This window comes from Zosterops lateralis (genome assembly GCF_965231275.1).
Source record: "Zosterops lateralis genome assembly, chromosome: 3".
Lineage (NCBI taxonomy): Eukaryota > Metazoa > Chordata > Aves > Passeriformes > Zosteropidae > Zosterops > Zosterops lateralis.
Window position 1 is genome coordinate 50,509,219 of NC_139764.1, and position 72,089 is coordinate 50,581,307.

At 38.5% G+C, this 72,089-nt stretch overlaps 1 long non-coding RNA gene across 1 annotated transcript; it reads left to right on the plus strand.

The window, feature by feature from the left end:
* The first annotated feature begins 9,804 nt into the window (after positions 1–9,804).
* Positions 9,805–28,041, plus strand: LOC310907843. Its single transcript, XR_014589733.1, has 4 exons — positions 9,805–9,905; positions 10,077–10,184; positions 23,669–23,829; positions 27,383–28,041. It is a non-coding gene; the product is annotated as an uncharacterized lncRNA (long non-coding RNA).
* Positions 28,042–72,089: the final 44,048 nt, after the last annotated feature.

A 72,089-nucleotide genomic window follows, 5' to 3' on the forward strand; every position in this document is an offset into this window, starting at 1 on the left:
AATCTCTCAGGAGAGGAACATAGCAACGAAAACAAACAAAAATGTACACAAGATAATAGAGGTTTGAAATGGAAGTAGAGCTTAAGCAACTTTTTTATTTTGAAGGAAGGAAAACAGCCCTTTTCAGAGAAATTATGCCTCTCAACTGATTTTACTTAGAAAATGAAGAAGGGTTTATTTGCTGGGTAGATTTCATCTCATTGAAGAGAATGTATTTTCAGGTTTGTGTTGATGATTTTGAATAATCATTTCCTGTTTCTACTAGCAGCTCTCAAAGAGATTTCTTGAGTGATAGCTAAAGAAATGCCATATTCAGCCTTGCTGAGAATGTTCATAGTAAACAAAACTTTGTGGTTTATTGGTGTCAGTTGGGAAAGGGGCTCTTTGCTCCTTGTGTTTTTATTGTTTACCACAGCTCTTGGTTTTATTGTGCTAATTACTCAGTGAGAGGCTACATTTTGTATATGTGAAACAACAGTTTCAGTGCTTGATATAATTTTTTTGTGTGTGTGACAGAGCCCACCTTGTTTTCCACTCACCATAGTATGGTATGAACTTTTCTCTCCAAAGGTCCTTTGGAGAGAGGCTGGGATCAAACATGTTGAAAAATATAATTTGCTTTAAGTAAATGCACTATTATAAGAAAAATATATCTATTTTTATATCAGATATCTTTTGGAACAGTTTTTTGCCAGTATTATCTCTACTTCTGTCCAGAATGAAACTTGATATGACCCTGAAGAGAATTTATATTTCAAAGTTGGTTTCAATTTGGTTACAAAAATATTTAATTTTGTTTAAAAAGTCCACAAAAATGATAGGAGTTCCTCAGAAAGATATAAGAGCAAATATGATTTTGAAGTCCAGTCATATTATAGGTGAAAAGAAGTGAAACAGAGTCCTAATTTGGGTCCGACTGCCCTATAATCTACAACACTTTTACAGACTGTCAATACTGAGTATTTGGATCACATTTGCAAATTATAACCTTTTTTTCCCTACGTGCTGTTTATCTCTGAATTTCCCTTTACTGACAAGGTAAACATATATAGTACTTAGAAGTGAGCAATGTACAGTACTTAGAAATAAATTTGTGGTTTCTTTATTTGAATAACCTTGGAGTTTCAAGGCTCATAGCAGAAGAAATTCAGAGGAATAATATTTTTAGTGATTCTTTTTCTTCCAAGGACACAGAGTATTCCGTGAGGCATACAATGACAGGAATTACTATGCACAGCTTTTTGAGAAGGGTAGTGATTTAAAGTACTAAAATGGCTAACCATTTTTAATAGTGTATTCTAATTGCAGTAGCCTCTTTCTCTGAGCAGGCTCTACTAAGAGATAATTGACCTCTGCGTCTGTTAAGCGCTCTCACATTTGGCTAGGGAAGCATAATTCACATCACAGCCAATTACCTTGTGATATAGCCTACAAAAAACTCCTCAACTATTGGCATAGCCCTGCCATTTCTTTCCCTTTCTGTCTTCCTTTCGTCTTTCCTTCCTGGCTATAATATTTGGGTTGTCATATTTGTCAGATGCCCTCTTTGTTCTCTTCCATCTATTCTTTACTGTAGGAATCCAAACAGAAGAAAATAACAGACTCAGAACAGCTCCACCGTTTCAGTGCATAGAGCTGAACAATGATTTACAGTGACATAGAAAATAACTCTCTGTTAAATATTGCTTTTAGTTAGTTTTGTATCTAAAGCCTTTCAAACTAGATGCTGAACTATGTGTGATAAGGAAATCTGATAAAAGAGATTCTGTGTTGCTTGCTGCTGTAGAATTGTCTGTTATTGTGCCAGGTATTTTTAATAAAGATTTAGGCAAAGCTATTCAATTACTCATGGCTCCTTAATTATTTCTTTCAGATCTATTATACTGACCATCCTGTTCGCACCTGGGCAACTTACATAAATTAAAACAGTGTACAAGAAAATATGACTCCTTTGGGAATAAAAGTCTCACTAACTAGACCTATGCCTCTGTTACTAAAAATGGCCCAGAGGTCAACTGAAAATCAGAGTGATTAATAGGTCTAGTAGAGTCTTGCAGACTGCCAGAGTCTAGTTCCCTACTGGAAATCCTTAACTGTTGGACTGGGCTGACCATAAGCCAAGAAATGACAGCAAAAGATGATCTGACTGGTAAATGGGTCTCAGTCCTACCTCAATAACTCATAATCAAAACCTTAAACTGCTTTGCCATGAGTGGCTGTATTTGCTCAAGCAGGCAGAAAAGTTCTGCTTTCACAGCCATTACAAACGTGTTTGAAAAGCACCAGTTGGATTTCTGCTGACACTATCTCATCTAGGCTGATTCTAGTTGCTGCTGTCCCTGTCCCTGCAACTTTTAGAAACTGGTAAACCACAGAAATGCCAAGACTGCATAATTCTGGATACTGAATTTTCTGGATGCTGAAAGAGTTGTGACTCATGACTTTCTTAAAACATAGCATTGAAATTTAGATAATAAGATTTTCAAAGGTATATCTGACACTGAAGAATCAGTATTGCATACCAGGGACCAGAAAGAACCACAGTCGAAATCTCCAAAAGTAAAATACTTGTCATATTTCTGGAAAAGAGTAACTTTCTAAAAGCCAGATTTTTCTGTGCTTTAACATCTCCTTGAAAATAGGAACTTAATGAATAACTTGGACTGGATGATAGGTTTATGAAGCAATCGTCTGTATTCCAGTGTGTCAGGTTAAAAGCATAAGATGCAGTGCTATTTGGCGGAGTAGAATTTCTGAAGTTCTTTCCAGGAATGCATTGATAATATTCTGTGACTGAATACACTTGCTAAGTCTTTAATTTGCTTAATATCTGTGACAAGATAGTTAATAGAGGTTTGAATTTAAAAGGTGGTGTAATATTTATTGTATATACTGTATTTATATTATACTAATCCCATGCTTCAAGGCTTCCAGTGATTACTTTTAGGGCTAGAAGGAATTTTCCTTCTTTGATCCATAAGGGAGTTCTTTTTTTCACCTGCCTCTGGGCAATGGAGGTAGAGATGTATAAAGTATTTTTAGTGGCATTAAATTCATACATATCTGATTGGTATATATTGCTCACACACTCAGAATTAAACTAGCAACCAGATTTGAGGTCAGGAAGTGTTTTTCCTGTGGCTGAGATTGACTGCCTAAGTGGTATTTTTTAAACCTTTTCTCATACCATGGAACATCATGTGTTTCCAAGCATTTTGTTGAAATTTTATTTGAAAAATTCCTTTCTGCCAGATCCTGGACAAAACCATTTTGTGGCACAATATATTTTTGTTCCTCGCCTTTTTATGAAATAACTGAAGTTTGTTGCAGACTGCAGCACAGTTTTGGTAACTGCCATTTAAAAATTAATGTGGCATAAAATATAGGTGTTTTATGGACTAGTCTAGATTTTATGGACTAGTCTAGGCAAAAAATAGTAGTCTAGGCAAAAAGACATTTCTAATTGAGTAGCCCATGGCTGCAGTTCTGGACACTCTGTTGCGTGTTTACCTTTCCATTCCCATTTTTTTGTGTTTTGATCAAGTCACATCAGAGATGGGCTGGAAGTGATTTTGATTCTGGCACCAGGTTGTCAGCTCCAATCTTTCCTTTAGTTTTGTAGAGAGAAAATCAGACAAAAAAGGGTAAGATGGGGATTTTGGGGGTAGAAGTCCAGTGGTTGACTGCCTGTGTGCACCAGTGTTTGGAAGGGACACTGAGTACAGCTTGTTGTGTGGAAAGCAAATCGGCTGGAGAGGTATAGAAGGTTCTGTTTGTTTCCATTTCTGTTTTGTGTTGAAGAAAATGGCCCCAGTTGCTTCTAGGTTACACACAGTGCTTGCAGTCTCAAGCCTGATGCCTCATCTGTTTTTTCCTTTCTTCTACTAAAGCTAATAGTAGTGTAAATGTGGGAAATTGTAGATATGTTTCTAATTTAAATAGAGAATACAATGTGAACCTATTAGATTAATAGTTATAATGAAACCTGCATGCATTTTTCTTGGCAGTCATTTCAATCACTTCATTGTAAGCAATCCAACTTTCCTGTGTTTCCTCAGTGAAGCATATTTCTAGAGAATTCAGTCTTTCCAAGTGCATTGTCAAGTGCTGATAAATTTTTATGAGCTTCAGCTAGTGGGTGACAGCCACCATGGATATCAGAAATTATAGGAGAGCACTTAATGTGTTCTAGTTCTCCTCTGGAGTACATCTGCTTCAAGTGTCAAATCATGACTGGTATAATCTTTACTTTTTTTTCCCTTGGTTGTTGGAATAATAACTAAAACTCTCCCTAGAAAACCCAAACAAGGTTTCATTAGGATAGTAGACATTTCATGCTAATATCATAAAATGCAGCAAAAGCTGGGGTGGTCTGGGGTGGGCAGATGGACAGACCACTGCATCTTTCTTTACCTGTTCCTTGGTTGAGGGGTAAAGTGAAACAAGCCAGGACCTAAACAATTCTTAAGTGACTGTCTCTTGTGCTGAGCTGGGACACGTTACAGGGATTACACCTGTCACAGTAGGATTGGTTATCCACAGAGGCCAAAATTAATTTTATACCCCTTTAGACAACTGAGGTTTGTAACCTGGAAACAGAGAGGCCTTGCTATACATAGTGAAGCAGAGAAGGGATTTCAGCCCCTAAGAGATCAATATTTACTGTAATATGTTTTTAAATGAGAAAAACCCTATGCATTTCTAGGCTAATGTGGGTATTGAAAGCAAGGGACATGAGAAAAGCAGAATATAATGACAGCCTCTAGCTTGATTTTCTTTTTACATACTAAGCCATGAACTGGTAAGCACCCCAAAGGAAATTAGCTATCTTATAATGTTTATCATCCTGAGAACTCAAAGTGTTTTATCAAAATGGTGAATTTGAAGCAGAGATAAAATGGCTTGCCTAAATATCATACAATAGAGAGAGAAGTGTCTTGGTCTATAGTCTACTAAACCATCTAAAAGATTGCCTCATATTGGAAGAAGTCCCCTCAAATGTGCGAGTTATAACTTCTGGTGCAATAGCTCCAAATTTTTGATGCTGAGATGTCTAAACACTTGGTATGGGCAGTCTAGCAGTAGTGAGTTAATAGAGATAATGGGAGGGGGAGGAGAGGGACAGGAATGCCTGGAGAGAGCTTGAACAGGGGGTGCTGTGGTACTGAGTCAATGCACACCCCTGTGTTCACAGAACAGAAAGGAAGCTCCTTCAACAAAGTTTAAACAAGGTCCACTGAGCTGGAAAGAAGGAAGAGGTTCTAGTGGAGCATGGCAAGAAGACATAGAGAAGGGGTGGTAAACAGGGATGGTGAACTGGAATGTATAATCAAGAATTATGGATGGAGTGGAGGGAAATATGGTAATTAGTTAATAGTGGCAGAAGCAGTTTCTGTATTAAAATATTTGACTTATTTCTGTGGAATAATTCACAGTAGAGTTGAAATATCCACTGATACTAAAGTATTTTGACTTCCATGAAGTGAATTCTGTACCATCTAAGGGTTTTGTCACATCCCTTGATATAATCCTTGCAGATTTGAGCACTGTTCACTTAATTTTTGACATATTTAGTTAGAGTATAATGAGCATGTAAAGAAAATAAAACATCATTATATGTAACACAGATGTACCAGATTTTATTTTTATATTCCTCTGAGTTATAGCACTCACATTCCAGTACCATCTGTAATCCCTGGCAGAGCTGAGACATTCTACAGATATATAAGAAATGACAGGTACCCTATGACAAACAGCTTACTGCCTAGCACACTAAGCAAGCTGATGAAAGAAAGAAGGTACAGAATATGAGCGAACAGGCTGAGTGAGCTAGCGAGGGAGGTAACAAAAAATAGAAAATTAAATTTACATAGGCATGTAAGTCATCTAGGAACCTAACTCTGAAGTCACTAGGTTTCAAAACTGGATTGTGCATCATTGTTTTCCAGCAGATGTGAGTTTATTGAACACCACACTATCTTCAAAAATGAGATGTTGGTTCTCATACTAATCACCCCTTTGTGGTCTATGTGGCACACCAAAAAAGGGGCAAGAGATGCTGGGAAAACATGGGAAGACATGAGAAACGACAAGTTCAACTTTATGTCTGTACATTACTTACATCGCTGGGTATTAAAACCTACTACCTGCAAAGTCAGTGGGTAGACTTATACCTTCAGTGTCTCAAAGTATATTTTAATAAAGCATTAATTAAATAAAATATTAGGCTGCTTGGGTAACATGGGCTGCTGATATTGAATTAATTTAAAGGGACAGTCTCAGGTTCTCACTGGACTATTTATATACTCTGCACTTCCATTTACATTGCAAGAAAAGTCCAGGACATGGCTTGCCTGAAAAAAAGCTCATTGTGTTTATTCATAAGAGAGATATCAGAGCCCACAGTATTTTGAAAATAATTAATTGAATGCATAACACTACAGTGAAGGCATTGCAAATATTCCTACATTGTGGGAGTACCAACAATGCAAGAGGTGACTGAATATTTCCTTTTCCAGGGCACTATACTTAATAGCTTTTGTTCAGTTTAAGAGGACTTCCACTTTGCTTTAATGATGGTATTTCATTACTGTCCATTTACTGAAAGAAGTTTATTGATGATATAAGCTTGGTGCATGATATATGCAGTCAAAAACCATCAATGAATCACCATGAAATAAAGGCCATGAACATAGAAAAGGCACCAGTCAACGGATGTTTCTGTGCTATGAAGTAAAGTGTTTGTATCGGCACTCAGCTCTCCCTGAGGGGATTACTGACTGAGTCTACCTTAAATTTTTTCTTCAAGATGTCTAAAAACAAAGAATTACTTGGCCATATTTATATACATTTAAATAGAATCACCAGTTCTTGAAGTGTAGGCATTTACTGCTGGTAGAAAACCTAGAGGATTTATACACTTTTTGGCATTCTTCCCACAGTGACAAATTGTCCTTTATTCAGAGATTCATTATTCCAGGTGATGAACTCTTGCCAAAATTTTCAAGCTCAAGTAACTAAAACTAGATACCCGGAGAAAAGGTTCCTAAATTGTTCACATAGACTTCCAATTCCTGACAACAAATGAGATAAATTAAGGAGTGTTGCACATGTGAAGCAATTTTGAAAAGAATTTTATTAAGTCATTTGGATGACAGAATGCTGTCGCTTGAGTATGGAAATGCCTGCAGATTTTACCTGAAAAAGCAAAATCCATAAAAGATACACACAGGGAGGACAAGTGAATAAATTAAATGTTTTAATAAGACGGAGAGTGATACAGCAGGGGAAAAAAAGTAAGTAAGTAGTAAATGATTTATCATTTTCTAGGTAGCACGTTTTTTATGGTTCATTTCCTCCCCAATGTGAAATCTATAAAAAGAATCTTCAAGGAAATTGTGCAGAGTGTGGGGTTTCATTAACATATTACAATTACCCTGTGGCCATTCCTTGCTGCTAATCACAAGACCACAACAACTTCTAAAAATACAAACCCACAAAAGGGTAGCTGTTATGAACAGATTTCTTCCCTCACCACAAAAAACCTGAAGTTTAAGAAAAGAACCCAGACTCTTCATCATAAGTAGGCTTCAATTTCTGTCTACACTCTGTGCTTCTCACTTCTATAGCCTCAGAATTTGTGACTGAGCAGCACTGTTTGGGCAGCCTATTGCCTACTTGAAGATGTCAAAAGCAATGACTTTCACAGATTTAAGATTTTATCATACAAACTGGACAGCATAAGTGAGGCTATTTGTTAAGCATTTAATAATATTTTATCAATTGTCCAGAGTTTACATCTCACCACAGATTCTATCTCACCTTGAATGTAAACAACAAACGGAGGAGAACCTGAACTAAATGGAGTTGTCTCTGGTTGGTAGTTGAATGGCTTTCTTGAAACTGCTTGCCTGAGGCAGGGAAGGCAAGGAGAAGAGGGTGGGACTTACAATGTTGAGAAGTTATTAAAACATTCATAGTTCACACACAGCTCCTTCAATAGGAATGACTTCAAATGAGTCACAGAAAAACAAAACTGGTGAAGTGTCTGGAGCACAAGTCCTGTGAGAAGCAGATGAGGGAGCTGGAGGTGCTTAGCTTGGAGGAGGTTTCTCCTCAACTCCCTCAAAGGAGGTCGTAGCCAGGTGGGGGTCGGCCTCCTCCCAGGTAACAAGTGATAAGACAAGGAAGTGGCCTCCTCTTGCACCAGGGGAGGCTTAGATTGGACATTAGGAAAAACTTCCTCATTGACAGGGTTGTCAGGGAACATGCTACCCAGGGAAATGGTTGAGTCACCATCCCTGGAGATTTTTAAAAGACATGTAAATGTGGTGCTGAGGGACATTGTTTAGTGGTGGAATTGGCAGTGCTGGGTTAATGGTTGGACTTTGATGCCCAATGCACTTAGTCTGATCTTAGAGGACTTTTCCAGCTGAAATTATTCTGATTCTATGTACATGAGGTAGATTATGGCCAGCTTTTCGTACAGGAACTGCAGTGGGGTTTGTAGGTTTTTAGGTAAAGGATTTGGAAGAAGAGCTGACAAAGGCGTACTGGTCTCAACCATGTCTTCAACAGAAGCTAGTGCTATTAAGATTTTAATTTAGATGAGAAGATTGCTAAAAGGATTACTAAAATGTTGGTGAAACTTTACTCATGCCATCTCATCCAATGTCACTTTTAATTCCATCTTTCTCTCTAGAAAAGTGTCTGTGGTTGTTGCAGTTATACTGGTGGCACTGGTGCTAGTCCAGGAACAGCTTCTCTTCTGTCTTTACCCCTCCATGTTAATTTCAAAGCAAATACCAAATAATCTCTATCAGGGCCAGCAAGCTCATTATGTGTGAGTTAATTTGTTAAAGTCAATGTTTTCCTTATAAACTGAAGCCATGTTTTGTAAGCTAATTTTCATTAACAATTCTTAACAGTGCATCGTGATAGAAACATTTTTTTTTTGCCATGAAATTATTTTGTATTAATATTGTACATATATTAATATATTTGAACAGTAGGATAGAAGGATAGACATTGTGGCTTATTAAGATTTCCTCCAGTTTCTTTATTAAAAATTTCCGTTTCTACATATAAGAATATTGCTTTTCTTATTTACCTTTAGGTTTGGATAATTATAAGTATAATGATAGCAACCCATTTTTAGAGTCTTTATTTTCCTCCAATTATAGTATATTTTTTCCATTTTTGTCTGTCAGTAATATCACACATTTACATGTATTCAGAAGACATCTTATTCGCACATTGTCCATGAACAGAGATATTTTATAATATATTTTTATTTTCTAAGGTGTTCTATGAGAACACATTTCAGTCTTAGACTGAAAGAAAGGGTTTGTAGTAACTAGATCTAAATTCTTGATATTTCTTGTTCTTACTATTCTATTCTATGGCTGAGGACCTAATCTTCATATTCCTGTCTTAAACTGCAGTAAGTTTTGTTTAAGTATGGCTAACAAATGGGTGATTAATTATTAACTAGCAATCTCATTGCCTGAAAGTCTTGTACTTGGCACCCCAAGTATTGGTTTTGTTAATTTTATTCTTATCTGATAAATCTGACCTGATGTCTTCATACTTAAGAAAACACTGAAAGACCCAAAGCTAAAAGCAAGCCTCTGCTTGGACAAAAACATACTTATGCTAAAGCCATTTGTTTAAAAAACATTTAAACTTATGAGTTCAATCATAATAAACTGAAGTCCTTCAGAAAGTCATTGAAGTTCTCCACGGTTATACAAACAGAGTAGATTCTGATTCTGCAATCAGATATACATCTGCTTAAAGGAACATTGACTTTAAGCAGTGTTTATGGGGCTTTCCCAAATACTTGCCAGTGATTTTACTAACCTTCCCTCCAGATGTGAATTATGATATCACATCAGATAATACAGGTAATTTCACCATTTGATAGCGCCCCCCAGAATTTATTCTATCCCTCCTCAATACCTCTTTGTCTGCCTCACTTTAAAATTGAAAAAATTAATCTCATCATCTCAAACCTTGATACTTTTTTCCCTACAGAAATTCTATCTTTCTCTGTGGATCTGTTATTTTTTTTTTAGGTCTGAGGAATCACTGCAGTCTGGGTGTGTGGAAATGGCCTCTACCCAGACAAAAGGCAGAGCAACATGTATAGCCCTGACCCAGCAACATGTACAGCTCAACCAAAGGTAATTTCTCCTAAATATGTTATGGATTAACCTCAGATAATGTCTCTGTTTGGGTTTTGATTTTTTTAAGCTACTGAAAGTATTAGGAGTTAGAGTTAACATGGAGGAGGAAGAGGGAACAAGCAAGGACTGGCTCTTGCAATGGGGAGTAGATGCTACTCAGAATAGCAGGGCAGACACCTGGGAGCATAACCTTGCCCTGCACATATTGGAGAATGCTCCAAGGCCGTGGCCAGGGAGGAAGTGCTAGTGCTTATCTTACAGGTCCTGTCCTTGTAAACCTTTTCTGTAAAAGTTCCTCCACAGACCACGTTGCCTCAGTTTGCCTGATCTGTATTAGGTTTGGCGGATTTCGCTATTGCTTTTAGTTTATGGTGTCATGTGAAGCAACACTTTAGGTGAAAATGGGTAGAAGGAAAGGTTATCACTACTGTTCTTAAAAAAGATTAATATTAGTAAAACTGGTCCTTTTGGGGCATTCCAACCACCCAGATATCTGTTGGAGGGACAACATGGCAGAGCAAAAGCGCTCCTGGAGGTTCTTGGAATGTGTCAATGACGATTTCCTTACACAAGTGGCTGAGGAGCCATCAAGAAGAGGTGCCATACTGGACCTTGTGCTCACCCATAGGGAGGAGCTGGTAGGGAATGCAGCACTCCAAGGCAGCCTTGGCTGCAGTGACCATGAGACGGTGGAGTTTGAGACCTTCAGGGTTGTGAGGAGGGCAAGCAGCAAGCTCTCTGCTCTGCACTTCTGGAGAGCAGAGTTTGGCCTCTTCAAATACCTGCTCAGTGGAGGATGATGGGATAGAAACCTCGAGGGCAGAGGGGGACAAGGATGATGGCTGATATTCAAGGATCACCTCCTCCAAGATCACAGACAATACATCCCAAAAAGGGAGATATTGGGAAAAATCTCCAGGAGGCCTCAACGGATGGGCAATTAGCTGCTGAGAAAACTCAGAGTGAAAAAGAAGCTTTCAGGAGGTGCCCTAAATTGTCATGCTAAATTCAGCTTTTGGATTTTTCTGATGTTTTCTCTCATACCTAACATATACCAGAAGGAACCGCCCATGGGTGGTTCACTGAGGCATCTTTAAAGACAGGAATTAATCATCATCATCCACCCTAAAGAATTAAAGTAATTCTCCCTATTAGATTTGCATATGTTGCAGAGCTAACCAACTTTAAGAGCAGGCAATAATAATAATAAAAAATAATTCCCTTTCCTTCAGCAAAACAACTTAATTTAATTTGACCAGCCACAGGGAAAAAAACCAAAACACCAACCCAAAGAAATAATCCCTTCAAGAAAAACATCACTCTTCTGCCAACTGTGTTGTTCCCAAAGTGTCACAGACTGAAAGCCAAAGTTAACACTGCCTTCTCAGTCATATAATGGCAAAGCAGGGAGTCCAGGGTGCATACAGGTCATCCAGTGTAAGAAACAGCTTCTCATCTCACTTGCCAACACTGCTGCATGACAAACATGCAATATTTAAATGGCAAATGCAATATTTAAATGGCAAGGCAGATAAGGCATCCCTCTTGTTATGATTACATTTTGACCTTTTCTGAGTTGCATAATATTAGAGTAATTGTATAATCGGTCTCATTTCTTGTGTGCTCTCCCTTGGAAGTACCCAACCAGCAGTGATTCTCGCCCTCTTGTAGGCAAAAGCTATTTCAAACCACCCACCTATCAGTTTTATCGCCTTCTCTCACTCTCAACTGGTTCATGTCCTTATTGGATATAATATGCCTTCCTCCCCTATGGCGAATTGATGTTATTGAAATTGACTTTTTCTGAATGCTATGAATATAGCATGCTGCAGCTATGAAATAGTTGAAAGATTTGGATCACTAAATCTTTAACAATTATTGCTGATTAGCAAGTAGCATGCTTCAGACTAACTTTCTCTTTCTATAGCTGCTCCATTTCCTTCAATAGTTGCATTTTTTGCCAAGTTATGATGTAATAACTATCCATATCATGATTTGAACTAGTGGTTAATCAAATTGTGTGTAATGAAACAGCAGGGTTTTTTTATTTGCTTCCTGTAATGCTGTTTGTTTTGAATTCCACGCTTTTAACATTTGTGCTGTAGCTTGGCTATGGCTCTGTTATAATTATTTCAGATGTTCACTTAGCCATTTGAGAGATAGGCTGTTACCAACAGGAATATTCTCAAGGACACTTCTAAAGCAAATAACTAAACAGGACTTCTTAGGTGCTTTGATGTCCTTTGTTTTTCAAACATTTGCACTGACTTATTTTCCTATATAATTATCACAATCACAAACTAGATCTGATCAAAGCATTCTGCTGCTTATGAAGGTTGAAACTTTTAACTTTTTGGTTTTGGTTTAGAGATCTTGTGCTTACAGTTTTAAAAACATCTAGGGAAGCCCTAGTTGGCAGGTTTATATGGATTTGTGTCTCTGATACAGTCATTTTTTTGTAATTTTATGTGCAGAGCAAGTACTGGATCTACCTTCTGGGTTGATGGTACTGCACTGCAGTGTAAATACTAAAAACCCAAAGCACTGTATTACGTGAAGTCACTAAGAAGGAAAGCTGTATCATGGCTGAGTACAGTGATTATTTCTTCTGCCTTATTCTACACTAAAAGCAAATATTGTACATGATTGGCATAGATCTACTGGCATGCGGAAGTAAGAAAACAGAATACATGATAGTGGTTTCCATCCCCATGGTCAAGTAGCCCATGTACTTCGCTCCTCTAGCAGGGAAGGTGGGCTGTCACACCATCTCAGTGGGCTTCAGATACCTCACAGGCCGTGAGCTGAGCACATCCCCACAGGATTTCAGGAAGCAGTCTTCCTGCCAGCCTGCCCACAGCTCTCCCTCACCAGCTGGTTGACTGTTACCTGTATTCAGAACTATGGTAATCTGTGAAACCAGTCCTGCAACTACAGGAGTGAGCACTTTGGCTGTGCTGCAGCAGGGCCAACAGGATGGTGCTCTCGTCATGTGGCCTCTCCTTGTCAAACCAGTTGTGTTATTGGCATTGCTACCACTCTTCCTGTTATCATTACTGTTTTGCTACTTTCTCCACTCTTCACATAGTTACCCTTTATTGATCTTCACTGAATCTTCCCATCTTTCCTCTGCTTCCAGCTTTACTTTTAATGTCTTTCATAACAAACACAGAAGGAGAAACAAACCTGTCATTTATTTTTGTGCCCACCCTCTTAAGTGCATTCTTTAAATGAAATTTAATTTAGCTGCTGCAGCTGTACTCATTGCTTAAAATAAATATATTAAGAGGTGTAGGAAATGGTCAGGTATTCAAGGAAAGTGCTTGCACTTATGCTTGTTGCTGACATTTGCAATGCTCTTTAAGAGGCCTGAGCTGTTGCAATATGTTTCTGCAGGATAAAATGACTTAAGATTCTATTTCAGTCTCTAATTTCTATCATTAATGAACATCTCTGGTGACACTGAGATGGAACTTCAAGTTTCCAATGCGTTTTCCAAACGGAATAGGAGATAACCCAAGTGTCTTAAGCAATGTTAGGCCACAACATCAGGACTGGAGATGAGCCAACACTAAGGTCTGTGTGGCAGCTGTGTCTACCTAAGCAAGTTGACTTAATGTTGAGTGAGCTGAAGTTTAAGAGAACAGATTTAGAACAACAACTTTCCACATAACTTTCATGGAACTATTGAGATGCTTTAAGAAAGGCACATAATGAGAAGTTTGCAAGCTTTTTTTTTTTTTTTTTTTTTTAATTTGTACCTTTTGAGTTGTGCTGGACATTTGGCACATTGTGTTTTCTTGCTTTCTAGATGTAGCACTCTGCATATTTCTAGAGTTAAAATAAATTGCTGTTTTCCAGTGCTGGAATAAAAAACAGATTTAAAAAATGTCGGTAAAGAAGTGATTTGCTCTGGATAGACGTCCAAATGATACACACAGAGAATTATTATGTTTGAAGCTTAGGATGACAAAGTAGAGAAAGATATTTCATACTGCCCTATTGTGTGTGGGGAAGTGTAATCCATCAACTACTTTGATAAGCTTTACCATTTTTTTGGAGATTGCTGTGAAATGATCTCATGAGCTGAATCAATTTAGACATTCCAAACAAATGTCTTTTAAAATGCCCAAATGATGTATATGAAGAAACAATTGTTGTGTTTGTGTCTAGAGATCAATGCATTTTTCTTCATTTGCATTATGTTCTGACACTTCTGTAGCTTCCGGAGTTGCATTTCAGTAGGACTTGCTGTTGATTTATTTTTAATTTGATCTTAATCTCTTAAGCTCTGTGTTTTTATCTCCTTTCTTTTTGTCATTTTATTTACTTAAGTATCAGCACAGTTCCTCAATAAGAGGCTTGGAAAGAGAAAGCTCACATTGTCTGGCTTCACTAACCATCAGCTGTATTACCACATGCACATCTATCAAGATTAGTTACTTTTCCAGTACATAAAATCCATTTATGTAACAAGAAAATCAAATAAACACCGCTGTGTTTTCTTAAAATCTCTAGTGTCCATGTCTTTCTTTGGCCACATAAAAATGATTTCTGGGAATTTAACAGCATAAGGTTTAGTTGTTTTGTTAAAGTCTCAAGTGAACTGAATAAAAAACTGGAGCTGTCAATATTCTATCTGAAAAGGGAAAAAAGGTGAGGTTGCCTTTTGCTTGAACAATGTGAATTTAAGTAAATGCTTTGTTATTTCAATATCATTTTACATGTGATACATAGACACTTGCCTGGCTCTCTCAGCAATGAAAACACATTAGTCTCCTCCAATTGTTCTGGAGCAGACATGTGGAGCAGTCTCCCATTTATACCTGCCTCCAAAAAATAGTGGTCATCCAAGAGATCCTGAGGAGGTGAGTCAGTGATCTATCACAGTCCAAAAGCATGAACTTAGTAGACAATATAGCCAAATTCAGAGTGAGGGGCAAACCTGGCTGCAGGAAGTCTGGGAGATGTGTCAGACCTGTGGCTGGAGGTCCACCTGACTTGTGATGGACACCTCATGTTGGGGAGAGCTGTGGGGCTGAGTGGAGGTGAGCACAGAGGGGCCAATTCCACTGCTGAGACCACAAGCATAGGTAGGATAACGTAATGAGGTCTCTCTTTCAATAATGAATTTTGGCAGGAGTGTCCTGCCTGCTCCCATCTCTGAGACCTTGGATTGAATAGGGGGAGAACAGGGCAAGGCACTACAGATACCGGATACCAGGCAGAGCAGCCTGTTTCTTCCTCAGACCGTGGCAAATATTGACAGGAGGGCTTTAAATTTAAGATCTCACTGGGTCTCTAGAGGGGCATCTTCCTTTCCCTGCCCCAATTCTTCTTCCTCCCCTTTTCCATTAACCTTTCCTGTACCCAGGATCCTGACACTTTGTGCTTCCAGTGGGGCAGCTGACTAGGCTTCTGGGGTGCCTCACACCATACAAGTGTCTATGCCAGTGGGAAGTTTTCTGTTCCCCTCAGTTTTCTGAGAAGGACAGCCCTAGGGAAGGTTGCAGCAGTTCCCTGAAAAATAAAGATTATCAGCTCTTCTTATGTTTTCTTTATTTCAGGCATGTTCATACCCTGCATGAGAAAAGTTCCAAGTAAAGTATGAAGACGGACATTTCACAGAGTCAAACTGGTGCCAAGACAGGCTTTTAAGGATAAAGAATACTGTGCAGGATTTATTTTAGGGCGGTTTCTGATTAGCTGCTCATTACTATTATATCTGGATCACAGCACTGGCAGTTTTGTATAGTCAGCTGTTTGGACAGAATGCTCATTATCCAAAGGTAAAGGAAATGTGGGAAAAAATTACTCTAAGAATTTCTTTTTTGCACCTTTTTTCTCTGTCTGATTATGTTTCCTTTATTGCATATAGATTCTTTTTTAAATTAAGAAGGGTTTCTAAATGGATTCCCTGTCAGCAGCAGTAGAAATGGACCAAATTTTTAACTTTTTCTTTAGATTTATGGGTATCTGGAACTTGCGGAAACATAGCATGAATACGTGGAAATTTTTTTATGCTGGTCTTTTCATATTTGATCCATAAATAAATAGCATTTCATTCTCTAGTCCTCATTTCCCTGTTCACCAGTATCCATCTTCATTTCCCAGTGGAAGTCAATGCCATTCACTGTGGCATGTGCTTTTCTGGGCTGGTATTTCTACATGGGAACCAGGATATGTGAGTCTGTGTGGGGAGGGGAATGACTGGTTACCAAAACTGGGAAATGCTCCTGGAGTCCACAGAGCAGACATAGGTTATGTCAATATCACACTATGGGGCACAGTTTAAGGCATTTCCCAGAAAATAGTCTGAAATTATTCTATTCAGGTCAGCTCCAGTTCTGGGGAAGCATGGGAGGGGATTGTTTGGTATTTTTAGGGCAAGCCCTTTACATGTTCCCTAACATGAATTTCATTTTTGGAACCTCTTCCTTGAGAAAGCAAATGAACAAATATGCACGTCTGTATGAAAGGTGATCTATGGGACACACCTTAATTCAGAATGTGTGTTTGAAAAGAAAGGTAGTTCCTTCTTCACTGAGTATTCACCAAGTATAAGCAAGGCATGTGTTGTGAGCACTATTTTCATGAGTTTTAAGCCAATAATGTTAGTTTGAGGAAGGACCAGGAATTTAGAGTGTTTCAAGTTAGAGCTGAAGAATTTGTGCTGGCTTCTGTGAATGTAAATTTCTCCAATGAACTGTGTTTGGCTCTAGTTAGGGTTATAAATCCTTCATTTTCACAAGCACTAAATTCATTGACAAATTTTGAAAAGTACCTTTCGTTTTTTCTGAGTGTTGTGTCACAGAGGAAGGTTGAAGACATGAGAAATGCTTGGGCCAAATGCCTCCTTTGGAGTAGTTGATTTGGGTGAAATATCTAAGGAATGTTAATCCTTTTAGTTTTAGTCATGTTTACAACTAGCCATTTTAAAGTGATGCAATGTGAAAATTCAGATATCACTAAGCATGTTATGTCTGCAAAGGATGGAGAATGATTTGTCAAGTTATTACCCAGTATCCTCTTAAGCTCTCATCATTGTATGATGCTGCCAGGCTTGCAATAATTCAAAAATGCAGTAGGTTCCTTCAGAGAGCCTTGCAAAACACCACTCACAGGTAGTGTAATCTGACACGATCCTTGTAGGCTTTTGTTTACTCTCCACATGCACTAATAAATCCTTAGCAAGCTCTTGTTTACAGTTTGAGGAAAGGTGGTTTTTGAAGATAGCAGGGTCGCGCAATCCATGGTACTGCTGCCCCTTTTAACTGCAGGCTGGAGCAATCCATGTCAAGCCTCCCTGAAGGATACTGCACTACAAAATGCAGCAGTAAAAAGACAATACTTGGACATTTAAGAAGTCAAGGATTTAAAGAGACAACCAAAATCAATTGGACCTTGATCTAATGGGTCTGAAAACAGACACAGAGAAGCTTCAGGCACTTTGACTTGAAAAGTACGTTGTATAGTGTAGCTGGTGTCTTTTATGTTTGGCATGGAAAGCTCTTTAATATTTGTAGAAAGCAGCGTTCCTATGTGTTCTCAGCCTCATGGCCTCCCCTCGTACTGCTGCCTGGAAGGACATACATACTCCTTCAGAAAGAATGATGAATTACCTCTTTCCTTATTTCTGGGCCTGATGGCTGGAGTAAATTACTTTACTTCAAGTACTTACTCCAATTTCACCAGTTATTAGGCCACCTGTGGGGGCTTGACCCTGACTGGATTGCAGGCACTCACTAAAGGTGCTCTATCACTCTTCTCCACAAGTGGACATGGGAGTGAAAATATAATAAGGGGTTCATGAGCTAAAATAAGGTCCAAGCGAGATCACTCACTGGATACCATCACAGGTAAAAAAGACCCAACATTGGGATATTAATTGAATTTATTACTAACAAAATCAGAGCAGGACAACAAGAAATAAAATAAATTTTAAAAACACCTTCCTCTCCACCCCTTCCTCCTTCCCAGCTCTACCTCTTCCCACTCAGCTGCACAGGGAGACAGGGAATGGGGGCTACAGTCAGTACATTAGACGTTGTTCCTGCTTCTGCTCAGAGAGAAGAGTCCTTGCTGTATGAAAGGATTTTGATAGGTTTGTGTTCAATCTGAAATGCTTTCTTTGTACTTTGCTGAAGTTCAAATGCAGGTACGAACAAAATATGTGATACTGCCTGGTTCAGAAGCTGAGGTCTCATGAAGAAGCCACATTATTGCACTTATTAAAATATTCATGACACTGATTCTTTCTATCTGGTTTTTTTGTATTATTTCTCGCCATGTCTTGGATTGTCCATCATGATTTTCTGTTTAGGTTAAACTGCTAGACAGAAGCTCAAAATATGTGGATACACATTTTTCTTGAAGAATTTTATTTTCTTTAAATTAAAAATGAAATCCAGTCAGTAGTATTCATTACAGACTTTTGCAATGCAGACACCCTGACTCTCTTGAAGTTTGTGGAGAAAAACAGATATTCCCAGAAGGCAATTCCCTTGGCTTGTGTGGATGCCTACTCTGGGAGGTGATTTGTGTTTTAAAAGTTCCTTTTTTTTTCCAATGGATTGTAAAAGACTCTATATGACTAAATTAGACCAGTCATAGGTGTCTAAAGTCTTATCAATCTTACCCTGAAGCTCTTCTATATGCAGGGAAAGCTTCTCAGGATTGGAATTAATGTGTTTCTTTTTAGTTCCAGCATTATTTTTCTGAATTTGATTGTTTTTCCATCTGTCTGTCTTAAGGATAATATAATAACAATTAAGTAGGAGCATTGTGTGTTAAGTCCTCTGCACCTACAAAAAGTGTAGCTCTTAGTAATAGATATTTTCTTTTGCAAAATTGTAGACAAAACTGAAATGTAATTGCATTTAGCTTATCTATTAAAATCCCATATATAAAAAAAATAAACACAGGGAAAAAACACATACATGCATGTGTAGCCTAGACTAACCCGCAAAAATAGCAGTTTGAAAATTGAAAAGTCAATAGTGAAATCAAAAATTTCTTCAATGGTGATATGTTTGTAATGATTTTTGCATTTAGTTCAGCTTAAAGGGGAGCTGGATTCTAGCCTCAGGTCCCTCCTCTAGGTGATCTCTGAAATAATCAGTGATTTTTTTTTCCCCCTAGAAGTTCAGTCCACTATTTCTTGTGCATGCCAACTCTCCAGTAACTCCCTGCAAAATTTCAGAGTTCACTCAGAGGTGAAGTAACTTTATAAATTGCAACTTGGCAATTCCAGACTGATTTTACTGGCATAATGCTACAAAATCATAGAAATCTCCACTTGCCTACCTGTAAAGCATCAGCCAGAAAGGGTGGCTGGTATTTTGTCAGCATAAATACTCACTTAGTTTTTAATCTATCAATAAGAATTAGCAAGCAGGATACCCACATGATTATTGGGAACCCTTCTTCAAAGCTATTCTTCAAGAGGCTAAATGTATGCAGCCTGCCTTTCAACCACTCCACAATTGCATTGATTATGTCTCAAGGAGGAGACACTTGGCACTTAATTTGTGAAAAGCTTTTTGTCTGAGTTATGTCATGTTTATTATAACAGTATTATAACATTCTTTAGTCCTGCAGATTTACAGTGTAATTTGATGGAGGAAATTCTGGCAGCAACCCACACACTGTGCTCCTCCTTTTTTCTGGGTGTTTCTCACATTGCAGTGATAAAAGAAAGGTCGCGAAAGTTGCTGCGTGGAGCAGCCCTGCTTTTAGCAGGAAAGGATATTCCTTCAGTGCACATTCCATAATTACCTAAGCATGCACAAAACATGAGTGTGCACTGGGCGTAGTGGCATGTTAGAGGGCTGTTGATATGTAACATGAATTGATGTGTGAGATTGGACTGTACTAATTGAACTGATTACATAATTAACTGGAACAAAAGCAAATTGTTTGCATTACCTGTATTTGGAATTTGTAAATTTGCTGTGGGTATTTTGGATGGATACTTTTCAAGCTGTGTGCTGTTTGTAGACTGTCAATTTTAACTACTCACTTTTCAGGGCTTGCATTAATCATGAGGTTCAGTTTCTGTTCTTTAATTGGATGACTGAAGACTTTTAACAAATGATTTTTTTTTTTCTTTTTTTTTCTGGAGGATACACTTCGGGTATGCAGTTTTTAAGATTCAGAAACTTAAAATGAAATTGTCATTTCAATATTTGTGCATAATGTATTTTGTAAGCACAAATCTAATGTACTGAATTCAAGCTGTGTGCTAGATAGAGCACTTCAGGGATCTTTTCCCATCATTCAGCTTTAATTAATATACCTAGATCTTGGTAATGATTGTGTATGTCAAAGATCTATTGGAGATAAAGATCATTCACTGTGCAAGAAATATGTTTGTGAAGCTCTTCTTTTCATGTTAGAGAGTATCTGGAAAATGGATACTAAGCCCTTAAACACTGACATCCAATAACCATCTCAATATGGCTCTGGAAAATGTGTCAGATGGAACAAGTAATTAGTAAGTGGCATGAACAAAGAGAAATCACTCCTAGTTAAGTAGAATATTGTAAATAATGGATTTTATTCAAACAAGCAAGGTTCTGAATTACTATAAAGTAAATATCAATTATTCATTTAGTTTAATATTTTATTGCATCCCTCATAAACATTTACATTAGAACAGCAGTGAGCATACCCTAGAGATTCAGGCTGAGCAAACAAGCTCCCTTCCTGCTTCCCAGGCTTCCAGCCTGACTGTCCATCACTGTGCAAACCTTGGATGAAACGAGTTGAAAATTGTACCACTTGCCGAAAGTCCAAGCAGTGCCAAGCTGCTCCATCATGCAGGGAGCCAAAGGAATGTCTGGAACTTTAGTACCTTGCTTAGCATGAGATGCCTGGTATAGTAATCTCTTTTAGAGATAGCATGTTTGTCTAGAAATGAAGCAGCATGAGCAGAATTCTTACAAGCAGCTCTAGATGATATTTTGGAAGAATCATACTGAGAGATTACTGACTTACAAGAGTCTTGCTGTAAGAGAAAAGTGTCTGACTGAGAATGAAGGACACTGATATATTTTTGTTTGTGGCAAAGGGGTGCAGATTTAGATGAAACCCTTGCACAGGGGCTCTGTGTGTGGGTGAAATGTCCCTGGAAAGCTGCCAGAGGGAAAGCTCCAGGAACTTTTATACTAACTTTCCTACTGTTGTCTGAGCCCTGCTTCAAGAGGATTCACTCTGAGGATATGCAAGTGGTTCAGGTTTTGTGGCTTCATTTTGGTAGCATTTTTATTACTTATATCTGTGTTTCAGGTTGCAGCTTAATATAACCTCACTTAATGCTGGAAAGCACCTAGCCATTACTGAATTGACTTCCACAAAGTCTGCTTTATTTTGCTTCTTAATTAAGGCTAATTAGAGTATTTCTGGACAATAGTTCAGTCAGCTGACTGTGTAGCTGTGCTGCTAACCAGGATATTTAGTCATGGCTATTGTCTTAGCCATGATATGCAACACCTACAAATACGCTGTAAGAAATGGACTTAAGCAATATATTCCCTTCTTGTGGATCATTACACAGGCATGACATAACAAGCTTCCATCAGGATCAAGTAGGACCAGAAGTTAGGTAATGCTGAATACCATGCTCAACTTTACTTAAACTATCCCTTGATTAATTTGGAGTACTTTTGTGAGGATGCAATTCCTTATTTTAATACTGCCTTATTTAGCAGCCTTTCCCCCCAAGTTTTCAGGCTTCTAATCTTCGTTTTAATACTTGTGATATTGTGCAAAATAAAAATAAATGAGATTGAAGTAGCAGCTGGTTTGAGTGAAATCCTGGACGAAACATCCTGAGAATAAGAGAAGCAACCTTCTGGCAATCTTGCAGAATGACGTTATCATTAAGTGCTTATTCCAGAAGAAGTAGCTAAGTAATCTGGACAAGCTACTTGATGCTTCACTGTTTGACTTCTGTGACTGAGGGCCAAGAGTTTCACAGGGTGTTTGACCCTAAAGTTGAAGGAAGGTATTTTCGATGTTCTGCCAGGGTTTACAAGTGAGTATTTCCAAGCACCTAGCTCTCATGGAAAACCTCAATCTGAAGATTCTTGGAAAAAACAAGAGTGTCTTCATAAGATCTTCCTGCCCTTTGAATTGCTATCCCAGCAACATTGTCAGAGAGATATTTAATTTTCCATCAGAATTGTGAGTTTATATGGTGGCACAGTAATCTTCAAAAAGCCCTTTACCCTGAGTGCAAAGCTGCACTGTTCAATGGAGCTCTAGATTGACACCAGCCAGACAGCCAAGAGATCTGGGCTGTGAACCCAACCCACTCCCTGCTTCTCTGGGTAAACAAGAAGGAGCCAACTCAACCAACACTATGGTAAGAAGCCAAATGATTTTGGCTGTCTTCTTTTCCAGTCTTTTGGATTTATCCAATTAACTTGTTCCATCTAGTTCTGAAGCTTTTATGAGTGAATTTTTCAGACCTTAAGCTCCATGGCACGTGTAATGATCATGACTACATGTTTAACTATCATTACTTGGCAATGATTTAACATGACACAGAAAGTTCATCATAATCATAAGAAAAGTGAATCTATTCTGAGGAACCAGCTTTCACTCAATTCAGTAAAGACTGGGTGTCAACTGGACATATAAAAATTAAATTCACTGTAAAGCTCTTGTCTGACATATATTTTTTCTCCTGGGATTAATTTTGTTATTATTCCATTTGAATGAGAAAAAATGCCCTTTGGGTAACACTTTATAATTCAGTTGTTTTAAAAGGCTCTTGTGGAACATTGCAGTGCCAGTATTTTATTGAAACAATGATATTTGGCCAGATGAAAGTGGTGAAGATTTCATGGAAATAAAAATGGCATTAAAATTCTGAATTTTTGAAAACTGGAGCAAGTGGGCACTGACAGTTGTCTGTGGGTGCCTGAGGATGCAGAGATACACTTCCTGAGCTGTTTTCCGTATTAAATCCTAAGAAGTGGTGAATAAAGAATAATGGCCTGTTTCTCTTTTCAAGACAATACCAGGGTCATGAGAGTGCCATACAAAAATTTGCATCAGCCAGTCAGGTCTAAAGAAGACTTTGATACTAGAATTCTCACCTGCAGTTATTTTTACTGTCTCCTGTAAGCTTCCTCCAAAGCTAAAATCTATACAAGAGGCAAGTGTCCCTCCTCTCCGGAGTAGCACTGGCAGGAGTGTTTTTATCCCTGCAGCACAATGAAAATGTGTTTTACACCCTTGAAGAAATATTGCCTGTCCATAGCACTATGTTATGCTTGAAGAGGGTGAATGAAAGAGCCAGACAATTTGACTGTGATAGGGAGAAAGAAAAAGGAAGGAAAGGCACCTCACTTCAAAATGGGAGGTGGCAGGAAGATGGATGAACTGAGGAAGATGCATTTGGGAAGGGAAATGAGTTCTTTCAAGATGAGTGACCATGCTCTCCCTTTCATCTTGCTCACTGATTTCCTTAGGCTCACACTTCTCAAGCTCAGGTGACAGATGAAGCAGCCCATCCATGCACTTCCAGCTGGAGGAGCAAGGAAGAGGATTCAGAAGGGCAAAAGGCTGGGGAGATGCACCTTTGTGTCCCTTGCAGTGGCTACCAAGGGGTGAAGTCTTACTTTCACCAAAGGTGGGTTACATCAGCCCTTGATCACCAGCAGTTCTGCTGCTGGGAGGTGTGACTGTGTTGGTCAAAGGTGTTCTGCAGCCTCCACTACAGCTTTTGTGTGGGGAGAGTTCTGCCATGGCTGGGAGGGCAGATGAGAGAGAATGGATATGGCAACCAAGATATCACTTCTGCAAGGTGCTGAGACATTTATCTGAACCCAAGCATTCAACAATGTGCTAACAGGGGACCCTTTACTGAAGTGCCCCTGAGAGCTAGGTCTGCCTTTCCAATTCTGTTTTTTCTTGGGTGAAAGTGGGAGAGAAGCCTTCCTTTTTTTTTTAAATCGTGTTCACTTAGTAAATACTTCAGATAGGGACCATTCCTATTTTGTTTGTGGGGTTATTCAGTAAGTTTAGTTGTTTGTTAGGCAAGCTGAAATTCTTCCATGGTGGAAGACCTTCTGCCAAGTATTAATATTTTGAAAATATAAACTGTATTTTATGTAATACAAGACTTTTGTGCATAATTATATTAATTTTGGCACTGTAAATTCAAGGACAAGCTTGCCAACTCAGTATTCCTGGAATAATAAAAATAAAATATGTTATTTCTTAAGATTCTGTTTTCAATATATATTTTGAGGGCCTCATCTTAAACTAACAAGATGATGTAACCTGTTTTTGTCTCTTCCTCAGCAGATGTGCCTCAGGGCAAAGGTTGGTGTTCAAAGAAAGATTTTATTTTTTTAAAACAAAGTTGATTGTAACATGAACTGCCTAATCTTAAGAAGCCTTAACAGGATGTTTGGTGAATGTCAAAAATGTTAATTTACAACCAATGCCTGTGATATCCCAAAGAGTCTCAGTCAAGAGCATATTCTTACTAGCTTTACAACTCCTATATTTGCTTAAATTAATTTTAAGATCAACTGAAGTTTGAAATTCCTGAAGGTGACTAATGCTACTCTCTCTTAAGACTGTGTGCTACTGGCATTATGCTTTTAATGTAAAAGCTCTTTTACCGGGAATGTAAGCACATGAGAATGAGAAGAGGCCCTTCTGAGTAAAAGAAATAAAAGATTACTAGTCTATCACTCCCCCCAGAAAAAAAAAAAAAAAAAAAAAAAATCCCATTTAATCTGTTAAGAGGTGATGGGTATGTTATCCTTAATGCTGGTCCCAGAAAACAACTAGGAGCTGCAATTCTGCAATAAACAATGGCATTGGGTATAATGGTGGATGTGTCACAACTTTGGTGTGTTCTACCCTCAGTATAACTGGTCTGTCACGCATCTTGGTCCATTTCTGATGTTTGTCGCACTGTTCTACTCGCCACAATTGTTTTTCCTCTTTCTCTGTAGTTTTTACAGAGATATCATTATTTTTTTATTTTTCAGAGATAAATAGGATGACTGAAAGAAACTCAATTATGATTTCAGGGTCTTGGAGATTCTTCAAATTTTTTTTTCTAAACCAGAGGGGTGCATATATATGTATATATATATCTGTCTGTCTATCTATATATGCATGTAGTACAGTCCAAGATGGCATGGTAGTCAGGTTTTATGAGGAATTTTGAGAAAGACTCATACAACTCTTTCAGCAGATGAAGATAACTCCTTGATATCCCATTACAACATTGTGTACTCTCTTATAGGTCCCTCCAACTCCCTCATTTACCATGTGTGCACACACACCCCACCTCCAGTGAAGCAGGTGCACTACAAACACTTTAGCCAACAGCTCCTCTTCCCCCATGCTGCACTTATACCTGTCGACCTGGTAATTTGCTAAATCGTATGGGAGCAGCTCAGAAGCTTTAGCACTTCTTTTCCCCTTCATGATAGCAGAGTGCTACAAGTGATCATATGTCCATAACAACAGGATGAAATATTCTATCACCTTTCCAACATCTTAACAGCTCTGCTTTCCCTAAGATTAGGGGGTGAAAGTGGCAACAATAATGCAACTGACATTTATGATAATGCCACATGCTGTCACTTAGAATCAGACATACTACAGGATTAGTAGTAAATGTTGTAAAAATGCCAGCGCCTTCCTATATATTGGGCTCAATTCCTTATTTTCTTCTGGCAGTGACTTAATTCGTTGACTTTCTTTATATGCCCAGCATTCAGGGATTTGTCATAGTCTGAAGGAAGTCTTAGGCAAGTATAGCTCATGTCACCTCCCACTGATTCTTGTCTGATGTGTTATTTCGGTTACAAGTTCTGGTATCTCTTCAGGGTGATTTTTTGGGTCTGTTTTACTTTATTGTCTGAAAATTGATTAAATCAGTTCCAGGTACCAGCAGGCTTTCTGCCATCCATGTGTCTACCAGAAAATAAAGCTTTCAGATGTTCAGTCTCTTCAGCTGAAACTTCCCATAGAAAGGCATTTTTAAGTTCTCATGATGAAGTCTAAGCCTGAAAAAATTCTTAGTGATGTGAAGGGAGTTACTTTGAAGGTTATCAAAATTTTCTTCTCTTTCTCTCTCTGTTCTCTGTATGGGCTTTGAAAAGCACTGTATTATGCTTTGACATTGTAGAAACCTTCTATCACCCTGAAGCACTTGGATTGAATCTGGAGGAATTAGAGTTAGCAATGACCAGCTCAATCTCTATTCTCTGTCTGATTTGGCTAAGTAAAGGAAACCTTTTCCAGAAGCCCCTAGGGCTTTCCAGATGAAGTAGGATGCAGTAGGGAAAACAGCAATATTTTTTGCTTTCACTAGGGCCAACAAAATCATGAGTCACATCAGGTAGCTCTTTAAATTCCATGCAGAGTGTGAAAATTTGTCTGGAAAGTGGCAGCTTTTTTTATTCAACAAACCTTATCCTTTAGTGTGATGTGAGGGAGAAAGGGGTAATTATTTCTTCATGCACATTGTGCATTGTCAACAGTCTAATACATTCTAATCAACTTCACCAATAATAAGGCACTGGAATTTGAGTTATATGTGGGTATCAGAAAGAATAATTTGAAGCCAACGGGGCTGCACAGGTATAAATGAGGAGTTACCTTGATCTGCAGCTCTTTGTTGAGGATGTTCAGTGAAATGAAGGAAGTTCATCTTCATTCTCAGAACCCAGCATGGTCTTGCAAAGCTTTGCAAATTGATGGCGAAGCCATAATTAGAGTGAATGCATTTGATATGGAATTGGAAAATTATTTTAAAAATTGCAATTTTTGGAGAGCAGCCCTACAGTTTAGTATTGTGAGTAAGCTGTAAAGACTGGGAATTTTGGTTCTAGTAAGGAAAGTAATTGATTGCAGATGGAAAGATCCGGGCAAAATACATATGTTGGCAGTAGCAGCTTTCAGATTCAGGGGTGCAGTGTTTGGGACTGTGCAGTGTGGTTATTCAAGTTTATAAGCACACTTTTATTAGAATGTAAATTTGAATGCCAAAGGCGTAAGCCACACTGCTTTTAACCAAACCAAACAAAACATTGTTTGCCAAGAAGATTTGAAAGAAGGCTTTAAAAACATTCCCCACTATAGTGTGTGCTTTTCTTACTTTCTTGAAATATTTTTTCTCAGAAAATAAAGTTTCCTTCTCCTTTATTTTTCAGGCTTCCGTCTGTCCGCTGGAGTGGCAGAGTTCAAGTCCTTTGGTTTCAACTGGTGCTATTTCTTGCAACTCCTTATATGTAAATACATTGTAGTAGTCAAAATACTTGTTTCCCTCTTCTAGTCCTCTGTTCCTTTATTTCTCCCTCATGTTTAGAATGGTATCTAGGGAAAGAAATGAAGTGATTTGAGGCAGAATGTGTATTTGAATTGGAAGCTCCTTAACAGATATTTTATTCACTCTAGAAGTCATCAATTAGACTTCACTCCAGATTACTAAATCCTCACTCAAAATGCAGTGGGGTGTTTTTTTTTTTTGGTGTTTTTTTTGGTGTTTTTTTTTTTTTTTTTTTTTTTTTTTTTTTTTTTATTAGGAAAGAATAGGAGCTTGGTCTCTTTTACTGCTAGTGACTATGACAAAAGCATGAGAAATGAAAACAGGAATGAGAAAATGTCATTGCAAAGAGGAATGGAAGATAACTGGGTGTAATTACTCTTGGTGCCTTGCTGGCAATATTTAATAAATAGTTTCATCAGTTATTCTCACATAAACTGGCTATCATTTCTTCCTGCATGTTTCAGCTGAAAACGCTTTACATATTTCTCTGTACCAATGAAAAAGATTGCACAAGGAGAGAGGCAGATTTTGGCAATGCCTAGTGTTGAGTGAATAGAAAGTAAAAAATAAAAATATTGCGTTCAACATCTGGATTGGCCTCAGCAGAGTTGAAAGGAGTCCAAAATGTTTCCAGTCTTGTGTGCTGAGTACAAATGACATAGAAGTCATACTGGAAGGGAATATTTTAAGAGGAAAGCATTTTTTTGGCATTCATATACCTTTATTTCTTCAGCAGAGTGTTACTTTGAAGTTGCGGGAGATAAGAAATTTTTAGAATTTACCCTCATCTTATTCTGAATGATTAATATGTTTAAACACCATTATAGGAGGCAAATAAACTGCTAAAGAATATTAAAGAGCTCTTAAAATAAATTATTCAAGAGACCTATCATGAATTATCCATTGATACAAATATAAATAAATAGCTTTATATTGGTTGTGTAAGCCATCTGAAACAACTTGACCAGCTACATAACATGAGGTTTACCATCAGGTACCTAATCTGTCGTGAAGTATATTGCCTTCCTTAAATCCAGTTTTGTGGTTGCCTTATTGTGCTGCCCTCTTTCTCAGATGTTGTGTCAGCATTTGTTATGCCATCACAGTGCAAAATAGGATGTCAGTTAAGCAATGTAAGTTTCTCAAGGTGTGGGTTTTAGAACAATAGACTTTTTTTTTTTTCAGTCTTCACCCTTTTTCATCAGTAAGCAGTGATTTGCAGGTTTTAAATGCTCTCATCTGGAATATGGAGATCCATAAAACTTAGGAGGCCTCTTGAAAGAGCAGATTGTTAGGAAGGAGCTGGGCATGGGCAACTGCTCCTACCTGTGTGTTGGAGTATGGTTCTGATTGACTGGCAACACAAAAAAATCAATAGTTTTCCTTAATTGAGGTTTTCTTGGGGTCAGGAAGTGTGGAGACCTGATAACTTTAACTAAACTGTGTGTCTGGCCACCACCACCAATGCCAACAAATTAAGCACAGCCCACAGCCAGCAGTAAATCCCAATTTGTTCCCCTTCCCTAGGTGACCATGAATGAAAATGGTGTGAAACTGGCACGCCTGAGGATGAAGTATGCAAAGCATGTCAGCATGAGTGTTTTCCCACATTTTCTCAACAGAAGGAATTTCCAGTTTCAGTGCTATTTAGGATTTCTGTGTGGAACAAACTTTGAATTCATATAAAAGTTCACAAGTCCTAGGTTTCAGGACTGTTGTAGTGAAATCTGTGTTTCCTCTGACTCGGGGATACTTGAGAGTCTCAGGGAATATGATAATCTCTTTCCTGGGATTAGGAGAGAGAGAAAAATGAAGTTGACTGAGGTCAAATAAGAGGATCAAACAATATATGAACCCTCAAATTCAGGTATTTGGTGACTCATGGAGAATCTGAAGGCAATAATCAACACATACCCAGTCTCATAAAATAAAGTTTGATTTGGCACAGAAATCTAGCAAAAATCAGAATTTGACTGCCCTCCTCCACGTCTGCTGCAATTGCTGAAATCTCAGGTGTAGCTTGTGTTTCCTGTGGCCAGGAGAGATTGTCCTCTGATCCTGTATAGAGGCTGCCTCTATAACGGAGTGTAGGTGCTCACTTGACTCCAAATACAGTCCATGCAGGCCATTTCTGGGTGGTGCCTATAGATGAAGACAAGTTTGTTCTCTCCATGACTTCCATAGGAGTTGTACATTTCTAGAGCCGTGACTTCACTTTTTGGTGAGAAGGGACATCCATGGGAGTTTTCTCCATGTTGGTTTCTGATGTGTCCCCTGCAGTTGTAGCTTAGCGAGCAATAGCCCTGCAAAGTCTCACTATTGATTTCCCTCTCTCCAATGGTTCTCACTGTCATTTGATTAATAGTCTGCAGAGGGTTAAATAGAAGGTTAAACTTAAACATCATATCTATTTCACTGTTTGATTTTTATGTTTTGAGGAGCCTTTTCTATTTTATTTTTCTGGCCAAATAAGTCCAATATTTATAATCTTTTTTTTTTTTTTAATTTGAGTCCAGATACTTAAAAGAACAGGCAAAAGCTGAGACAGGGTGATTGTCAGGAGGGACATGGTAATAAAAATAAACAGTATTCACTTTTTCAGATTTTTGTTCTTTAAAAAGATTTTTTTGTGTGTGTAAAATGGTGAAAAGGGGAATGAATATGTGTTTCCATATTTACAGCAGCACAGTTAACTATCCAAAAAATTTTATGTGCATATGCATGGATGTGTATAAATATATTTATATACCCATATTTACTACATACCGACTTGTGAACTTTTAATGGTTTTGGTTCAAGCTATGTTGAAGTGTGTGCGGGTATGTGTGTGTGTGCCCATACTGGGACATATTGAGGAACTGGGAATGTGTTAGTTGTTTTACTTGCCTGAAGCATGACTGACAGCACTGTTGTTTTTCTCACTGGTAGCAAGGTCAGCGGGCTTCACGACCAAATTAAATATACTTTGTGGGAACTGCAACAGTTCACTTTGCAGTGAGCTGTGAGCAGAGTAGGTTTTGCCCAGAATATCCAGGGCCAGAATATTACCCTTTGTCATCAAGTGCTATTGGCTGTGTCTTCCTCTTCTCCGGCCCTGAAAATGAGAAAGAGTAAATACACAGTTTGTCTGTTCTGCCTTTCACTTTCCTTCTGTGTATTAAGTAATAAATTGGCTCACTGTGACACAAAGCTGCAGAGCTGGGCTCCCACTGGGATCGCCGATCAGAACATGCTATCACACCAGAACCTTGCTGTAACTTTTGTTGAGAACACCGTCTGTAGTAGTAAAGCTACTGCGCTATTTGCATGCACACCTGGAACAGTACCTGGTGTTACCAGGTGTCTTGTCCCATCCATTCACGAGCCTTCAGGGAGCTTGACCCATTAATGCACTGAAATATCCACAGAATTTTATATGGTGTGCTCAATGATTTTCAGTAGAGGTCAGGTTTTAAATACAGGCATCAAGGACAGGGAAAGAAGCTTGTGGAGCTATGTTTGAAACTTGTGAATTTTGTCTTGGGAAAAGAGCTGATTCAATAAGAGCCAAATGCAAACTCTCCAAAATCCAGTTGAAAGGATCCCACACAATTCAGTATGCTTTGGATCTCTGCCTAGTTACAGTGTTTCTTAAATAGCTCCCAACTTACTACAGAGACTATTTACAATTTATAAATACTGTGATTAAGTTAGTTATCTGAGGCAACTGGCAAAATTTTAAAGGGTGATCATACATATGGTTCTATTTATAAATAAGAAGCAATTTATTGACTTATATTATTTGTTTTTCTTTTAAGAATATCTACTTTATAAAACCCTTTAAAGGAAAAATGTCAAGACATTTGTCTTTTTTAACTAAATGAACAACAGCAAAGTTACTTACATGAGATTTTTAGAATTCTAAAGCATTCTAAAAGCAATTATTTGGAATTGCCAAAGAATGCACCTGAGTAGCAAGTGAAAATGTTTAATTTCAGCTGTTGCACATGCATGTTGGACATTCATTTTCTAGAATGCATTTTTGTAAAGAAGCTCTGAATGTAATTACTTCAAAAAGAGGTTTTAACTTGAAGTTTTAAATGAATGTTTAAATAACCAATAAAGTGAAAGCATGATGAATATTTTATTTTCTAATATGGAAACAGACTTTCTACGAAGAGCTCTTCAGTAGCAGGCATAGGGCTGGCTACTACCAGTGTCTATAGAGTATAGCAACAAATTTTGGGCAAACATGGGGAGAAAGCTTACTGAAATCTTTTCTTGCATGGATTTCTTTCCCCATTTAGTGGCAGCTGTTCCTATTGCAGTTCTTTTGTATGTGCGAAGCTTGGATGCACACTTTTGACAAGAGCTCAGTCATTTCCTTTCCAGGAGAAACTTCTCTGAATTTTCTCATTATGAGAGCACTGAGCTAACAGCATCAGTAATTGCCATCAATCATTTCAGACACTGACCGTCATCACAAAGAATTGTCCATCGGTGTTGCTTGCATGAATTGATTTTCTTCTTCCTTTGAGCTTCTTCTTGTTAGGAGAGTTGTGAAGTTTAGCATGTACTTGTGAAATGCCTTACAATTAATAGGTTAAAAGAGTTCTTTGAAATTGCATAGACATAAAGGGTTTTTTCTACTAAACATTCTGTCATTATGCTCCAAAAGTCTCTAGATGGCTGTATGTGTATTAACCAAATGAAATGACTATAATAGGCAGATGTCTTGGGACAACCAGTTTTGCTTTTACACAGCTAAGTTTTTTAAACAATTTATTTAAAACTTAGAGGCCTTAACCAATTAAACTTATAAAGATTCCTGAAGTAATTGCGAATGTTTTATTTCTGTGTATTTTGGGATGATGTGTATAATAGTCACATCTTAGTTTGGGTTACAGGAAACTGCATTCTGAAACCAATCGATAACAGGTAGTACTGAGCAATCTCTGCAGAGCACAGGGCTTGCTGAGACAGCTATAATGTATTTGCCATGGTTCTCAGAACCCTAGAATAACCAAATGAAAAAGAAATGCAGACAGGCCCATAAAACGAAATAGGAACTCAATGAATTGCCACTTAAAATCTTGGTGGCCACTGCCTGCAATAAAAAACTTAATTTTTAATTTTTTTTTCCAAATTAGGTTTGTGCATGAATGAATGTGAAACTCCATGCAGGTTGTGTACTCATTCTTTAGCTGCACATGCAAATTGTCACTTGGACATGCATCAGTTTTGTTAAATCAGTAACACTGCTGAGTTTACCAATGAGCTCGGAGATGAGACAAATTGGCATGGAGTGTAAAGAAAGTTTCCACAGCTGCAATATCACCCCTTTAAACAAGGAACATTGGTTTTGTGCGCTTCGCCTTCGGCACCTTTTACTAAGTTTGCTTGCATACAGAAATATTTGATAAAAATAAATTTTTGGGTGGGTTTGTAAAGCTTGCTCTCCACTGCCTTTGAATGGCAATGTCTAACTCGTTATGAATACTGCAATTTTCAAATAATCTCCGGTTTGCCAGTCTGGTTAGATGTATTGCTACGTATGGAGGGTTTCCCCCCACAAAAATACACGTACAGGCCTTGTTAAAAAAAGAAAAGTGATTCCATGAATATGTGGTTACTATGGTTATGAAAACAAATTGGGTTTTTGCAGGTGCAACCAGTCTATTAGTGACCTAACTGATCACTTCTTCATGCAGTTATTTCCACACAAATCTGTGGCAATTGCCTGGAAAAAATTATGCTCAGTGTGGTGCCCACATCTTGGTGATTCCAAACTTGAGGCATCAGGAGAAGCCAAAAGTTCAGTAGGTTTCAGAAAAGCCATAGACACAGTTATGTTTGATGAGCTTATTCCCAGTGACATAAAGAGAAACAAAAGCAACTTGTTACAATGTCTGTGAAAGTCCTTTCACCCAGTGGGAGCCATACTACCGTGTCACTGTGATGGTGAAGAAGAAACTGTTTTTATGAGCAAGCTATCCCATGACTAACCAGTAGAGGTTTAGCCAGCTAGATCCATTTTTAGAGAATGAAAACAGAATAAATGGGTTTATTGGTTCAGCACTCTTAGCCCTTGCACTTCTTGAGAGAAATTATCATAGGTTGTGTCTAATTAAACTGATGCTGATATTGCTTGATCTTTTAAAGTAACACACAATTTTCTTCCTTTTTTTCTTATTTGTGGTATGGATACATTTGAAAATGTTATTAGACAACCACGTTTATGAAACACTTTTCAATAAATGTTTCTTGTTTAATAGGTATATTTTAACTTTTCTATGGCATATCATTAGGATATGAAGTTCATATAAAGGAACTATTTTGCCATTACCTGTTGTGTAAGTCTTGACTTCAAGTTGTGCGTGTGATCCCCAATAAGAGTGAATTAACCAAGGCAAATATGGCTTTTATAAATAATCCATAAATAGTCTTTGGTTAACTCTTAAAATGTGGAAAGACTAGGTTTCTTATTTTTTGATGAACAAGTTTGCATTTTAATTTAGACTTTTAGGCCAAATCTTACCCCATTATGTGCCTGTCTAATCCCTGATGTGTGTCTGTGCTGGTTTATGGCTTCTCATTTTTGATGATATTGGCAGTAGATCCTAATGAAAAGTTCAAAAACACCAGTGTAAACCTTAAACTTGACTCCACCTGATTTTGTTCTGTTCTCTGTGCCCATTCTTTGTGGACAACTGATGGCAAACTGACAGACTTTGGCACTGATGCTCTCTCCAGAAAGAAATGGATTCCCTTTTCCTCAGAAGGGAAAAGTCCTGGTTAGGAATGATCTGCTACTTAAATACAAAGTGGGAATAACTGGTTGAGTGGCAGTTTCCTGTGAAAGGCTATGAGGAGTATCGTATCTGAATATGAACCTACATGCCCTAATGTTACCAACCAAGGCAATCCTTGCATTGTTCTCATTAAACAGATCTATGGTGTGCAGCAGGTATGAAGTGATCCTCCTTGGTGTTGGTGAGGCTTCATAGAGAGCACAGTTTTCACACTTGAACTTTAAGAAAGGCATGGACTAGCCAGAGAGCCTGGAAGAGGGCAAACATCATGATCAGAGATCTACGAAAGATGACTGTGAGGAGGTTTTAGTAAATTGGCTTTTTTCAGTCTACTAAGAAATTTTTGAGGACTGAGGAGGACATGGTATAGTAATTTGCAAATAAATGACAGATGTGGAAGACAAAGATGTGGAAGACAGCTATGAAAACCTTGTAATAATAAGAACAGCACAGAGCTAAAATGGGTTACTCACAGAGGTTTATGGCATTGCAGTTGGTGTATCTATTACGTAGACCTTTTAAAGAAATGACAAAGATATAGTTGGTTGTGTTTGAGGTGCAGCCAAAGGAACAGCTTCAATGCTCATTTCTACTCCTGTAATTTTTTGATTTACCAGTAGGTTGGTATTTATTGCTGTATCAACTTAAGACAATTCTGTTTTCAGTATGGATTGAACCATACTTTCAGTAAGAATGTTAATTAGACATGTCTGATAGTTTTACTATATGAAAATGCATCTTAACTACCTTGATAAATGTAATAAAGATGGGAATAAGAAAGCTTTTTTTGTTTGTTTCTTCTTCTCATTTTTTTTTCTACAACGCTGATGAATTTATTTGCTGGAAACATCTTGTTTGCATTTTAACCTTTAATGATAGCATTGCAACAGTATGGTTGCACATATGCTCCTGCCTATGTGCAAGTCAGATTGACCATCAACCTCTTGGAAAATTGACTGACTATTTTGAATGAATTTTAAAGCCACGGATGATGTGTTTAGCTGCATTTTATTCTTTTGCCTATTCCCAGTGCAAAGCCATTGTCACAGGACTTGATCAGTTCTCAGTGATTTCTCCTTCTGTCTGAGCCCCTCATCTTCAGCTGTCAAGATCCAGCCCATTTACCACTTCAGGTGTCAGAGCTATAGTCTGTATCTGAAGGAGGAAGGAATAGTGCACATGGAAGACTATGGGCAGGTTGTCTCCAAGTCTACCTTTAGGAATGTCAGTTTGTTTTATACTTGTAGCATTTGAGCTTCCTCAGTACTATTTCCAACAGTGAGAAAATGCAGTCTGAATAAAACCCACAAGCTGAAGGAAGAAGGCTTGGCTGTTTGTGCTACTGCTACAGACAGACCCCCTTTAGTGTTTCTTTATAGCAAGGTGTGAAGATGCCTTCTATTTTGCATATATTCTTTTGTCTTGTTAACTGGAAGGAGCTATAGGAATAACTGGACTTTTGGGCTATTTTTTATGCTCAAGGTGACAACAGTCAACTGCTTAGAAAGTCGGTAATGCTTTCTTTACATAAATAAATCCCAACAAATGAAAAGCACTGATCCACACCTTTTCTTGACATGTATAGGTGAACATTCCAGAGAGAATAGCATCACGTAATTTCCTCTTGAAGGATGATCAAGTGGAGGGGTGAGTGATCATTCCCAAACAATAAAATCCCCAGGACCTATAATAATTAACACAGCCTTTTTACATATTTCATTTCACTCTACTAGCTTCTGCAACAGGAGGCAGACAGGATTCAATGCTAGTGCCTTCCTGTTTTATATGCCGAGTCTTCTATGTGGCAAGTAAAGTTCTTCTGGGGCAAATGAGTCAGATAGTCAGTTTTTTTCCAAAGAGAGAGACTTGGTAGGTTTTTACTTGGTGCCTCAAGGCAGGAAGCTACAAGAAGCTACTCAGCATTGTGAGTGTACACAGTGGGATCAGGTTTTTTTAGCAAAAGCTACTCTCTGATGCCTCACAATTTTACAATAAGGGTCTTTATTTCAGATTCCTTAATTTTAGTGTACTTGGGTTGTCAAAAGAGCATTTTAAAAACACCAGTAGCTGTCACTTATTCCAGAATGAGTTCTTATTCTGGTAGGTGTCTGGAGCTTTCTCTAATTGGTCTTAGCACTCTGACAGGGAGAGCACACAGGTCTGCCTTTGATTTGAATTGGAACTGAATACTTGTATCAGTGAAAACATTTGACAAGTACAGCTGTCCTATTTGGGATTAGAAAACTGTTATGTGACAACAGTAAAAACATCATTCAGAGAGTCTTTTTTCTTCTGACAGTGCATGATTAGACTTCATAGAAGAATAAAAACAATATCTTGGACCTTAAAGTTAGCCTATTCACTTTAGTGAAGATCTTATTTCTTAAATGCCCATTCTGGCCATCTGCTAATTAAAAACTCAAGCAAACCATATAGGACTTGCATATTATTTCCTCAATCACATCGTTTTCTTACTGACAGGTATGAATTTATGGCAGCAAACCTTAAGCAGAAGCATGAAGAAATTGAAGGAAACGTGAGTTCAAAAACTATTCTGATATCTCTGAAACATTTTGACAGTTTAGAAATGGTTTGTTTTCAAGTATTAATAGCAGAAGTTAGGGAATTTAAGTGCTGAATTAGTAAAGTGGCAAGACATGATGTCTGACTGTCTACAGATCAATGGTCATATCGAAACCAAATTACTTCTGTACAGTAAAATAAATGCTATCATTACCATTTCTTTGACTTATGTCCTGTTGCCATGGTCTGGCTGTCTCTGTATGATTTAATTTTGCTGGTTTACAAAGAAGAAAATAATTCGGGTACGTCTAGATATGTAACTGGAAAAGCTTCTGAGTTAATTTCTGATTTACACCTGGGAATTGATTGGGAGAGTTTTGGGTGATCTGAGCAAAAAGCATGCCAGAGACTGTTTTCACTACTTGGAATAGGGAATGAGCTCAGTAAATCTGAGCTTTGAAAAGTATTTCTTGCTATAGAGACAGCTTGAGGCTTGGATTAGTCTAAGCTAAGTTCAGTGGGGAAACAGTGGGGAAGCAGTGTGGGGAAACAGTGGGGAAACAGTGGGGAAACAGTGTGGGGAAACAGTGGGGAAACAGTGGGGAAAAGAGATTCCAGCCACCTGAATGAACAGTTATTCACTCCAGTCTACTTCAAGGCTCTTCATGTTCTGGTTATTCTCACTGCAGCAGCTACTTGACTGTGGTCTTTCTGGGCTTCACTTTCCCTAGCAGGCTCAGTATTTGATGTGGTTATTTGCTAGAGTGGTATGATAGAGTAGTAAGGTAGAGGAAAGTTATTATCAAGGTTTTGTCAAAGGTATTGTCAGGATGTTTCAGAGATGTCAGAATAGTTTTTGAACTCATGTTTTCTCCATGTCTTCCCTTTTCCAGCATAACAGTAGTGCTGTGAAGAGCTCTCACTGAGACTTGGTTGTATAGACAATGAGAAGCAATGTCCTCTCTCATCTCATCTTGTTTGAACTCACAAAAATCACACTGTCTTTGGGCATATAAAGTGGTGCCCACAAAGATAAACAGGACAGTTTTTCCTTTTGGAGATCTTTCTAATTTTGGAAGTGTGGCCAGTCCCTAATGAATCATGACTTGAATTGGTCTCAGGATGAACCTTGTGACTGAGGCTGACTCAGCAAACACAACAAACTAAAGACCCTGATAAAAGCTTAAATACTGGAGAATGACCAGTTATGCCTATGGTTATCCTGTACTCCACTAACACAATGTACTCCTTCTCTGTTTTCCTAGGGAAACATCATGAGACAGGTTAGCCTCTCTTCCAGCATGTTCCCAGCTCATGCATAACTGTATCTGCCACAAGTTTTGTGTGACACTCAGTTTATCACATGTGGTACATCTGCACTCATCCTGACCTGGGTACTGTGTCATAATGATGAATTAGTATAATTTCTGAGGTGAGTTGCTATCTCTTCAGGGAGCTGTGCTTTGAGGGCTTTCTGGGCAAACCAGGTCATTGAGAACTAGTCTGGAATTTTTATTGTACATTGTAATGTACAATATTAGCATATCTTTGATTGCTGTGTCTCATTTGTCTGTCTTAAAATAGGAGTAATAATACTTATTTTCTTTCATTCATTGATTGTATTATCTATTTGGATATTAAGCTTTTCAGAAGAATGTGGCCTTTTTTTTTTCTTCTGTATAGAAATTCAGCACTACATAAGCCAATAATATAATACAATTATTTATACCATTATGATGACTGACTGGTTTTAAGGGATGATAGGTCTTTATTAGGAAGCTGTGAATTGTTTCAGATAGGTAAATGATTTTGCAGCAAAATTTCACTACCAGCAAATACTAGGTTATTCTACCTTTCTTTCAGGCAAAAATTAAAATTTTGAGTGTTTACTGTCTCTCATCTTTCCTTTCCTATTCCCTTCCTTCCTCCCTCCCTTCTTGCCTCCCTTTCTCATCCTTCTCTCTTTCCTTCCAGGCTGGGATTAGACTAGCTTTTTTTGACTTGTGGATTTCCAAAATTTCCAGGCACATGAGGACTCCAGAGGAAGCTTCATCTGGGCTGGGTGTTCTGTAACAGATTGCCACCAGGATATCTGCCTTGTTGGTCTTCCTCCTGATTCTTTACCCATAGACACGTATCCTATTGTCACCATCATTAAGTTCTAGACAATCAAAACTCTCCCCAACATACATAGCTACTCCATCACCTCCCCTTCCTTGCCCATGCTGCTGAAGAGTTTACTCATCCACTGCAGCATTCCAGTCATGCAAGTCAACCCACCATGTTTCTGTGATGGCAACTATGTCCTAGCTGTCCTGGTATGCAATGACTTCCAGCTCCTGTTTGTTGCCCATGCTGTGTGCTCTGTTATGGATGCCTTTTAGCTGGGCTATTCCTTCCAGTACCTTTTTAGAGGGAGAAACCCTAAACTTCTACATGACTATTCTCAGGGACTTCTCTGGTTCTTAACACATGAGTAACTCTTGTGTATTTGCAGTATGTGTGCCTCCATCCCTTACCTCCACTGAGATCAGACTATAGGACCTTGCTAGCACACTGTCCCTCAAACACTGGTATGCTGACTCCAGGCTTATCTCTAGTGAACCTAGTTTTATCCTATTCCCCCTTCAAATCTGGTTTCAAGTGAGTCAATGAGTCTTGCTAACTCCTGAATGAGAAGCATTGTTTAATATATTTAGTTTCTCTCTCTTTTGTTAGCACAGGAGAGTCAGGGGGACTGCTGCTTTGTCTGACCTCCTCTCCATGGGAATAGTAACTATAATGGGTTTAATTAACTATGTGGTATTGACGAAATTAGTTATCCCAGTGATTATACTTCTTTAATAAAAACACTTCATTTGGGATGCATTTCTCTTCTGCATGTGCAGAGCCTTACACCTATATTTCATAACTGTCTAGACATCAGAACTCTGTGCATATTTTAGCATCTGCCCTTGAGAGAGAGAGGTTATCTTGCATGGCTTAAAATAATTGGGAAGAAATTATTTTGGCCCCTGGTTTCAGACTTGCCTACTGAGAGTAACAGAGATGGGCAGAGGGACAGTAGCTCAGTTTGGGAGAGGGGAAGGGCAGGATTTGGAAACTGCATTCCCAGGCACTGGCTCTTTCTAACTTTCAAGTCCAGAGTCAGTAATACTAAAGGGAATGGAGAAAGTTTAACTTGTAGGCAAAGTAAATGCTGTATATCTATTTTATTTATACATATTTATGTACATAGAACTATTGCTGTAGGTGTAGGTGTTTATGAGATAAACTTACATCCATTTTGTTACATACGCCAAGCCTCAGTAACGGTTATTGCTATCACACAGCCAAATTGACAATAAGAAATGAATTTTAGTTTTTAGTTTTGTTTTGCCTTTTGTTAGTTTCTTTTTTTGCTTTCCTGGGAAGTCACTGTTCTTTGTGTTTCATCCCTCTGGCTAATCTTGAAGAGCAATGCTACAAGGAGGAGAGATTACCATATGAAAATGTCATTTTGTATCATATGAATACTGAAAGAGGAAAAAAAAAAACCCCACAACTCAAAGGTAAAAGGTCTAAGGGAGGAGATTAATTCACTGTTCATGAATCAATCTACCACAAAACACGATGAGTGAACTCCTTTAGCTTACATCTCAGTTCATAGCTGGGGGGAGGGATTCCTATCTGATAAAATATACTCAAAGATTAATGCATTCTGCACACAGCCTACTTCATAGGTAGGAGGTGTTATTCCTGTTGCTGTTGCTGTGTTTTATCTAACATTTTAAAAGTTTTTTTTCTCTCTCTCTCCCTATCTGCTCTTCTTCATCTCTTTAGGTTACAGAACTGTGCTGCAATCCCTTCAGCCTTTCTTCCTTTCCCTGTTGAGAAAGACAGACTGAAATCACTGCAGGCATTTGAATGCTTCGTGCAGCACAGGAGTGAACTCTGTGGGTCATTTTAACAGCCAAATACATAAACAAGTTCTCAAGAAATGGGGAAAGCCAAGCAAATGAGGAAGAACTCATTGTGAGACCTGCAAACATGGCTTGTTCTCTAATCATAAGGAATGCTCCACTGAAGCCTCCATCCCTCATTAAATCAATAAAATCATGTGTCCTTTATTTTAATCCTGTATTCAAGAACCAAGGATAGAGACTGAGGCTTTTCATTTCATTGTTTCTAAAAAATCACTGAGATGATATTGACAAAGGTTGATTCTTTTACCTTGGTGCTTCAGAAAATGTCAGTATGGAGGCAGGTGCTGGGCATTTAGCCACTTCTTTCAAAAACAGAAAAGGAGATCTGTGACAGGCTCGTTGCAAATACTGTAGCTTTCTGAGACATTTTGTTTGGTTTGATGTTGTGCTGCAATGACGAGAGAGAAAGGATCTGTTATGTACAGCTGCATGAATCTCTGGATTGAAGTTTTTACAGCTTCAGATCCTCTTTTATACAGTAAAGGGGAGATGAAAGCAAATAACTCACATGCCATGAAACAGGTACTATGGGATTCTGAAAGGCTTAGCATTCCTGGTAAGTATTTGATCAAAATTCAGACAAGGGAACTTTGCACTGTCATTTGGTGGAGTGACAAACATGGTAAAAATACCTCCAAAATCTTCATTATTTTGTCAGCTCCATCTTGATTGAATTAGCAAAGAATGACTCACAGTTAAAAAAAGAGCCATTCTTCCCTGAAATGTATTAAAGTTTGGGTGGTAAAGAAACACATATTTATTTCCTAAATGAAATGCAGGCAGAATATGTATCAAGCCATGGAAACAGTAGTGCTAGTTTCCTATGCAAGGCATGTTCAAAAATTATCTTTTACTGAGATCATAAAATGGCTCCAAATCTCACTGTAAATGGGGTTTCTGTTCCCCACAGTTATTTATCCAGTGTCAGATCTTGTAAATCTTACATGAAAAAATGCTTGGGTGAAAATGGTGAATAATGTAAATACAGGCTGGTTGTTTACTGAAGATTGTTCATCTTCAGGAAGAGCTTTTTTGGTTTTTTTCCTTTGGTTTTTTTTTCCCTCTGAAAACTGTTCTGTATGTATTTCTTTTTTGAAAGCTGCCACCTACACTATTTCTATGGTCAGTTTAAGTAGGGCTTAACCAATATATATGTTGGTCACAAATCTGATATTACTTGTGGTAACTTCAGACACTGTGGTTATTGAACTAGTCTGCTGTTTACTTAATTTTTAAGACTGTTACACAGTGATGGACTTAAAAAGAATAAAAACCCCCCATGTTCAGGGAATGACTATACGGATTCTTGGATAATGCTAGGTAACAATAATGAAAGCAAAACAAGCAAACACACAAAAAAGCATGAAAGAAGAGCCCTTAGAATAATGTGGATCATTCTCACCTTCAAATAACATATGCCACCACACAGCCTTTCACTTGATTGATGAGTAATTGTAGTTTGAAGTCAGTAAGACCTCAGTGAAAATCCTTGAAATGTTCTACATGTACCATGTTCACAATTGCAGACCTATTAGGCACTTAAATAAACTAAAGTAACATGAGTCAGCAGAGTGCTTTGCCCACAGACTAGCTTTAACTAGTAATTTGCTTGCAAGAAGTCATTAAAAGAAGTACTTATAATACATTAGTTAAGTTAGAACGTAACTCATGCAGTCAAAACTTAACTGATTGCTGTAGCACTAATATGTAAAACAGAAATGCTGTTGTACCAGTTGTAGAAGCAGGGAAGACCCACAAAGATGACCGTGGGCCTGGAGCATCTGTTGTGTAAAGAGTGTGAGAGAGCTGGGACTGTTCAGTCCCTTCTCTCAGGAGAAGAGGAGGCTGAAGTGGATCTTAACAAAGTGTACAAATACCTCATGGGAGGGATTGAAGATGAGGGATCTAGGCCTTTCCAGCAATGCTCATGGCAAGAGGCAATGTGCCCAATTAAAACATAGAATTCCGTCTGAACCATGCTTTTACTGTGAAGGTGATCAAACACAGGAACAGGTTGTCCCGAGAGGCTGTGGAGTCTCCATCTGTGGACATTCTCAAAATTCAGCTATGCATGGTCCTAAGGCAACCTGCTCTAAGTGACCCTGCTTGAGAACAGGAGCTGGATGAGTACAGCCTCAGGAGGTCCCTGCTTACCTATTGAGTTTTCAAAGTAGGACTTCAAGTGCTTAGCACAAAATAAGAAAAAAAAATCTTGAACTGCAGCAGCTGCTATGCAATGCACTTAAGGAAACTAGAGTAAAATGATTACCATCAAGAGATATCTGTCTCTATTTGCAGACCCCAACATATTGATAGATCACTTTTCAATCAGCCTTTAAATCAATATAATATGGTACTCAGGAATATTTGTTTCTGCTTGTGATAAACCCATTTAAGTCACTAAACCCATGGTAAGTCACTAATTGTCTTCCTGTTGGCTCCTTTCTGAGGATATTAACTAGGGATGGCTGGAAGAGCTCACAAAGTGTCAACCACTTACTACAACTCAGCCTTTTTTTGAAAATTTTTGAAATTGGGTTTTGAAGAAAAAGGAAACAGCAAAGTTGTGATGGACTCAAATTGTCTTGTTTTGATAGTGTCAAAATGTATTCATTCTTAAATACTTTACATGTGTATTATATATATTATTAAACCAAATTGAAACTATTGAATTAAATCAGTGTTTATTTTATTTTCGGGAGTTTAAGTTCTGCTTTGTCTGAAAGGTACAGAATATTTAGATAATCCCAGTGAATTATCTGAATTTATTGAAAACAAATTCAAAATTCTCTAAGGACTGGAAATCCCTATCTTCAAAGAGCTCACAGAATGCTTTCTATATACATGAATCAAACACCCCAGCAAATCAGTTTAATAATGCTAAGCTGCATGTTGACTGTGGAAGATATACAGGACTCTGATGAATTTCAGATTGTACAAGATGTGAATATGAATAGTGTGAAAGATGTCACATAACAGCAAGGATGATACAAGTAACAAAAGACCGTGGATGCTGTTATGCAACGCAGTCTAAAACATAACTGAAATAGATATCTGCTGTGCCAGACTCTACCTATTGATAGTCACAGATTTGCATGAGCTAACTATAATCTATATTCCACTAAAGATTATGGGAGAAAAATAGTATAAAAGTTAACATTGCTTAAATGATGTAATTGCAGGCTGCAGTCATGCAACTCCTTTACTAACATCCCTATCAGTGATGTGAAAGTCATCACTGCAGAAGGATAGAAGTGGGAAACCATATTATTATCACCCTCATTACTTCTGTATTTTTGGTTAAGACTCATGAGAACATTCCACTCTGGAGAATTTCAAGAGCTGTTTTACAATTTAAATGGTATTTTCTTATTCAACCCATTTGAGCCTTGAATTTAGTCCATTCTATTTATTCACATTACTGGCATAGAAATAAATCTGTATCTCCTCTCTCTAGCCTCGAAGAGCCACTACAACTGTTACTGAGAGACCCAAACTTTTCTTGTTAAGTTATGAACAGAATAGCTAACATGGATTTATTTTGGCTTTTGGCTCTGCCAAGGAAGGAATAGTCTTGCACAGGTGTAAGACACCAACATTTGGCTGCAAACTCTTACAGTGGATTAATAGTCAAGAGTCCCAAAAGACACACCTGACAGCAAGGACCAAGGTTAAGTTGGAAGAGCTGCCTGTTTAAAAATGTGTCTTTTTGGAACAAGAGAGAACAAATGTGTCTTGGAAGTTCAGAGGCTTTGGTGATGCAGCACCAGAATATGTACAGTCATCTGGTCAGAGCAGCATGCAGAATCACTAATATACCTTATTTTTGGAAACTGAGCTTGAATCACCTGAAATATGGGAAAAAGACTGATCCTGTCCTGTGCAGCTGTAACCACAAGTACTGGAAAGTGCAGCAAAAACCCTCTTCTAAGTTTTCTATACTACCACTGGTACTTCAGTCAAAATTTTCCTGTATCTGCTTCATCGGTGAGAAATAGTAACAGGAATATTTTGATGTGCACTCCTTGGTCCATGGAAATCCCTGGCTGTGCACTTTAATACAGGTACTAAATTACTATCTAAAACAGTATTTTGCAAAGCAAACACCAAAGTTTGGTGAGCTTTACAGAGTTTGTCAAATCTTGTCATGAATGATTTGTCAAATACATTGAAGCACAAACCCAAACAAATAATCAAATAAATCATAGAAATATTATCCAATGAACTCTGCCTTTATGAATTAGTGTCATTCTGTTATGCTTCAAAACAGCCAAGCTTCACGAACTATTTAAAGTGACTGGAAATGAGATGAGTTCAGTGGGAACACAGAATGGTGATCTGCCCATTCTAAGGGTACATCTCAGCTGGGCACAGTTCTAATAGAAGAACAAGGATCCTATAACCAAAACAATCCCAGTCAAATGTAATGCAAAACTCTCTGGAGCCTTAATAGAGTAAAAAGAAAAAAAATTCTTCAGTAGCCTGGGAAATGATGATGCATTATTAAAGATGAAGGGAAAATAAATGAACTTTGGAGACCTTTTGCTGTATCAGCTTTGACTGCATGAACATCTGACAACTACTTTTATTATGCCCTCAATGCTAAGTTGCACAAAAGAGCATTAGGAATGCAAAAGTTGTATGCTAAGAGTTGTAGCCACTAATTCAAATATGTTATATTAAACAGGAAAGACGTATCAACAAATACTTAGAGAACTCATAGACTCACTGAAGGACTAACAGACTTTAAAAAGAGTTAAAAAATAAATAAACAAACAAACAAAAAAACCCCGACTTGAAAATAGACTAAAAGAGATCATGAAAGTTTCCAGTCAGATTACAGGCCTCTGAATTGCACCTCTTATTCTCTACACTGAAGCTATAAAACTCAATGTTATCTTTCTCTGACTTGAACAGTTAGCCAGAAATCCAGATTCCATTGAGTAGTTTAAGTCAGAAGGAAAGAGAAGTTGATACTAAAATCCTATTTATAAAAAAAAAAAAAATTACAAAAGCTTCCTTTTTTCAGTACAACAAATATCCATCATGGAGAGATGCTATCTTTCCTTGAAGCTCTGAGCTCTTTTCTAACCAGCACTTATCCCATACAGCTCCCTCTTGGCTTGGCAGTGGGCTGTGTTCCCAGTTTGTGTTCTGGCTTTGTCTGCTGCTCTTTTAGTCTGATTTTTTTCCCACCTACATTTCAGACACATACTAATTCACAAATGTCATTTAGCCACAGTTACAGCAAACTCTCCAAGAAAGGGTAGGCAATTTGTTCTAATAGTTTTTTGGGGTTTTTTTGCACTTGCACCTTCCAAAGAGATAGCTTCATTTTCCAGAATGTATAATGATATGAAGACATCAGGAGATTGAGTCTTTTCCTTCCCTTGGCAAGTTGTTCATATGGTTAATCACCTTCTCTAGCAAATATCTGTGCTTGATTCATCACCTGATTTTTCTTGGAACAGTTTTCAGCTTCTGATGTTTTTATTCTATCTTTACTACATTTAAAGGCCTTCAGTAACTGCTGAGTCCTTCTTATGAAAGTACTTATACACTATGATTAATTAATTAATCGCTTGGCATGCTTTTTGATGAACTAAATAGAATGAGCTCTTTAACTCTCACTGTAAAACATTTCCCTCAGTACACAGACAGTTTCTGTGACTCTTCCTTGTACCTTTGCCAGTTCATCAATGCTGCAAAATGTGGACACCAGAATCGAAAAATAAGTATTATTTCTATTGGTATCCTATATTGAGCTTAGCTACTCATCTCTGCTCTGCTTTTCTGCATTAGTCTTCTGGTTATACATGCAGCAGCTGAATTAATTTCTTTGCAGGAGTTCTGGGATTCATGCTGGGTTACTTATCCAGTGTAGGCTTTACAGTCTTCTGGAAGATCTCTGCTTTCAGTGATGTCATGACACTTCTAGAGTAATCAAGTTTTAAAGTTTGAATGTCTGGGAGAAAAAAAATCAAGAACAGTCTGCTGGTTGCTTAAGTTACGACTGGTAACTGGTGTAAACAACCAAGTGCACAGCTCTAAGTTTGCCAGTTACTATTGGCAATGAGCTGCTGTGTACTGAAATGGCTGTGGTCAGTGCTGCATGTAAAACTGGAAAGCTTAGATGTCCTACAGAAGCCCTTGCCACAAATATTCATGGCTGTGAATTGTGGTCTAAGCAAAATCTTATTCCATTGCAAAGGCTTTAAAGAAACCATACTGAATAATCAGCCTGCTCAATCACAGACCAGAGAAATTTCTTGACTTCAGGGTCAGGACCTAATTTGCATTATTTTTTGAAGTTCGATTAAGAGAAAAGGGAAAGCATTTCTCACTACCACCAAGGAAAATATATAGCATTGCACAATGAAGTGGCCAAAGGATAATATAGATTGGAAAACCAGAAGATTATTCCCCAGGACCTAATTTTTTCTGTGGATTATTGCAGCAAGAAAAGTTGGTTTGTTTCTTTTAAATATCTGTTGAACATCTGGAGAAGTCATGTGCCAGGTGTGACCTAAATGTAAAGTAAAAGTTTGGGGTGTAGCATGGTCCCAAAGTTTGTATCACCAACTCCATTGTGCTAAATGGGAAAACAAAGTCCACTATTTTCATGTCTGGTCTGGAAATATAAGGCCACAAATGTGAGTGATATCCTTTTGCTGAGGTCTTCCACTTATCTATATGAACTCTTAGTTTTTTCACTCTGTATTCTGGACTGTCTCATGCAAAATAGGGCTAGGTAAAAAAGATAACCTACAGAAAGATTTGATGTCAAAATGAGATAATTTGGGTAATTTCTATTTTGTCACATTCTTCCATATGCAATCCAGGATGTGCAACTGGTCCTCTCCACAGAACTTTCAGGCTAACTGCATTATGTTAATTTGAATAGGAAATCCTCATAAGCATTGCAATTACCATTCAGCTGTACCTATATTTTAACAGAAGCAATAATTCTGTTACTGATTGTGTGATGAAATACACACAGGACCTTTTTTTTTTTCACAGGGAGAGATCAGAGATACATATAAAACTAAGTTAAAGTAAAGCTAAAAATGAAGCTAAGTATGTGGCCCTTCATCTGAAAGCTGCTTTATCCACATTCTCAATCCCTATTTTATTTCTGACAAAGCCTCTCTGAAATCCATGGCTTTGACAGAATTGAAGGAATCCAGGTTTGACTCAGTTTGAAGAACATATTTAGCCTTTTTTTTTTTAAAAAAGGAGTTGGTTCTTGATATACTACCGTTTTGTAGAATGTATGTTGGAAAACAAAAAGATTTACAACAATTTAAAGTGGAAGTTCATGAGATTTACAGACTGTATACACTGATTAGTATTTGAGCTTATTTAAAAGGGATTCCATGGGCTTTGCCAGGATCATCTATTTTGAAAAATCCATATCAAAGTACTGTTATTAATACCTTGGATTTTTTAAAAAAGTACATTACAATTTAGAATTAAAAATAGAGTAAAATTCCACTCCAGAACAGGCAAATTTATTTTGACAGTATCAGAATCTGGGTTGAAAAGGGTCAGATACATCAAGCTAATTTCACACATGTAATAGATAAAAAATACTTCCTTAATTTACTTTGTATAGATGGGTGAAAATTTTTGGCACATAATAGAGATATGGTTGACAAATATTCACGTTTTGCTAAATTTGTAAAGTTACTTTGTCTGAAAAGTATAAAAATTAAAAAGTGTTAGAATGAAGAATTTTTTCTTCTGAAGCACTGTCTGACCCTGATTTCCTGCAGTGGGCATGATCCTGATCCCCATCCAAATGTTCATGTCCTGTCTCAGCTTCATCCCATCCTTTTCCCCAGGGAGGTGCCTGGTGCAAGGGTCTGGGACTGCCCTGGTGCCCTCCAGCTGTCCTGCTGAGGAGACTGGGATGCTGGAAGAGGGCCTGGCTGTCAGGGCTGTGCCCACCCCAGGGCTGGAGAACAAAGGTGGCAAGAAAATTAGAGAAGGAGCAAGTTGCTTCTGACCGAACTCATCCATGGGAAGGGTACCCAAAGTGAGAGCAGGGCAGGTTACCCAGGAGAAATACAGAGAAGCAATACTGTCCAACCATTCAGAGGTGGGCTTAGGGAAACCAAAGCCCACCTGAAGCTGAATCCGGCGGGCAGTGTGAAGGGCCACAAGAAGGGCTGCCACAAGTAAAGCAGCAGGTCTTTACTGGTAAGGTTTGTATTCAGCAGCTCCAAGTCCAAATAGTGCCCATTGTCAAAGGGCTGTCAATTGGCACAAACTGAGATATGGGAAATTACAAGAAATAAGGAAATATTTTTCTGTGAGGGTTGTCAAACACTGGAGGAAAGACAAGAAGAGTGCTATCCTTTGAGATATTCAAACTCCAGCTTGACATGGTCTTGGGCAATCTGTTCTTGTTGAACTTACTCTGGCAGGGGACATGGAGGAGGTGATCTCCAGAGGTCCTTTCCCAGCTCAGTGACCTTCTGAATCAGAGAAGCTACTTCTGCTCAGAAAACCTGAAAATCAGGCCTTGTGTTTAGAAGCCTCTACTGGAATTTTTTACTTCCTGAAGTCACAGAAGAAAGGTAAGCCATTCCTCTGCACTAGGAATTATCTTTCTTAATTATCTGACCAATGTTGGTTCAAGATAAAATGCAGGTTATTGATTCAAAAGTGTACTATTAGACACAAAAACAGAGACTGAATTTTAAAGCTGATATCAAGGTCTTAAGACTGAGTTAGAGATGGTCTCAGTCATCTCTTCTGGAACTTCAGACAGTCTTCATACAGCTTCCCATCAAAGCCCTTCACCATCTTTGTTGCCCTCCTTTGAATGCTTTCTAATAGTTTGATGTCTTTCCTATATTGTGGTGTCCAAAACCACGCACAAGACTTGAGGTGAGACTGCACCAGTGCAGAGGTTGCCATTCATTACAGCTGGATGATGGATGATTTACCTTATCTCCTTTTACATGTCAATAAACTGCAGCAATGGTCTGCTGGAGATAAAATCCCGTTGGTACTAGAACATGAAAATGGACCCTGTTTCCTTTAATAGAATGGCAGATCATGCTTTTCATGCCTTTTTTTTTTTTTTTTTTTTTTTTTTTTTTTTTTTTTTTTTTCAAAAGTTTGCCAGTAAAACCATTATTCTGGCTGGGTACATGAATTAATTAAAATAATTTTAATAGATGGTTTTACAAGGAGGACTAATTTTTTTTTCTACAGAAAAAGATAGAAAAAATACAGAAATGCTTCTCATAACCTATCTTTATTCAATGGCTTATGAGACATTGAATGGCTTATGAGGTAAAATAGAGTCTAATGCATTTTTCTAGATTACACTATGAAAAAACTACCCCTGGGTGGCAGACATTCAAATAGAAATATTTGAAGTTATTTCCAGATTGCTAGAATCATGTTATTCCTTAAAATGATATGGTATACATAGGTAATTTTTAGGCATGCTGCTATAAAGGATACATTATTCCAACCAGTTGAGAAAATTTGAACTAGAAGTTACAGTGAGACCTCTTGCAGAGATGCCACTGTTTGTGCAAAAGAATAAACCTTACACAAAAAGCCAAATGTCTGACAGGTGTTCATAAAACAGGGAAGTCTTAGGAAAACAATGTTACCATTAAGGAAGTATTCCAAATGCCAATTTTTTTTTTTTTTTGCTGCAGGTTCCTTAGCTTTTGATATTTGATGAGTGATTCATGTGCAGTGTTCTCCTTAGGCCTGGATAACTGTTCATAACATATGAAATTATATCTCTCTAGTCTAGAATTCAGATGAACATGGCAATAACAAAAGTTCTAATATTTTTAATAACCTGTTGTTCTTTTTCTCTTAGAAAAATATGCAGGTATTTTTCACAGACATGAAATAAAGTCTTGCTTGGATCCATGGTGTGCATATTGAAGTTATTTTATTTGAAGAATTTTCTTGCTGTGGCTCCCAGAGTAACTGAAGTGCATGTTTTCATTGCAACACATACTATGCATGCCTTTCTTGGTGAGTTAACAGTGAATGACATTATCTGTAACTCTCCAAAACATGTTTGTTCCAAAAGAGTGGGTTTTCATAAGTGAATAGTTAGTTTGTGCCATGCTCAAAGCACAAATGTTTCATCATGCTAGCATGGAACTACAGAAGTGTGTGAAATACTGCTTGAGTTCATAGGTCTTTATTAAAAGATGAAGATTCTGTGTTGGAATATACAGATACAATGGCTGTGATTCAAATAATTATCTTTATTCAGAAAATAATAATAATAATAGTAATAATAATAATTCTTTTTCAGAAGCAGTAGCAGTAGCCTTACAGTGTGCCTAAGACTCCAAGGGAAGATCTGTAAAGAGTCTACATTATAAGTAAGTGAAAGCAAATTGCTAGAGATAAATAGAGGAATCAACAGAAGCAGTAAGTCAGACCTATAAAACAGCTTCACTTTACTGGTACCTAAACCCTTGATAATTTTTTCTGCAAACTGATTGGCAAGAGAGATTACTAAGAAAGAATTAAAACTGTATAATGAAATGTATTTTTTAGTAGAAACTTCTCACAAACAGAAAGAAAACCATGGAAGAGAACATGAAGACTTCAGTGAATTAATTAGGGCAGTATTATTGGAATGGGAAAGAGTAAAAGATATTAATATAGGAATACTCTCTTTAGACAGTTGTTATACTGTCTAAATTCCTATGTTGCTTTCAGTATAGAAATACTGTCATGCAATCTGATGCACTTGCTTCATCTGTGTAAGCAGATATCTGCAATGTAAGACTGGCCCTGGAGATGCCAGAGTCTGAAAAATTTAAATGTATCCTGCAAATGAAGACCTAGGGAGTGATATGAGTTGTAGATACCTCACACAGGCAAAACGGTGGTCCAGTATGCATGAAGGAAACTGTGCTTGAGTGAACAGAGAATCAACCTGGGGCTTCTGTTTGATCTAAAGAAGATAGGCATATAGCAAAAAGACAGCTTTGTGAGGTGCTTGCTCAGAGATAGCAACTGAAAGAATGTTTGCTTAAATGATCACCAGGCTATAGGTGGTAGCTGAGTTAATGTTTGCAGAGGAGATTACACCGAAATCTGGTAGGTATAGTAGGATGGTCATTCTCCAGTTTGACGTTTTAATTTTGGAAAATGCTACATTGTAATAAGTGCAATATTTTGTAGAGGAAATTATTCTTCAGTGTCAAGAATCTGACTGGTAAAGGTTACAGGAAGTTTGACTTATGAAAACAGAATTTCACTTGACTTACCAGGAATATATTTGGAGAATATCTGGCAAGAAATATACTTTTTTTCTATTCTACTTCTGAGTGGAAAAAGATATGAAGATCTCAGTGAAATAGAAATCTTGGTTCTTATCTAGGCTGGACTCTGTGGACCCTGTGGTGACATGAAGCTGTTTCCTGTATTCAAAATGTCAGTCCATACATGGAAAATACAGAAGTGGTGGTTGTTGGACAAGGAAGAGATTATTGTAGATTTTGCTGAGTGATTTCAACTGAATGGATTCTCTGTTGTGTGTCAGTGAGAGGAAGAGATGAGTGGATTGAAAACAAGGTCATTTCTCTTGGACAAAATCAGTAGGACTCTGTGAGACCATAAAGACAATGCTGCTGCTTCAATCCCTATGAGTACTGCTTTCAGCTGCCCCTTAAAAAACTAAATATAGTCCCTTGGAATCATGTTAGTGTGGGTGACTTCATTAAACCTATGCCAACTTCTATTTAATCTCAGCCAGCAAAGGCAGTAACAGTGGATATAAAGAGGCCAGGGCCCTTTCATGCTGGGTTCTATGTGTTCTTTGCTAACCAGGGAATGTGTAGGAGGTTTTCTTGGGTCCATGCAGGTTTCTGGTAGCTCTGCTGAACTCCAGAGCAGGGCTGGAACTGTGTATCACCACTTCTTCCCTGTTAATTTCCCTATCCAGAAGAAGAAATGGAACAAACATGGTTGATACGCAGCTTTCTAAAATATACAATTATCTTGGTGGCTTTTCCCATTCTACTGGAGTATTATTTCATTTTAGTTAATTCTCAGTGTTTTCCTCATTATATAAAGTTGTACAGCAGAAGTGATGGGAAAAGACCTCTCAAATCATATGCTGAGTAAATACTGGAGGAATCTTATATACTCTCTGTTTTGTGCTCACTAGAAGCATTCAAATTTACCCTAACTCAGCTCTTGCTAACAAACTTCCCTACTGAAAATCATAATCATATGAGCTGCTCATGGTACAATCATGAGAAAACCGTTTGTGTGTGAACCAGCTGAGTGTGCTCACAGGGGGAAGAATTCAGCCCAGCAATGCTATGCATTTAATAGCTTTATCCATTCAGCTTTATAGCTTGCCATTGGGTGCAGATGTTTTATGACTTGTAACAGTTTAATGTGTCCTGGTGGATTACTCTCCAAGTTTCTCTTCATCAAAGCACTTGCTCCAGGTAACTGGAATGTCAGATTTAAATGAAGTGTGATGCGAGAATGGGGATTGTCAGATTTTAAATGAAGCACACAGTGGTGCTAACTAAAGTTTTTAGCATGGCATGTCATTTCCATGGCCAATCTTACAGGCTCTCTACACCTCTTCTTCTTTCAGTGTGCAAATTATTGTAGAGAAAGAGGGAAAACAGTCATATACTGCATTCTAGTACAGCAAACTGCCAAGTTAAAAATTATCTGCAAAGAGATAATGTTTCTTGTGAACTCAGTCAGACAAAAGGTGTAACAGAGAGAGCAGCACCATTTAATTCCCCAAAGATAACCCTGATGGGCACACTGTTCTTTTCAGTGAATGTTGAGCTTTTGCCTCACTCCTCCTTTGCTCCTCCTCCTGTTACCCATGTCCCTTGGGGCCATGAATATGCCCAGCCCTGCTTCCCTGTCTTTCCAGACATTTCCTCCATCTTGATCTTCCAAACAGGCATCCTCTTCCTTCCCATCTGACCCCACCCCCTTCATTGCTCACCCAGTTGCTCTGGTTTAGCGCTGGTGAAAAAACTGAACTCTCTGGAATGCTTTTGTTGCTACACAGAACTGAGTGGTCAGGGGATCCATGCCAGTAGTCCCTAGGGTCTTTGAGTGCCTTCTTTTTCTCCTTTTGCAGAAATTTACTGAAGCAATAAATCTAGTGCAATGATGGAGAAAAGCTAAGGCAGGGGAGCTCTGAAGATGAAGACAGGGAGAGGAAAAAAGAACAGTAACAGTGCAATAAGGGTTGTGCTACTTTTGCCTGCCTCATGTCTTACTGTCATGTTTTTCTATAAAGCTTATATACTATGAGAGGGGAAGGGAAAACAAAAATCCTTTCTGACAGAGAATGAATTTCCACGAAGGTCCCACATGGCAGTGAAGTCCAATTTTCTCAACTTATGGAGAACCAGCATAAAGTAGGTTATGCGAAACCTAAAGAGTCACAAAGGTGGTACCATAAATGGTGTATTTTCCTGAGGCAGAGAATGAGGTAAAGACAATCACAGTGCCAAAAAGACAATGCATGTCATGCTGAAACAGATAGAGTACAAACCTCCAAGACCTCAGAGTGTGTCAGAGAAGAGATCTTTAGGTCTTTCTGACAGGTTTTGCATGTTTGACTATTATTAGCAGAACAAAAGGTTGCACATGGTTATTACTGAGGTGCCAACCTCCTCTGGTTTGCTCTTTTTGTTTGTTGTTCTAAGAGGAGTGCAAAAGAGTCACTTATTTTCTGTCTTTGCTGTCACATTTAGGCTGTGACGTGACAGCTGGGGGGAAGAAAGTTTTCAGATTAAAAGTCAAGATAAAGAGCCAGAAAACACTCACTCACCTGAAAAGAAACAAAATATTTTTATTTTCAAAAAATGAGGGTTGTCTTGGAAGTCCTCAAAGTGTTATTCTATAAATACCACTGAGAAAATAATTTGCATGGGTAATATACTTTGGTTTTCATTATCAAAATACCTGATAGCAATATTTTTCATCCTTCTGGCTATCACTGTTGTTTGTATTTTGTAGATGGTGAGACTTAGGATCCCAACTAATATTATTGCTCTGCTGTGCTAAGTACTTTTTGTAATTTATGGGTCTGCTGGCCTGAAATATATGTTTTCTCAAACTACATTTTATAATAAAAAATAATTAATATAATAATATTCTAATAATCTATTTTAATAATTTAATAATATAGAATAATATTTTGAGGTCTGTGAATTGTGTTACATTTCATTTGGGTCTGTCAACTGTACTTCCTCATATATGTGATATAGTTTCTATTTTCTAGGTTGGATAGAGAGAACTCACAACAATGTTATTCGTGTAACTCCAGCAGGCAACAAAATTAAGATATGAGGGAATTTCAATGTATAATCTCCTATTCTGCTTCCCATGAGTATTTCATGCAGGTTACACTGAAACTGAAGAAAGAAAGACAGGGTGAATGTGACTTTATGTAAATCTGTTGAGAATGTGGCATGAGTATTCAGAAAAAGGCTTTTTATGCGTTAGTTATTCCTCCATAGTTAAATATATGACACTCATCAACTATGGCAGGTAAATGTGCACCTGCAGAAGAAATCTGGTGAGAATATGATAAAGGTCTTGCTGGGCTGGAGCACGAATTACCAGTGGACTTGGGTGCAAAAGTTAATCTTGTGATGATGATGATGATGATGATGATGATGATGATGATGATGATTCACTTAGGGGAACTGGGAGGGGGTTTGTAATACGAGTGTTATCAACTTGTAGTTATTGCATAAATGCAAATATTTAGTTGGAGTGTTCACAGTAGTTTGCCATGATAGGAAAAGGCAGTGGTAGAGGAAGGTTTTTTTTCCGTCTCACTTATGTATGTAACCGTTGTCCAAGACACTCTGTACACTCCAGGGAGAGATGCAGACACTTTAAGGAAGTGATTCATCTCAGTTTTAGACATCTAAAATAAGGCAGATGGAACAGTCGATGTCACTCCACAGAAGAACTTTTAATCTGAAATGCATTCTAACAAGCAGGCCCACTGGTTAAAGAATATGACCACCTGCAGGCAAACAGTTCATGTCTCAGCGCCCTGCCACCAGTATGGTCAAATACAAAGTAATATTGCCTGTCTATATAACAAATTCTTTTTCAGCTGCAGCAGAAATATCTAATTAATAAGTCACAATTGTGCTTAAATGTGTAGTCAAATTTACACAACACAGAACAGAGTATTTCAGTCTATCAGGAATTAAACCCCACCATGAAGAAAAGTTTCAGTTTGCATTTGTGAAGTTTGTATTAGGGAAGAACAATTCTGGTGTGTCTGTAAATTCAGATATTTTTTCCCCCAAATAATTGAGTTGGATTTGGATTTGATTTTGATTTGCTCTGCAAAGATGCAGAGCATTATCTGGATGCACATTTCCCTGACTACTTGGAAGAGAAAGATAAAGTGCTTCATGAGATCACGTCCTCACACCATGCAGAATGCCTGTATCCGAACTGCCTTGTCTTTAGATGTGTAACATTTTGAAATGCCCTGCAAAACTATCACTTACCCTCCACTACTGCTTCCAGATGCCAGACAGAATGAGTCAGGTGTCTAAGCTTGGCTGATTGGCCAAGCTCTATCTATAATTGATGGAGACAAGCACTTCTGAGAGAGATTCAGCTGGTCTATGGAGATTGTGAATCACATTGCCTATCTCTTGCCCCTGGTTATTTCTTGGCACCCCTGACACATTTTGTGGAACCTTTCAGTTACACTGATACTGCTCTTTGTGTCTGTGTCATTCATCAAATAGCTTAAATTGTTTGGGTTAAAAAAAAAACAAACAAACAACAAAAACTAGAAGCCAAGCACTCCTCCCCATACTACCAGTTAAAAGGAAATCTATTCCCTGCCTGTACCTTATTGTGTGTTGGTGTGGAATTTTATGAAAATCGAGTATTTTTTAAAACAGCAATGGCAATCTATCCAGGGAACTAATTTAAATAAAATATGTGCCTTCTTTTGTCTTATGTGCTTTTGTGCAGGCATTAAAGAATAAAATAAAAGGATGTGTGTTAAACAAAATTGCCTGCTTTGTAGTTCTTTTTTCTTAACTCTCCAGTTCTTTCCCTGCCTGGTTCAGTCCTTCTCAAGTCCTGCAGATCCTGGGGGAGGGAGTATGTACTAAATTCCTTTCACCCTTGGTAAACATACTTTGCACAATCTAAACCAGGGTAGTGTTTCACTGCTTTGCTGGACCTTTTCAGAGCCCTGAAAGGAGAAAAAAAAAAAAAAAAAAAAAGATAGTTGACATCTGCATTTTACCAGCCAGAGTAACTACAACACTGTCTGTTATGGAAGAGAGGGAGAGGGACAATGGAATGGTCAGGATTTTGTACTGAAAGGAGCTAGCCTGGATTTTTGGGCCTCCTGTCTCACTTCCTTCCTTGCCTGAAGGGCACTAAGCCTGCCCTGCTTCTCACTGAAGGGGAGTGGATACTCCATGACAGGCAGGCTATAGGGGGGACATTTTACTGCAGATGAAAGACAACCTTTATTTCACATTCTAAATGAAATTTTCTTACTAAAAGATTCAGCCTTTTGCATTTTAATAATATATCTTTTTGTTGCTTGTCTTACTTTCACAGCCTTTCCTTCCTCTCTGAAGAAAATGCTGCTCCACACAGTTTCTTAAGATCTGCAATAGCATTAGTAATTACATGAAATCCTTCATGTATAAATAAATAAATAACACTAGATTTACAGTTAGGGTCATGAATGCTGCTTGTAGACATCTGAGTCCCTGTAATTGTAATTTTTGTTTTACACCTGCTTTAGAGAGATTTGGATTCCTCCAGCTAATGTTAAATGCTTTCTGAGATGGTCTTTGGTCACTAACACCAAAGGGAATTTGTGCCTAGGATGTGTGAGAGCAGACTGTCCTGTTTAGTTATTTTGGTCCTGCAAATGCATTCATTATTAAAATCACCTACCACAGTCTCCTCTCATACCTCTTTTGCAAGCAGCTTGCTGTGAGGGACTTGATATTTAGGACTGAAGCTGTTGGTAACCAGCCACAGAATTGACTCTGTGTCTCTTCCTTCAGTGGCCGAACGTAGCTAACATACAGGAGAGGGCTTGGAGGATCCACTGAGGATTTGCTTTTCCCTGAGAGAGATAGCAGATAAACAGGATTAGAGTATTTACACAGTCTTGAAATCTGGGTCGGCTGGGTCTCGCTCAAGGCATCCTTTTTATTTAGCAGCAAGGTTTGACTGACTGAGTGCAGTGTCAACATTTAGCTTTCTATCCTCACACAAGCTAATCATCTGAATACAGGTAGCTCCAAATGCAAAAGGTGTGGTCAGGTTTTTCACTTGGTTTGTGAATTGGCTCAGCCCAAGGCTGTGGTGGGTGGTTTGGGAAGCATCATCCATATCCTCTATCAAATGGTATCCCAGCTCTGCTGAAGTTCAAGCCTTAGTTTTGCTATTGATCTTGTCTTAATATAAATGGGGATTGAATCCAGCAGTAGATTTGCCTGTGTGAAGGGTCTTTGTTAGGGCTTATCTTGCCTGAGCAGTCACATGGGAGTGTTGAACTTTAGGGTGAGCAGAGTGCCTGCAGCTGAATTTGTGTGTGCAAAACCACATGTTGGGCCTAAAGCTGCTCAAGAAACATCCACTGGTGGCAGCTTTTCCTCCCACCCTGTCCCCAGTGTCCTGCTTGCTTTCCTTTGCTGCTGTTAGCAGATACTCTTTGGACTCAACCAGGCCTCCCAAATAATCTACTTAAAAAAAACCCTTGCCTTCTTTTCAGGAAAACAAAACAAAACAACTTTTCAGTGAAGATCTTTTCTTGGACGCAGCTTATGGTACAAAACAAATAAGGTGGCGCAAAAAATGAAGGGTTGTAGATGTTTATGGAAAGAAGCACATTGTGTAGCATGACAGTGTCTTGCATAGCATCAAAAAATCTGAAAATCTACCATAAGACCACGATTTGATGATAAAAATAAGTAGTGGCAGTTCTGACCTCAGTCTCCCTGTTCTCTATAGTTTCATTGTTAGGTTTCTGTATATATATATATATATATATATGTATGTGTGTATATATATATATATAATTTTTTTTTAATTGAATCACTTTCCTGATTTGCTGGAACCTTGCAAATGGTTGTGGTGATGGAAACAGGAACAAGCAGCTGGGAGCAGGGAAGAGGGACAGCTTAAGCTGACATTTGGTGTCATTGATCACAACCACATTTCCCTGGATAAACAGTAACATGGTATCTTCTCATCTAGTGACATTTCACAGGTTATCTTAATTCTAGTTAGATGCACTTGTCTCTGTATTTCTTTTCTTCTCTATTGGAACTGTGCTATGAGCAAGTTAAAGTAAAGATATCAGACTCAATTGTTTTATGGTATTACCATCAGCTCAAGGAGAGCAGTCTTTTTGAGCTTTTCTGGGCAATTTCTTTGAGCTAATACCCAGAAAACTAGAACTGCAAGGAAGCAAGCAAGACACTTAGCTTTGAATGACCTGGGTGGACTGCTCACTTGGGAACAAGAATGAAAAAAATAAACCAGAGTTTATCACAAAAGATCTTTGCCTTGCTGCAGCACTAAAAGTGAGACAGAAAAACATTGATTCTCTGGTTGATTGGTAAAGCTACAGCTCTGAAAGGATTCTTTGCAGTAAATCCAATTTTAATTTTTCCATTCAAATGGCTTGAATAATGCAGCTGCTGGTCACCTGTCTGCAGTGCTGTTTAAGATGATGATAGCACTGTTTATCCAGGATAGGATCCTGAATTGTCCTGCACTATCACAATTCCCAGGAGCTTCCTTGTGTGAAGAGTGTTGCATCACATCTAGAGCGATTATCTGAGAACCTGCCCATTGCACAACAATAGAAAGGCTCTTCATTGTTTCTTTTTCTGGCTTTTATTCTCAGCCTGGTGAAACCACTGCTGAATTTTCATTAAACCATCACCCTCGCATGTGGCACATCACACACACACACACACACACACACACACGCACTTCTAGGCTGCCCGGCAATCTGAACTCGTTGTATATTCATCATGTTTTCCTTGTGGCAGAGTCTTCTTAACCAAGGCAGCTCTGAAATGCATTACACCGGGAGGTTTCTCTTGTGTAAGGATACGTGCAGACACAGAGAATGGAAAAGGTTCTGTGCTCTGAAGAGCCCTATCTCCGTGTATCTCTGCCTGAATGGTATCATATCCCACAGCCCTGCCTCCCCCCCTCTGCTGCACGGGATAATAATGCGGTGGAAACCTTGTGTCTGTGGGGGGAAGGGTTTAAAAGCATCATACTGAGGCTGGGCGTTCTGCCAGGGGGAAGGGACAAAAGTGAAGTGCGCCTGGAGGTTTTCTTTTTTTAGACAGTGATTAGTGAAGGGGAAAGAAGGCCAGTCATCATAGGACTACAAAAAGACAAAAAAAAAGTATTTACTGTGGGCTATTGGCAAATACTTAAGTCTCACTTTAAGCAAGAATTCCTCACCGGAGATTTAAAAAAAAAAAAAAAAAAAAAAAAAAAAAAAAAAGCACAAAATGATTGTGCTTGAACGAGAGTCTAGGCTCACCAGCTGTTTCAAAATTAGTGATTAAAATGAATGATATCTCTATGATTTCCCTTTTTCACTCCCAAACACACACAGATGTATTCATACTCATAAAATGTGTGTCCTTAAGGTCCTAGGGACTTGAAGAAAAGGAAAGTGCAGAGGAGATGTCTTTGAAAATGAGTGACTTATTTTTACTTAAAAACTGAAAATTCAGTGTATGCAAGTCCCTTTGAAGAGATAAAATAACAGAGTTATAGAAATAGCAGGTCAGTAAGTATCATTTGCCCTGAGCTCTCTACAGAGTCATTCAGCTTCTTGTTACAGTGAAATGCAGAATATTTATACAACTCAGAACCTCTGGCATCAGCAACAAAAGCCTCATGTCTTGTTGGCAAGGCAGGATTGACAAAAAACCTCTTATATCTGGTGTTTTGATTTTTTTTTAGGAGCGAGGAGGGGGGATAAAGTCTCCACCAGCCATGTGAACTCTGTCATTGTATTAGCACTTGTGGACAAGAATATCTACAAGATTGCACTGTCTTTTCTGCACCTAAAGAAAATCGTAATTATAAGCTTTGAATTCACATTCCTTGTTAGATGACAGCATGTTTAGGAAGCTTATGTCCCTGTTAAGCTTCTGACTTTTGAAATTAAATTAGATATGGCAGAGGGAGGGCTTGGGGGATGAGGGAATATTTTTTGGCAAGTGAATGCAAAACTGAAAAGCCAGATTTGCCAAGCATTTTTCCAGGGATGTGTGCATGATTTGCATGTCCCTACTCAGTCTCATAACACATCCTCAGTGTGAAACTGATGGGGAGTGGCTAGGGAAATGGAAGTGGTGGTTGAGAAATTAAGGGCAACATGAAAAATATTTGGGTTTTTGATGCAAATTAATGGATCCTGGTGAATCAGTGGATTTGTTCCCTCTCCCCCTAAGGAAAGTCTCCTTTTTCTTTTTTAGTAAATGCTTAAAAATGAAACTGTGACCGTTGCATTAGCACTGGTTGGTGAACCTCAGAAGGAGGTATCAAAATCTTTTGTAGCTAATTCAAAAACACAACAATGAATTTTCTTTTAGAAGTCAGAGTAAAAATCTTTCAAGATCAAATTCCCTTGTGAGATTTCCACTTTTATATGTGCAGAAAATATCATGAGACTGTTCTTGCATATCACATCATTGAAGTAATTCTCACTGCAGGAAGTACAGTTATGTGTGAATATTAAAGTAAATAAATAGCCAAGCTAAAAAGTTTTGAGTTCATTTCAGGTTATAGGCAATGACTTTCTATTGCTGATGCATTTTCTAAACTGCTTCCTTTGTCCTTAGGCTTTAATTTAGCAAACCACTTTAAAGCATACTCAAATATAAGCATCTGGGTTTTCCCATCAAAGTCACTACTCCATTCACATATTTAAAGCCAAGCAGGTGTTACAGAATTATTTCTAGGTAGGTGATGCAGAGAAAGATTTTCAAAAAAGAGTCAGAGCTGTCTACAGAGAAAGCAGGAGATTCTGCCCCAGTCTCCTTCCACTTACTGAAAATTAGAAAGTCTACTTATTGCTCTGCCCAGAAACTCCATTTACTCAGTGAGGAAGTGGCTCAGTTTCTAGCAAGACTGGAGCTTTTGTGGAGATTTACCTCTAACTACTGAGCTGTCCTTATATGGCAGCCACCTGCAGGATGGTTGGTAGTATCAGGACAGCAGGTATCAAATCCAACACTTGGGAAACAAGTCAGTCCCATCAGTGAAGCTCAAAAGTCTCATGAATTATTAGATTGGATTGAAATATTTTTTTATATTATGGAAACATGCTGAAATAGTTGAAATAGTTGAGATTTTGACTTTTGGAGAAGGAGTAGTGTCCTGTTGAAAAGCAGTGTTCTTTGGTGGTGTTGAGCTTTATTCAGATATCCTGTAAAACTTTTGGCACAGAAAAGGGCATACATAGAATCATGCACTGTTTTCTGGAAACCTCATAACATCAGTGAAAATGCAGATAAATCAAAGGTGGGACATCATGAAAAGACAAGAAGAATAGGTTTATGACAAAAGATTAAAAGAATTGAATTTATCTAGCTTGTCTAATTAAATATGAAATCATGCTGAATAAACACTAAGACTGTGAACAGCAAGGACAGACACATTATTCAGGGGTTTTTAGAGACTTATCGCTGAAAAAATCAGGATGAAGGTAAGCAGTAAATGATACTGGCTGGGTGTGAGTAGAAATGATCTATAATGATATAGAAGAACAGGCTCACAAAAGTAAAAATAGGTCAATAATTAGAAGTGTATTGGACAAAACACTGAGAAACTATCAAATCTGTATCTTAATATCTCATTCATTACTATGATGATACTCCTTTTAGAGAACACAATTTCACTTACACAGGAATGTGAGAGTGGTCCATCTTTTTCTTATTTCACTAACTCTAATTTCTATTTCCTTTTCTGCCTCTACTGTCCATTTTGAGCTGAGAAATGTGCATTGGTTTGATGCCTAAGAATGAGTTCATAATCTGTGGTGTCTCAGTTGTCACTTTTTTCTCCCTTCCCAAAGATTTCTGAGGGCCCTATGGTACATTATTTTTGTCAGTATTATTTTGCTTCATCCTGTCTCGGGCACTTAATAGAAATGCTCAGGAATGTCAGGATGATTGGTCAGACTCCTTCTCCCTAGCCCCAGAACTGGGGCCAGGCTGCTTTTCTGTAGTCTCACAAGACTTCACCAGCACCCTTTTCTTTTTCGGAGTCAAGATGTCCACGCAGTTGATTTTGCTGTTCCGATCACTGCTGAAAACACATCAGACTTCCTCACTGAGTTGGTAAAAAAATACTCAATTTGGGGTGACGGTAGAAGCAATCAACATATGCATCGAGTTTAATTTTTTCCTGCACTTTCATTGGACTAGATCCTCCATCATGCTTCCCATTTGCTAAGTTTTATTGCTCCCTTTTTAGTTTGTAACCATTCTTTTTTTTTTTTTTTTTTTTTTTTTTTTTTTTTTTTTTTTAACTCCCTAAGAGGAATAAATTTCACTGTGAAATGCAAAATAATAATTGCATTTACCTTCATGCCCATTTCTGTCGGTGCTCACAGGTAACTTTTTCCTGGTGCAGCACCATTTCACTAGATAAAAGGACCTTGCAGAAGCATCTGTTCACTTGCCCCTACTGTCTTAAATGCTATGGTGGAGGTATCCAAAGCAGCAGGACTTCAGGGAGGGCAGCCAAACTTCAGAGATGATCCTGGCAGCCACAGGCAAATACTGAATCAACTCCATGTGCAGGCAGAAAGGGTTGAACGTGCTAGTGAGGTGCTTTAGCTGTGTGCATATTTAAGTTTGTGTATGAAGAGGAGTTGCAGAAAGAAAATAAATGGCTGTCCTCGTGAGTGGCAAGGGTAAGTGGGACTAATGTTGGAAGAACACTTGTGGCTCATCTTGCAACTGTGGCAATGTGATTTCTACAACATGCTTGTGTTTGTACCTCATGGAGCCATTACATGGTGTACAAGCTTGACTGAAGTACCACTCTTTTCACCCCGGGCTCCTTAAATTTAATAGATTTAAGCAGTTTGGTATTAGCACATTTGGCAAATGCAAGCCTCTTTCCTGTCCTCAGGTGCATCAAATCCTCTTTCCCCATCCTTCCTTGAGAGGCATATTTGGGAGACCCTGTGGTAAAACCGAGGTGCATTGAGCCTGTAGGACCCAGCTGGACAGAGAAGTCTCATGGCACTGAGCTCAGTGCAAAATCATGGATTTATATAGGACTTCTGTCTGTATAAGAATGATAAAACAAGTCTCACAGTATTTCCTGTGGTACTATCAACATGAATCTGTCCCTTATCACACTACTTACATCTGTGAAATAGGGCAAGGCTCTAGCACTGGGCACGGTAGCTGGTAACTGGTGCAAATTCAGTTAGAACAGAGTGGGAGGCAAATCTTCAAACAAGAATGCGAAGCGTGTCCTGGTCATCGTTAACATTAAAATAAAATCTCTTTCTGCCTCTGTTTTTATGGTCTCTTAAGAATGAGGATTAGTTTATTACTGAGAAACTGACTCTGGAAATTATCTGGAATGTAACAGAGAAACCCCAAATCTGCCTTTGTTATTCCAGAAAAATACCTTTTCTGTTTTCTGAGTACATATGGCAAGCAAATGCATACAGCTATTTTTGCTTCTATCTGAAGTTCGGAAATCACAGGCTTTATGCAGGAAAAGTCTTTTTCATTACATAGAGTATGGCTGGCCAGTAACTATCAGCAGCTCACTGTACTTTATCTGAAGCCAGCAACAGATCTCTTACACTGAAAAGCTGTTGCTGGTTTAGTTATTGGTTGTAGCACATTTGAAACAAATGGTTTAACTGCAATTTATCCAAGTCTATAATTATTCAAATTGCTCAAGGGGCTCTGTAGGTTCCATCCCAGCTGGAATTCTTCTTCTTACTTTTCTTTAAATAACATAGAATGTGTTAAACAAAATACACATTGTTTGCAATTTCAGAACAATCTCATGCACTGGTTCAGCTGTCCCCATTAGTCTTTCCATGCCATACTACTGCAGCAGCCTCTGCTAGAGGGTTTTTTTCAAAGTTTTTATGTCTCTCCTTTATTTTTTCTTTTCCATTTTTTCTTTCCACATCTCCCTTTTTTTCCCCCTCTCTCCCCCTTCCCACCAACCCTTCCCAACAACTGGCCTGCAGGAACCCACTCAAACTTGTAAACTAAGAAACTTCTGTGAATTTGGGAAGCTGGCTGCATTTCTGTAAATGTTCGTGGTTTAGTATTTATAATATTCCTGAGACTTTGTCTTGGCGTTTGGAAAAGAAATAAACTGAGAGTTGTTAAAAAAAAAAAAAATCGAGGATCCTTTGGATCTCATAATAACAACTTATTTTCCTATCTTTCTTAATCAGAGTATCATTAATTCTTTAGGTGTGGAGTAACAAAGTGTGACATGCAATAATGGACGGCTATTAAGTCTCTCCAAAGCAAGTACTGACTAGTCCACAACTGGTGGCAGATGAAATGTATCCTAGTCTCCTTGATGTGGGGATTGCATTTTTGATTACCATTCATATTATCATACCTTGTAAATTACCAGAAATAAAAACTTGTGCTATGATTCATGGGTAAGACTGGAGAGGTTGGTTAGTAATATATGGCATTGTTTAGCCCACTGCCTTTGGTGCTTCTTCAGGCATCTAATCAGAAATGGTACCATCACAGCTCCCATTTTTCCATTTGCACTCTTATCGGCTTATTGTAGCCTCTTCTGGCCACACTGTGAGCAGGAGATATCAGGGCCAGGATCAGGATTACACAGTATTAGATCTGAAGCTTGTTTGCAAAGTCACACTATACAAAGTATTTACGTCTGACTGGCTTACCTGTAAGAATTTGCCTGTAAAAGCCTATTCTGCACTGCGAGTGAATATAGAAAAAATTATCAGTTCAGTTTTGTTTTGTGCCTCAGGTATCATCTAACTCATCAAGTCAGAAGAAAAAGGAAGTTTGACCTTTCTGATCACTTTCAATGAGATACTTACAATGAGATTTCACTTACATAACAACTGCCATACAGATCTAGCCTGAGATCTCCTCCTACTATTCTATGTTTTTTGACATAGACCCATAGGTGGAGGGATGCTGACAGGTTTACTTGTGGGAGAACACATTTCTGGAGTGATTAGAGGCATAGCTACTGCGCTGATACTGGGGTCCTCTTCATCCAGCTTTCACAAGGTGATGTGAAATCAGTCCCTTCAGTTGGTCGGGCTCATTTATAAAGAAATCCAGGAAAATTATTTTGCCAAACATTCATGGAAAAGACGGTATTAGGAATGGAAAAATTATAATCTCTTATACTTTCCATTTTTTTTTCATTTTTATTTCTGTCTGAAATAATATTGTTTTCAAAGCTGGGATTCAGTCATCACTGAAGCCTGGTGGCTTAACTAGCACTTGACACTTGATGTTTGCAGTGGACTGGGAACAGACTCTGCCAGCCACCATGTCCCTTCCAAGTGGTGCTGAATGGAGCAGCTTCCATCTTAGAGGGAAAGGCTTTGTAACAGAATCAGCTGTGATCAATGAAGTGTAGCCTTTAGCTGTGTCTGCACCATGCAGCGCTCCTGGAACAGTCAGGTTAGTAAGGAGGGTAAAAATGCATATGGGGATATACGGCAAAACTTAAATCAAAAACATTTCCTGCACACAGGTAGATGCAATTCATTTTCCCCTAATTTCTGCATAATTATGACTAAGTGTTAAAAGATCTGCTGCTTTGGCTTCTCATACAGTTTCAGAAATAATTTTATGGCCTTTTTTTCAAACTCAGGCTTATGCATTCTCCAAGTTGCTCTTCCCAAGGGACAATACTGAAATAAATAAATTAAAACACCCATGGCCTTTGTGCAAGCCTTGAAACTGACTAAAGTTGAAAACAAAAAAGCTCCATAAACAGGTCCTCAGATAAAAAGCTGATGTAACTTAGCTGAGAGTGGGATCAGAAAAATTCCCGTTATCCATTTTAATTACATAGAAAGATGTAAGGACTGATTTCAATTAAGTTTCATATACAGTGAGCTGTGTTCAATGCAATTGCTTCCATTTACACTAGTGCAAGCAAAAGGAAGGCTGGGACCCTTTTTACTACTCTGGATATTTTAAATAGTTTAGTAAAACTAACACATCTAAATCTCCTATTATCACTTCACTATGGTAGTGTTTTATAAGAAGGAATGAAATTTTTTCAGCAATGTCCCTGCTGGAAAAACTGTTCCCATTTCACAGCCAGGGAGCTGAAGCATGTAGGTCAACAATCTAACCCAAAGCCCAATTTTTAGCATTCTTATGAAAGACACTTGGCTTATTTAATTGTGAATTGAAGGTAAGTTTGCTTACATCTGAGTCAGAATATAATTCTATAATTTGTTTATAACATAGCTGTGCCCAAGCATTGCACTTAAGGATAAGGCAGAAAAGCCTTAGCTGTAAATTTCTGTTTTGCTGAATTTTTTGTTGCACCTCTGTGACTCTTCCAACCTATTCACAGTCTGGGGCACTGAAACCAGTAGCATCATGGAGGTCAATTTCTAAAAACACCAGTAGGGCTAGCACAGAGCTGGTTTTGGGGCTGTGCCATCTGGAAAGAGACGTTGGTGGCTCCCACCTTCTGGCTCATTCTGAGAGCAGCAGGAGCTTCTGCCTTGTACAGATGCAATTTAATGATGATAGAAAATGGTAGCATATTGTTTCTGTAAGAGGCAGTCTCTCATGGATCCCACAGCGTTCTTACCAGCATGTTTAACCTCTAATCTGGGAAAAAAAAATACCATCTGGTACACACCATCCTTGAAAGTTTGCTGTCCCCTGCCTTGATGTGTACCTGGAGAGCTCATCTAAGTGCTGCACTGAGTTATCTGTGCTGCATAAACCTGTCCAGGCCCCAGAAGAAGTGAAGCAACATTAGTGTGATATGCTGAGTCAATACAGCTGACTTTGCAGCAGGGCTTAATGACGTGGTGCAGAATGCCATGTTTGCCCGGCTAGGCCCCTTCCAGTAAAGGAGCTGGCTTATGTAGTGCTTTCTTAGGTATCTGACCAGAACTGCACCCAGGCCATGTTGGCAGATCCATAAACCTTTAATATTTAATGAAGAATATTTTGCTTCTTAGTTTTATTTATCTTGTCAGGGAACTGTCACACTTTCTGCCCTTGTTTGCCTATTTATGCAGTGTTAATCCTTTCTTCACTATTGAGGCAAGAAGGATTCTGGCACGAATAAGAACTTGCTGTTAAGCCCTGACAGCCCTGGCTCACTGCAGTCCGTGCCTTACCTCTGCATTGTCTCTGTAGCAGAGAGCACAGGAGGGGCTGTGTGTACACTCTCAATCAAAATCTGCTGTCAGCCAGCCTATGGATTTGAATCACCACAGTCTCAGTACACGTCCCAGGGTAAACGGGACTGTGCTGCCAGAAACCGAGATGTTCTGTTTCTGGTCCAGGTGGGATCTCCCTTCCTTAGGCAACCTGCTGACCTGAGCTCAGGGATCATCAGACTGATGCCAAATGTGATGTGGAAAACTGGCTGTGCACACTGAAGCCCTCGGCTCATGGGCACCCACCCACCCCTGGAGAAGCTGGGATGACAGGCATGGCCCACCACACACAGTTTTCTCCTTAGAGGTGGTCCAAAAATTGCCAATGCTGACTGTATTTCTGGTCATAAGGGAAGGTTATTGAAACAGTTTTCAGTGAGTAAATACTATATCTTGGATTGACCTTGCTGGTGAAGATACCACTGCTGTGTGAACACACAGATTGTTTTGCTACCCCTGTGAAAGAAATGAGGTGAGACTTACAGGTGTGACCTCTTGAGTTCCTGCTGAGGATATGAATCAGAACCCCAGCTCAGTGGTGGCATATGTCCCTTGCAAAGAAGTAATTCTTTCTCATCCCAGTTCTGCAGTTCTTTAGTAAAAAAGTGTCCTCTAATAGGCAAAATGAAACTGTTAGATAGAAGTTTTAAGAAGGAGGCTAGATTACAGGCTTTTGTGTGCATAGGAGCAGATCTAACCTGTGGCTGCTATGGTCTGTTTGGAAATCTCAGTCCTATTACTGCTTCCATTTCTTCAGCAGGTTGAAAATAGAGCTGTTTTGACTTAAAAAGATTCCTCATGTACATGCTAAAATGTGCTTATTTCATTTTTTAAAAGTGTCTGTAAAGTACCATGGAAATAATTGGTCCTGATGTTTAATTAGGTAGTGTTTGAAAAGCACTTTGAAAATGAAAAATGGAGGAGAAGTGCTAAATATTCTTGCCTAAGGTTGATTAATTATGGACAGTAAATCTTACATTAGCCCATGTGATAAATTCGAGCAAGTAGACTGCATAATCTATTAATGAAACCCAGGCATATACATTTTTCCGTCTGCATATGGACCTGGGGATGGTTATCTGGAGGTTGGAGAATGGTGTCTCCTTTATAGCTTCTCATGCCCTTTTTCTTGCAATACTGTTGAAGACTTTAGCAGAAAATTCATGACCTGGCTTTTCAGATCTAGCAGAGGGGCAATCCAGGGGATGGGAACCCATTGGGCTCCTTCAGAAACTTCCACTTTCACCTTCACAGGAAGTTGTTAGACAGTGAGGCTACATCTCTGTTAGTAAATCAAACATGTCCATCTCTTTGCTACTGAAGTCACCTGGCACTGGATTGCCTGCATTCACACAATTAAACACTTTGACCCTTTGAGAGCAGGATTGGTTGTAGCCAGATACTCTAGTGGGGAGAATTCCTGGTCAGTGCTAGCTCAAGAAGACTTCCTGCAGATTGCTTGGGTGAGTGCAAAACATCCCCAAGTCAAAATCAGTCTAGAAATTTAACAGTGAAGATGGTCGAGGCTCAGTGCCAAAGCTGGCCCAGCACTGTTTGTTTTACCAGTACAGATGTAGCTTGAGGGGCTGTAGCCTCACTTAGAGGTTCAGGGCACCTTCCACTGATGGAAGAGTACAGAGCTGCTCTCCTATAGATCATGCCATGGTTAGATCACATCACACAATGTGCATCTTGCCAGCCCCTCTGAGCTGTGGCTGTTTTGAGGCAGCAGTAGTGATATCTGTTCTTAAAGGGCTGATGAAGCCAACCACCCAGCTTCACTTGCATTGCAGGATAGATGATTATTATTGCAGGACCACTTGTTGTCTTTGACAGGTTTTAAGTGGGGCTAATGTATAAAGAGCAAATGTTCTTATCACACCTAGACCAAATATGTGAGAGGTCTGTGCTAGTTCTTGCAAATATGGTAAGTGCCTTGAATAAACTGACAATCACTTACCTCAGATAAAAAGTCTGGAGAAACCTGTAGAATGAAAATAGAAAAGGAAGGAAATGAGTCCAGAGACACTGTATGAGAATCTGCAGAAAATACAGAGAACCTATATGCCTTTAAATTTTTTTCCTATATGACAATTTGCTTATATGCTATAGAACAGTGAACTTTTAGGACTGGAGGATCAAGTTTTCTACTTGAAATCGAGGATTAAGTCAGTTGTTAACATTGGCACATTGGAGTCAGCATTGAATGATTCATGTGAAATTGTTGCTTTAAGAGGATATTACTTTGAGATATAAGGATAACCGATGACTAGTCATTAATATTGTTGACTTACAGAAAGAGGCAGGAGATATGAATCACAGAATCAATTAGGCTGGAAAAGACATCCTAGATGATTGAGTCCAGACTATGATCAAACACCATCATGTCAACTAGACCATGGCACTCAGTGCCATATCCAGTCATTTCTTAAACACCTCGAGGCCTAAACACCTCAAGGAACAATGACTCCACCACCTCCCTCAGCAGTCCATTCCCATATTTAATCATTATTTTTGTGAAGAAATTCATCCTAATGTCCAGCTTGAACATCCCCTGGTGCAGCTTATGTCCTCTCATCCTGGTGCTGGTTCCCTGGGAGAAGAGGCCAGCTCCCACCCTGGCTACAACCTCCTTTCAGGCAGTTGTAGAGAGCAAAAGGTTCTCCCCTGAACCTCCTCTTCTCCAGAGTCAGCTCACTCAGATGCTCTTCGCAGGACTTGTGTTCCAGACCCTTCCCCAGCTCTGTTGCCTTTCTCTGGACTCACTTCAGCACCTCAATGTCCTTTCTGGAGTGAGTGGTTCAGAGCTGGATTCAAGGTGTGGCTTCACCAGTGCCAAGTACAAAAGGATAACAACTGCAGAACTACCACTGAGGTCTCTGATGTAGAGTATGGTGGGAGAATTTGACTCATGGTACTTTGGTCAGAAAAGTACAGAAGCTTTGCTTTTCAAATTCAGGTGACAGATCATAAAGTGTTAAATCATGGTATGTTTGGAAAAGATTGTCCCGTGTCCATGAAAATGAGTCCTGACTATGCACATAAAGATTTCAGCGAAAGCTCTCATTCTTTTCACCAGCCTTTAGTGAACAAGCTATAGTGTGAAGAGGTAGAGAGAGTCAGATTTAGGCATTGGGAAGTTGAGGCAAAATGTAGGGCCTTAGGTGTAGACTTTGCAGCCTCCCAGAATTTCCTTTTCTCCGCATTGATTTGCCAGGCTCAGTCTGGTTGGAGAAGCTCCAAGAGAGGTCTGTGAGCCTGAGTGTGATACCTGGTCTGCAATACAGGGGAAAAGCTTAGATTGTGAAGACAGGATGCTTCTGGAGACAGAGGATGTTAGATTGTCACAGGTGTTCTGCTGAAGAGAGGAGCTTGCTGTTTCTTCTCTTATGCCCATCCTCTTGCATCACTTTCCCATGCCAAAACATTTCTGTTCATGTTTAGGTAACAAGGTGATATTTTTGACATGCAAATTCATCAAGTAGATTGTACAGAGCTCTTCAAAATATCTCTGAAAAGATTATGAGCTGGTTGTGGAGGAGTAGATGAAATGGCAAGTCACCCAGTGGGTAAGAAGTTTGAATGCATGGTGTTCATTGAGAGGAGGCAGTGGTAAAGAGAGATATTTGGAGAATGCTTTCAAGGGCTGAGGGAAGAGAATAGATACTTGGAGGGCAGGATCTTTTTCATGTTTAAATGGAAAATCCATACAATGAGCATCTCCCCTGTTTCTTGGACTCATAGAAACTCCTAGAAACTTCTGAAATCTAGTTAACTAAAGGCATGCTATTTAGCACCTCGCTTTTGATTGATCCTTCTCTCAAGAATGTGTGAATGAGATGCTGAGGTGTG